Consider the following 72089-nt stretch of genomic DNA (forward strand, 5'->3'; position numbering starts at 1 on the left):
TAAATCACATAATGGCTAACACCTATACCGTAAACACATAATGGGCCAGCCTTGGTGCCTTAGACCCACGGGTATGGTGAGAAGACTCACCTTTGTCTGCTAAATACAAAAGCTGCTCTCTTAACAGTCTGAAACCTCCCGAGCTGAATAATAATAATAAGCAATGTTAGGACCTTAGATTAGACAAAGGAAAACCCAAACTCCAAACCCATCCATGAGGCCTAATTATCCTTCCCTTTCTATTGGGCCCAAAATTCGAGTCCATAATTACTAATGGCCTCTTGGCCCAATAAGGCCCAACTAATACATCCATGGCCCATAATAGATAAAGTAGCCCATAATTTGCAGAATACACTATGCCCAATAATCTAATGAGGCCCAAATAACTTGAAGGACCAAAAAAAATTCGGCCCATCTGCACTGCGTACGCTTGGCGTACCATCCTAGTACGCACAACGTACTGAGACTTGGGACTATGCGTGGCATACATTGGGTTACGCCCAATGTACAACCAATTTGAGCACTTTCTCCATTAAGTGCTTAATAATCATTTCCTTTACGTCCAAAAGGAAGATCTAAGTCTATAAAGATGTCTTAAGGCATAAAGTTGGCAACTTTATGCGTTTTCATGTCTCTTACCCAACCTCTCCATTAAGACCTTTCCAAGGTCTTTAACCCATGCATGAGGCCAAATATCCCATCAAGCCCCGATTTTTTTATGAAGCTAAAGGACCAAGGGACCTCAGATCTGTCTTTCCTATCTTCTGGAGTTTCTTACCTGACAATGGAGGTCCAAGATCAACCAAAAAGGTACAAGGTAGAAAACCCTAGCTAAATCTAGAGATTTAAGATGAAAGATCCAAGCTTTTTACCTCCAGAAGCTTTGCAAGATGACTATGATGTAGGATCTTGAAGCACCAAGTCGTTACAAGCTTTTATAAGCACCTCATCATCTTGGAATGAACACTAAAAGAGTCACAATGCACTTATCCAAGCTCAAAATGGTCTCACACAAGTTCTCTAGAGTGTAAGGGGGTTCTAAGGCAGTAGAGCCTCTCTAGGGCTAAGTCCAAGGGACTTAAGGTCGCTTAAATAGGTCTCATGTTCGAAAGTTAGGGTTTAAAACCCCTGGCACGTACGCTCGGCGTACGGCTTGGTACGCCTAGCGTACCTCTAGTGCCTCTACGACCAACCAAGTGTAGTACGCTAAGCGTACACTTAAGTACGCCCAACGTACTTAAGGGACCATTTATGCTAAAATTTAATTCTTGAGGGTTTCGAGACATACCATATTTAGGGTGTTACACTTAAATAAGATGCAAAACCCTGGAAATTAGGGTTTCTTCCTTCAGCTCCAACTCGTCGAGTCGTGTCCTTCGACTTGTGATCTTGAACGGGCCTATGAACCGGATCCCTAACTTGCCCCTCTTCCGAAACCTGATAATTCCTTTCTAGGGCGACACCTTCAGCAATACAAAATCCCCCACCTGAAACTCAAGATCCAAACGTCATCGATCAACATAACTTTTCTGACGGCTCTACGTGATTCACAACCTGTCACGCACCTGTTGAATCAATCCGATAGTCTTGAGCACCACCTCAGTGCTCCCCATGATCCAATTCCCAACCTCGTCCTAACATAATGGGGTCCTACACCTCCGACCATATAACATCTCGAATGGAGCTCGGTCATTCCTGACATGATAAGTGTTATTGTACGAAAACTCTGCCAGTGGGAGGTATGTGTCCAAACTCCCACCAACATCCAGCACGCATGCACGGATCATGTCTTTGAATGTATGGAACGTCGTTTCACTCTAACCGTCAGTCTGAGGGTGATATGCGGTACTGAAATGTAGCTGAGTGCCTAATTCCTCGTGGAACTTCTTCCAAAACCTGGAAATAAACCGGACATCCCTGTCGGAGACTACAAACACGGGCACCGCATGTCTAGCCACCACCTCACGAACATAAATATCTACAAACTTCACTGTGGATATACTCTTGGAGATCAGAATAAAGTGGGAACTATTTGTTAGTCTATCTACGATCACCCATATAGCGTCCACTCCCCTCTCCGTCCTAGGCAACTTTGTGATGATGTCCATGATAATTTCCCTCCACTTCCATATGGGGATGGGTAGTGGCTAAACCTTGCCATGAGGCCACTGATGCTCGGCCTTGACCTTCCTATAAGTCAAGCACCGCTCCACGAACTCGGCGATCTTTGACTTCATGCAGGGCCACCGATAACTCAGACTCAAGTCCCTATACATTTTCTTAGCTCCTGGGTGTGTAGAGAACTTGGAATTGTGTGCCTCCTCTAATAACCTCTATGTCACTACCCTTGCTACTGGTACCCATAGCCGACCGCGTCAAAAGGCTGCGGCTATCTTTAACAAACAAAGGATATTGTCCCCGAATTTTATCTATCTTCTAATTCTCCTTCTTTGCACCCTCGACTTGGGCCTCCCTGATCATACCCAAAAAAGGCGAAATCACAGTTGTCCTCATATAAATGTCCCTAATTGGGGACCCTGCCATCTTGTGGCTCAACGCATTGGCCACCACGTTGGCCTTCCCTGGCTGGTAAAGGATCTTGCAATCATAATCCTTCAGGACATCCATCCACCTCCTGTGTTGCATGTTGAGATTTTCTGATCCGTTAGACACTTCAGACTCTTGTGATCGGTATATATAGTGAACCGCGCACCATATAAGTAGTGTCTCCAAATCATGAGGGCAAACACCATTGCCCCCAATTCCAGGTCATGAGTGGGGTATTTTACTCATGAGGCTTCAACTGCATCAAGGCGTAAGCTATCACATGCCCCCTTTGCATCAGTACTGTGCCTAACCCTGATATTGACGCATCGTAGTACACCACCAAGTCATCAAACCCATCAGGTAGTACTAGAATCGGAGCCTCGCATAACCCCCGTCTCAGGGTCTCAAAAGCCATATGCTGATCCGTACCCCACCGAAAAGTCACATTTTTCTTGGTCAAGGAGTTCAATGACACGACAATCTTGGAGAAATCCTTGATAAATCTCCGATAGTAGCCCGCTAATCCCAAGAAGTTGTGAATCTCTGATGCATTCCTCATTACTTCCCACCGCATTACAGCCTCAACCTTGGATGGATCAACCGAAATACCCTCTTGATTGATGACATGCCCTAAAAATAGTACTTCCCGCAACTAGAAATCACACTTGGAGAACTTAGCATAAAATTTCTCCGCCCTCAGGGTCTCTAATACCTCCCTCAAATGTTGTTCGTGCTGCTCCCTGGTCTTATAGTAGACTAGGAATATCATCAATTAAAACAATCAACGACCGATCCAGCATCGGCCTACACACTGTATTCATGAGATCCATGAACGTTGCTAGGGCATTGGTGAGCCCGAACGACATCACCACAAACTCATATTGCCCATACGGAGTCCTGAAATCCATCTTCGGTATATCCTCATCCGAAATCCTCATCTGATGATACCCAAACCGAAGGTCAATCTTGGAGAACCAAGACGCACCCTGAGCTGATCAAACAAATCATCTATCCTCGGCAATGGATAATGGTTCTTCACTGTTAGCTTGTTCAACTCCCTATAATCGATGCACATTTTGTGTGATCCATCCTTCTTTTTCATGAAAAGAATTGGTGCACCCCATCGGGAACTACTTAGACGAATGAACCCCCGGTCCAGCAGCTCCTGAAGTTGTGCAGGTAACTCATGCATCTTCGGTGGTACCAAACGATATGGTGTCTTTTCTATCGGGGCAGAACCTGAAACTAGGTCAATACAAAACTCCACTTGACTCTCCAAAGGCACTCCTGGTAACTCTTCGGGGAACACATCCCGAAAATCCTGTACAAGCGGAATATTGCCCACTTCCATCACGGCCTCCATTCTCGTATCCAAAACATAAGCCAGAAATCCTGAGCAACCCTAGTGTAAAAACCTCCTTGCCCTTACAACTGAATAGAATGTTGGTCCCTCCGAGGCCCTCTCACCATGAATAACCAGCTCTCCCCCCACTTAGGGTTCAAACCCTGACCAACTGGCGCTCACAATCAATCATGGCCCCGTTGGCCCCCAACCAGTCCATTCCGACAATCACTTTTAGTCCTCACAACGGTATCGGAACTAGATTCACACGGAATCTCTCACCCAAAACATTCAGAACACAACCCTGATATACCCTCGTTGCACTAACGGTGCGGTCATCAGCAATCTCTACCTCGAGCGGGGAATCCAAGGTTCGTGGCGTGTCCCCAAACTTCTTGTTAAGCGCTAGAGACACAAATGACCGGGTAGCACACGAATCAAACAAGACATGAGCAGTCAGACCATTGACCAAAAAGGTCCCTATACAAATGTAATTACACATAAGTCATACAAAAAAATAAAAGTTGAGGATAGTAAACACATACCAGCCACAACGTCTGGCGCGGCCCGAGCCTCCAGAGTAGTCAGCTGAAACATGCGGCTCTTCATCGTTGGGGCTTCCGCCTTATAAGGGAGGCCATCATTTATCCTCATTGTGGCGGGCGCAGGTGCCGCCACTACTCCTCACCCTCCATGCGACCTAGGACAGTCGGCATTTTTATGACCAGTCTGGTTGTAATGGAAACATATCAGGCCCTTCTTGGGGCAATCCCTGCTCACGTGGCCCTGCTGATCACAAGAGTAACATCCTAATATCCTAGTTGTCCGACACACCCACTATGAAACCTTCCACACTTGGCATACTATCCCCAGCCTTGATGGCCCCTACCCGAAGAATCAAAGCTCTTAGCCTTCTTAACCTTACTCCCTGCTGCCTGCACCTGCTTAGTCTTTCGCTTCGTGCGGGTATCCAACTCTATCTCCTTCTCACAGGACTTCTCCACCATCTCATTCAGGGTCTTGCACCCCATAAATCTCACAAACCCCCAAATATCATCCCTCAACATGGAATGATACCGGGTCCACCTCATCTCCTCATCGGTAGCATACTACGGGATCAACAAAGCTCATTCCTGAAACTTGGTTGTGATCTCCACCACAGTTTCGGTGGTCTGCTGCAAGTCATGAAACTCCCTCACTATTTGTTACACCTCAATAGGTGGTGCAAGCTCCAAATCAAATCGCAGAATAAACTCGGCCCATGTAATCTCAGCCACTCTGGCTGGCCCCACCTGGCTAGTAACCTCACCCCACCAATCACAGGCCCTGTCTCTCAACATACATGAAGCAAACCCATCCTTTGCCGCCTTCGAGAAAGAACTCGTGCGCTGGGCATTCTCGATATCTGCTACCCAACGTCGACTAATAATTGGGTCATTGACCCCAAAGAACTCCGGTGCCCCACATGCCTTGAACTCCCGGAACGAGGGAGTTCGGGTCCCAACATGACCCGTTGCCAACTCAGCCGTGAAAGATATGAGTCTCTTCTCCATAATCTCCATAATGCCCTCCTTCACCATCCCAAAAATGACTGGGGTCGCATCAAGGATACCCCTAGAAACCTCAGCTTCAATGAGCTTGCGCAGCCTCTCATCGATGACATCAATAGTGTATCCTGATCCCGCCCTCGATCTAGACCTCGATCCTGACCCTCCTGCTCCAAAACTTGTCACCACCATGCTGGATTGAAATATCATAAATTATAATGATCAGGATTTCCATATAAGGGATCTTCCCACACCGTTCCTCCTTGAAGTCTTCAGATCTAACAGTGCTTTGGGTACAGGTCCTGTGCTTCCAATAGTACGGGCCCAATACTACCTTCGACACCTACCTGTATCTTTCCCCACTACTCTACCTGATAACTTCAATTTGCCCCACAACCAAACCATATCCCACAATTACCAAGTACATCAGCCTCAGGCTATCCTAAGATTCACTCTACTCTTATCAATCAAAGCAATCATGACAAGTTGCCCTTATGGATGTAAATTATACACAAAAAAGGGTCAAATAGGCTTTCGAAAAAGAGACTCTACCCTAGAATCACAACCAAACAAGGAACAGGAAATAAGGCCAAATCAATCATTCTAAGGCTATAAGCTCCTATCCGTGTAAAATTTTAAAAGCATACACATAGCAAGTTCCATATAATCAACAAGGCTTAAATATCAGTATAACATGGCTAACATATTGGGAAACTATTTACTTGGCTCGGCTAATCATGCGCGTTGCACTCTCATCTTTCACTTCCTTTTGAAAACCCTTTTAAGTTACTTTTGAAATTTTTTTATCATTTCCTTAGTTTGAGTACTGACACACCCGTGAGTGTGCCCGAATCCCTCAAACCAAAGCTCTGATACCAACTTGTAACGACCCAAATTTTTAATGAAATTTTTTACTTTTAATTAATAACACATAATTTCATAAACCATGAAATCCCAACATAATTGTTTTCAAAGCAACGATTCATTACAACTTATTCAAATTATCAGAGTGTCCCCAAACCCTAACAGTGAAAGAGAGAGATAGAGTATACGTCGTGCCATCACGCCTTGCCCTTGCCCTTGGGGTCAGATGTACCTAAAACAAATCAACAACATATAAGCAAAATGCTTAATGAGTTCCCCAGAGCATACCACACACCACACATACACATATCCTGTTAGCTAATTCAAGGTACGTATATATCATATAAGCCATTCATACATAAAACCTGTAATAGAGCAATGGGATACCCCACATGGTCTTTACCTTGGACTGCCATGGGCTACCCCACATGGTCTTACTTCCAATGCCATGGGCTAGCCCACACGGTCTTTATCTAGGACTGCCATGGGCTACCCTACATGGTTTTACATCGAATTCCATGGGCTATCCCACGTGGTCTTTCCTCAGAATGACGATGAGCTACCCCACATGGTCTTACATCCAATGCCACGGGCTCCCCCCAGGGGTTGGATAGGCGGCCGACACTGTCTTAGGGGGTGGCTATTAACCAACGTTGACCGGAGTTGACTTGTGTTGACTTAAGGGCATTAGTCAAATTAAGTCAGGAAGGTATTAAATAAAGATGTATTTATGCTATAGGAGGAAGCTAGGTTGGAGGATTGAGAGCGAGTGATTATCCGACATCTTCGAGGTGAGTCTTCTCACTATGCCTTACCCGATGGGGTGATTATATGTGATCGGAAGGTCTTATGTGTATGATGAAAATGTGATGTATGTTGTATATGTTATATGTTATGATATAAGTATGATGATATGGACCGTAAGGTCAACATAGTTATGGGATGGAAATCTCCTGAGACACCTGGATCGGAAGATCCCATAGAGCTATGGCCCGGAAAGGCGTATGTGTTGTACGTTGTATTTTGGGGAACTCACTAAGCATTATTGCTTACCGTTTGCGTGTTATGTGTTTCGGTGTACCATTTACACAGACCACAAGAGTTTGAAGTATTTGATGGATCAGCCCAACCTGAATATGCGGAAGAGGAGATGGCTGGATGTGGTGAAGGATTACGATTGTGAGATGCTGTACCACTCGGGCATGGTGAATGTGGTAGCCGATGCCCTAAGTCAGAGGGCAGAGAGTGTTTCGATACGAGGTATGTGTAAGAGAATAATCGTGATGACTCCGGTGTTAGATAGCATTCGTGTGGCCCAGGCAAAGGCTATGAGATCGGAGAACCGTAAGAAGGAGCAAGTGATTGGACATGTATCTGAGTTTGTGACTGATACCCGACGGCTTATAACTTTTCATGGTCGGACCTGGGTGTTGTTTATTGGTGGGGCACGCAGTGTTTTGATGGAGGAGGCGCATAGATCGAGATTCTCGATCCATCCCTGGGACACAAAAATTTATTTGGATCTTAAGAGAGACTATTGGTGGCCTTGTATGAAGAGAGATGTTGCATGGGTTGTAGAGAGGTGCTTGACCTGTCATCAGGTTAAGGCTGAGCACCAGCGTCCGCATGGCAAGTTGCAGCCAATTGAGGTTCCCTAGTGGAAGTGGGAATAGATTTCTATGGATTTCATCACCAAACTGCCAAGAACCCCAAGGGGTGTCGATGCAATTTGGGTGATTGTGGATCGATTGATGAAAATTTCTCACTTCCATGCTATCAATGAGAGTTCTTCCGCAGAGATGTTATCAGAAATAAATGTGAGGGAGGTGGTGTCTCGGTACTGGGACTGGAATTCACATTTGAACTCGTCTGAACTCGTCGAGTCATTTGGGATTTAGGGGACTGGAATTTACATCTGAACTTGTCTGAACTCATCAAGTCAGCGCTTGACTCGACGAGTTGGGTCAAAGGGGTGGCCATTGACCAACGTTGACCCGAGTTGACTTGTGTTGACTTAAGGGCATTAGTCAAGTTAAGTCAGGAAGGTATTAAATAAAGATGTATTTATGCTATAGGAGGAAGCTAGGTCAGAGGATTGAGCGCGAATGATTATCCGACATCTTCGAGGTGAGTCTTCTCACTATGCCTTACTCGATGGGGGTGATTATGTGTGACCGGAAGGTCTTATGTGTATGATGAAAATGTGATGTATGTTGTATATGTTATAGGTTATGATATTAGTATGATGATATGGACCAGAAGGTCGATAGAGTTATGGGATGGAAATCCCCTTAGACACCTGGATCGGAAGATCCCATAGAGTTATGGCCTGGAAAGGCGTATGTGTTGTACGTGGTATTTTGGGGAACTCACTAAGCATTATTGCTTACTGGTTGCATGTTATGTGTTTCAGGTACTAGTGATGATCGCGGGAAGGCACCGGCATGATCAATACACAGTTATGATGGAGAGGTTTTGAGATTCTAGGGATTTTTATTTGTACTTATTTTATGCAAAAACAAATGATGCACGTTTTTTAGAATTGCGATTGGGGTATTTTTATTAAATTAAAATGATTTTTTTTTTGAGATTTCACGGTGTTACATCCAAGATGGTCTCTATTTCCTTCTTTCTTTTTCAAAAGAAGAAAACACACACACACACACACACACTCAAACTTAGAAATGCTTCATAAGGTGGATTAGAGTTGCCAAAACATTTTAAGTGGATGGAGGCTGATGAACTGAGGGAAAATGAGGCTATAATACTAAACCCTAAAAAGTAGGATTTCCATGACTCAAACATACGCTCTGTGTATAGATGTACACCCAACGTACTAGGGTGCACCCTACTACACTCAGCATACACACATACGCATGGCGTACTCCCATAAAACCCAAATTACGAAAATGCCACTAGGGTCCTCATTGCACTCTTTCTATTAGTTAGGGTCCAAATTGCAATATAATTAAATTATAAGATCAAAATTAGAAGTACCTCATCATAGGGATGTTACAGTACATTTATTGAATGAAATAGATTTTTTTTGTTACATAGTGTAATTATGTTAGGATATGAGACATTAATTGTCATTTAATTTGAAAATTAGTAAATCTATAAAAATATATATATATATATATATATATATATATATATATATATATATATTAAAAAATATTTTTTTAAACATTTAATTATGACACGCAATGAGTGTCACAAATACACGTCATAAGTTTACGACACACAATTGCATATCCTCTTCCTTTATGATAAGGGCTTCCTTGATACACAATGAGTGTCATCTATGTCTGTCATAAATGCGCGTCGTAAGGTTACAACACATGAATGCATTTTGTATTCGTTTATGAAAGGGCCTACATCGACACATATTTGCCTGTCATCTGTGGCTTTTATGGCACACAATGCGTCTCATTAAAGGGTGGTTTTGTAGTAGTGTAAAAAGTCAATGAAATTACACTATTATTACCAATAATTATGGTAATTAATAATACTTATGGCTCCAATACTTACCTATATCCGACATCTTTAAAGGCAATTTTTATATATGATGCATCTCCTAGACTATTTATCTACAAATGAAAAACATTTTATTCTCAACTGATTTGGGCTTTATTGTAACATCCCAGAATTTCGAGGTATTTATTTTGGCTTATTTTTGGAAATTGTGAGTGGACTCGGCGAGTTGGAGCTCAAACTCGCCGAGTAGGATCGCGGTATTGGGCACGGGTTCGCGTCCGGACTCAGCGAGTCCAAGAGTGGACTCGGCGAGTCCACGCTGTGTGGTGAAACCCTAATTTCCGGGGTTTGAGACCTATTTAAAGGGCCTTATGGCCGTCATTTGTGCACACCCAACCCTTAGGGAGAAACCCTTGAGTGCTTGAATGTTTTGAGAAAGAAAGGAAGCATTTCTTGACCTTGTGTGTGTTATTTAGCAAAGACGGAGGAGGTTCTAGACAAGAGGAAACAAAGGAGGTTGCTATACTGTGGATTTGAAGCTTAGATCATCGATCTAGAGGTATGATTTCGACTCATCTTCTGTTTTGTGAAGTATAAAGGGATTTAGGGTTTCTTATGGTCATTATTGGGTTGATTTGTTGCCAAGTAGTTCCCTTCTTGTGTTGAGGCTCTGGATCTGGATCCATAGAGGTCCAGAGAGCCTCACTCATCAAGCTTTATGTATAGCAATGGAGTTTATGATCTTGAGTTGTAGTATTTGAGACAAAAGCATCATATATGGTCATATAGATATTGTATGTGCATCAAGATAGTGACTTTACGTGCTAAATAAGCTTGGAAGGACTGGATCTATGGGTTAATGGACTGGATCTGACCTTATGAGCAAGTTTGAGTCATTGCATGGCACAGACTCGCCGAGTCCGAAGAACAGACTTGGCGAGTAGTATGAATATTGCCACGACCACACAGCGAGTGGTCTTGCCGAGTTGGGGAGGGTTGACTCAGTGAGTCAGGGGGGAGTTAGAGTGGACAGGTGGACTGAATCAAGCTGGACTCGCCGAGTTGTTCTTGAGACTCGGCGAGTTGAGTCGTGGTGGCCCCACAACTCATGCCAGGTGGAACTCGTCGAGTTAGGAGAATACTCGACGTGTCAAGGGAGGATTGTAGGGAAATCAGTGTATACGCTCAGACTCGCCGAGTCGCTATAGTGCACTCGCCGAGTCCGGTCAAAGTTAACCGTTGACCGTTGACCAGTGTTGACCTAAGTTGACTTGTTAAAGAGTAGTCAACCTTAGTTGGGAAAGTGTTAATTAGAGATGTATTGTGATATAGGAGGACTATAGCTCGGGAGATCGAGCAATAGTGATTTCAGGATTTACGACTTACCGAGACACGCGAGGTGAGTCTTCTCACTATACTTTACCTTGAGTAGGTAACCAGAGTTATGTGATAGAGTATTTGTATGCTATGTATGTTATGTGTTGTACTGCATTATTTGTATGTGATTTATGCTGTGCATGTTTATAGAGTTAGAACCTGAGGGTTCACAGAGTTTGGGTGCACGGACCCACAAAGTTATAGCCTCGAGTGGCTAATATGTGTTATATGTGGTATTTTGGGGAACTCACTAAGCTTTGTGCTTACAGTGTTTGATGTTATTTGTTTCAGGTACTAGTGACGATCGCGGGAAGGCGCCGGCTTGATCAGTACACACGCAAGGGAGTTATGATTTTGAGATCTTGGGATTTTGTATTACTTGGATTGAATGATTAAATATGGTTGTTTTCTGAATATTAAATGAATTATGTTTTATAAAAATTTGAAAATTTTGTTTTGAAATTTATGGTGTTACAATTTGGTATCAGAGCCTTGGTTTGAGGGATTCGGGTACACCTTCGGGAGTATTTGAACTCAAACTAAGGATTTGGAAAATATTTTTAAAAGAGAACAAAACTTTTCTAAGAGTAAATGATTTTTTGAGAAATTCAAAGAAGAAACGTGTGTAGGATCAGTCAGCACCCGAACGGTGATTTCCCAAAATACCCTTATATTATATGTTTATGGAAATCGATATGATGTATTCTCTTGCTAGAGTAGGCTAGGTATTCTTATTAGGACTAGAGTGCCCTGATTTGTGATGCCTTAGCCTAGGGAGATGTGAGCTGCTATGAGATGCTTGAGAGCGAATAGGGAGCAGCGGGAAGCTTATAAGAGATCTGTTAAAGAGTGATAGAGTACTTGGAATTTGGGATCCGAAGAGGAGGACTTTGGGTCTGTACTGAGACGGTGTGGATAGTAGTATTGGGCCCGTACTACTGAAAGCACCGGGGCAGTGCACGGTCCAAGTAAGAATCTTCGGTATACCAAGGATCAAGGAAGGATGAGTTTTCGAGTGTGAGTATGCTCGAGCGGATTCTAATTTATCGTATGTTGTATTTCAAAGGTTGATCATGGTGAGGACACGTCATATGCCGGAGGGTGTCGAGGCTAGTGATGAGGAGATCCAACAGATCATTCATGAGGAGGTGGCTGTGGTCATCAGGGCAGAGATACCAGAGATGTTTGTGTCTATTAAGACTGCGCTGATTGAGACTTTTGACGAGCGTTATGCTGCTCTTTCTGAGGGTGTTGTTGCGGCGGCCACCGCAGTTGTTACTGCTGCTAGGTCGCAGGGTGGTGACGCGTTGTTGTTCCGGGAGTTCAGCAACACGAAACCACGGGAGTTTGATGGGACCCAGGACCCGGTGGCGGCTATGAGATGGATTTCTGACATAGAGGGGTGTTTCTTCACTTGCTCGTCTCCTGAGCATTTGAGAGTACGGTTTGCGCTGAACCAGCTTCGCTTAGGAGCGAAGGACTGGTGAAAGTTTGTCACAACACACTTTTCGCCTGCTGAGCTTGCGGCAGTGACCTGGGAAAGGTTCACTGCCATGTTCCGAGATGAGTACGTTCCTCAGGTGGAGAGGGAGCGTTTGGCCCAGGAGTTTCTGACCCTCAAGCAGGACACTGAGTCTGTTACGGTGATTACCAGGATATTTCACGAGAGGGTGATGTTCTACCCTGAGCATGTGTCCACTGAGCAGGCTCGTATGAGTCGGTATTTGAGTATCTTGAGACGAGACATTCGGGAGTTCGTGGCGAACTCCTCATACCGAACATTTGCTGAGCTTCAGGCAAATACCCGGAAGAGGGAGATCGAGCTGGAGACTCAGGCTAGGGAGGAGGCTGAGTCTCATGGGAGGGATCGGCGACCGGCACAATTCCAGCCGGCAGCCAAGCGGGCCAAGCCCGCTGATCCCAAATCAGGGAGCCAGAAGGGCCGCACTTGTGGAAAGTGCAGAAAGTGTCATGATGGAGTGTGTAGAGCGGGATCTTGCTACAAATGTGGCAAGGAGGGGCATATTGCTAAGGACTGCCCCAAGGGGTTTGCAGTATGTTTTCACTGCAACCAGACCGGACACTGGAAGGCGGAGTGTCCACAGTTGCGGGGATCAGCTCAGGGAGCACCTCAGGGATCTGCTCCTGCCGCCATCAGAGCTACCGGGAGTGGGCCAGTGAAGGCCGAGGCGCCGAGGGCACGTGGGAGAGCGTTTCAGTTGACCGCGGAGGAGGTCCGCACAAGGCCCGATGTTGTGGCTGGTATGTATTCTTTCGTGTATTTATTATAATGTTGAAATATTATGCTCATATTATGTTATGCGTAGGTAATTTTCTTGTGAATTCTCTACCTGCCTTGGTATTATTTGACTCGGGTGCGAGTCGGTCCTTCGTGTCTTTGGCTTTTAGTCAGCACATCAGTGTTAGTCGCGAGGCGCTGAGTAGGCCTCTGAGAGTTTCCATAGCTGATGAGAAGGAGATATATGCCACAGAGGTGATCTGTGGGTGCGTACTCGAGATTTTCAGTGTTGAGTTCCCGATTGATTTGGTTCCTATTGCCTTGGGGGATGTTTGCGTCATCGTGGGCATGGACTGGTTGAGCAAGTTCGGTGCGGTTATCGACTGCGAGCGGCAGCTAGTGACCATACGAGACCCTAGTGGGGGAGTTCTTACAGTGTACTGCGAGGGTACCCATTCTGGATCAGCATTTTGTTCGGCCGCTAGGGTGAGGCAGTGTCTACAGCAGGGCTGTAAGGGTTTTGTGGCGTACGAAATTAAGCTCCCTAATATTAAACGAAATAAACTATGGATCCCATTATAATTTAAGATATACCTTTAGATTCAATTGTTCATGTAGACGAGTCATGAATGGAGGCATGGATGGTAGGTTGAGGCCCTTTTACAATTATGTGTATATGGAATTGAATTACCATAACATCCCATCATTAACATTAAACGATTTAGACATAAAGGGAAGGTATAACTGATTATGACTAGTTTCAACATAACATTGACCATGATGTTAACCTAACAACTTCGCAACGTCCAAATCTTGGATTGTCTTGATGTTGCAATAACTTTTTCTATGTCCATCTGGGACAAAGGCCTAAACGCCTCCAAAAAATAAAAAGATTCATCTTTTTACATAAACCCATCATAATGAGAGAAAAAAGAAGAATTTAAAACCTTGAGGGTGATGATTATGTACTCACAGTGTAACATCCTGTTTCCCTTCATTTCTTATTTTAGGGTCACGTGTAGAAAGTAGATTGTTTAAAGTCTTTGGGCCTTAAGGAGGCAATGTTTAGACCTTTTGGAAGGAGGCAATGATGGTTATGAGATCTAAACCTTTGAATTGTGTTTTGGGCCGAAGGGTAGAATGGGAATAGTCATAGGATGGGTTCTTACATGAAATAAGGATATTTTTTGGAGACTTTTTTGTCCAAGATATTTAGATATTGTTATAGAGCTCCTCAATACCTTTCCATGGATATAAAGAACATCGAAAACGGAGTTGGAACGAAGAAGTTACGACCGTTTAAAGTTAGGATGATTTTTTGGCTAGTCGCGTACGTTGGGCGTACGGGGAGTACGATGGGTGTACTAGGGTATCCCTAGTATACTGGGCGTAAATTGAATATGTTGGGCATACACGATCAGTTCCTAAACATTATTTTCGTGGTTTGATCCCTATTTAAGCTCCTTAACTTCCCCAAACCCATTCCAATCTTAGCCTCGACCTCTACAACATCCTCCCTTGAAACCCTAACCATATTTTGAGTCTTGTGAAGAAAAAGAAGGTGTTTTTAAGTTCTTTGGAGTGTTCTTGGTGAACCTTGGAGAAGAAGGAACTCATGAAAGAAGCGATGGTTGCATTGGAGCTTGTACATCCAGACCTTGTTAACCTTGATCTTTCTCTTGGAGGTATAAAGTTTGAATTTTGATGATGAAATAGTTAGATCTAGCTAGTTTTGGGTGTTATGAGCTTTTGGTCACTTTAAGTTCGTAAATTTTATATCTTGAAAGTTTGTGACCTTGTTATGGATAAAGTTGGAAACTTTATCCATCTAAAAATCATATTGATTCAGATTTGAAGGTTAGAGACTTGGAGTTAATGGATTAAGTTGAAAAAGATTCAATTTTGATCCGTTTGAGACTTAAAGACTAGGTATTATTCGTTGGGACGTTTCTAATGGACAAAGTTGGAAGCTTTATCCACTATAGAGCTATTAGGAACCATAAAATATGATATTGGTCCTTCTATCCCTTCTATGCAAGATTTCTGATGTCTTAACGGATTAATAAGTTAGGGTTTTAGCTTTTGGACCTTACCTAGCCATGGAAAGTCATAAAGGTGGAAACTTGATGACTCAAGACAATGTTTTGAGGCTATATCTTAGTTTAGGTGAAAATTCCTTAACGAATTAAGTGCTTAATGAAGGATTGGGGTCTGGCTACGTATGGTGAGCGTACTCAACTCCCTTGGAGTTTGACGTTTGTTGACTTCCTTTGTCTGTTGTCTTCTTTACTAGGTTTGACATTGGGTGAAATTTGAGGATTTTGGGCCGTTGATTAAGATTTTATCCGGTTATGGTGTTAGTGGATTCATGGGAGCAAGCATTGCATAAGGCAGCATATCATAGTCTTTGAAGGTTCTTCGATTTAGGTGAGTTTCGCTTCACTGTACCCATGGGTCGAAGGCACCAATGTCGGCCAACTAGTTTTGGTTGTTTGTAACAGAAGAATGCCATTGGGATTGTATATAGTCATTTAGGATAGACTGATGACTCTTGATCTAGGATTTTTTACCTGTTCCTCATTTGGTTGTGGTTCTAGAGTAGGATTACCTGTCCGGGTGTCTATCTCACTTCTGAGTATATACGATTATGCATTCCTTAGATTATTGGTATTCGGTATGTTGCTATGTTGTAGTGACCTTTTAGATATGTATACAGGTAGTTGGTATGTTGCTATGTTGTAGTGACATGTTAGATTTGTATCATGGTAGTTGGTATTTTGCTATGTTGTAGTGATCTGTTAGATCTGTATCCTGATATTTAGGATGTTACTATGTGGTAGTGATCTGTAGATCTATATTTCTACATGTACTTGTTGGTAATCATCTAGTGGAGTGCCCTAAGGACTGTATGTAGTCATGTAGGATAGCCTGAGAACTCTTTATCTAGGCTTTCTTTTATGATCCTCGTTTGGTTGTGGTTCTTGAGTAGGATCATCTATTATGGTGGCTATCTCACCTATGGATGCTTATGGTTACGCATTCCATAGAGGTTAGCTGGTAGCGGGACTATATGTTGTGAGAGAACTAGTAGGAGGTACTGAGTTGTATGATTGCTGGTTTCCTATATTATGTGCCTACTTGATCATGATTGTTTATAGGTCGACATATGTGGTAGTGGGTTGAGGTGGTCCTGCTTTATTTTGTAGCCCATAATACCCGATGCGGGCCGGCTGTAAACCGAATGCATAGAGGCTTCGGAGGAGCGTTTGGGTTAAGGCGGTAGGCCAAAGAACCCTGGGTATTCCAGCCCAATGGCTGAGTGGACCAGATGCTTGCTTGTATGTTTATCGTATGTGGTATTTTTGGGCGAAACTCACTGATCATTGTGCTTATTCAGTTGTTTATTGTTTCAGGTATGATCGGTCGTAATAGGAAGGTGAAGGCGTGACTGTACACATTCATCAGCAACAATGAAGATTTCACGCTGTAATATTACTCTGATTTTCAATAAATGTATTTGCAACAAATGGTTTTCTTTAAAATGGATTAATGAATGGGAAGCTTTACTTAAATAAAATGAAAAATTTTTGTTGTGAAAATGGGACGTTACACATAGCAGATTGTCTCCTATTCTTTCTATCTTTCAAAAACTCCATGTTAGGAAAATATCGTGCTTGTTTACAGACCTGGAAGGTATCATAACTATTGAAACAACCACATAAACCAACTACATGATCAAAGTCAATATCTCATCCATTTTTCTCCCTTTAAAGTCACTTTCAAAATCTTTGCTGACTAACTCTTTCTAGGTTTTCCAATTTGAAAAGCCTTTGGAAGACATCAAACTATTACATCATCAAGATCTGTAGGCTGATTCGTTGCTTCATATACAATTAGTCGAGCATTCTATAAAACAAAAAATATATATGTATATCACGCTCCGTGAAAGTAAGATTTCACATGAAGTAAACAATTACTATAAGAATAATCATAATTTCTAGTGAACCCATCCCACAAGGTTGAGAACTATGTTTACATATTGGTTAAAATTTCATTGTCTGATAAACTAGGCTGAAAACAACTGAAAGTGATAGAAAATCATTTACCTTTTCCCCATAGTATTACATATTTTTTTTTCTCGTAAGTAACACGTCTTCAATGAAAAAGACATGATTTTTGTTTTCTACATGGAAAAAGCAACATAAATCACATAAATCATCTTTGTGTCTCCTCTGTTATCACATAACCCTAGTTAAGTTTCCATATCTTTACGTTTTCAATGGGAGAACAAGATGTTGGATAAGGTGTCTAAGTCCATAACTTATTTGGTATATATTTGACCCGACCCGGCATGGTCCATTTGGGTTGTATTTCATCCAAACTATTTATGGACAATTTTATTAGAGTTATACACATATTATTATTAATATAATATAGGTTATAATATATTAATATGAAGTCATGTTATTTAATTAGTCTTAGTCTTAAATTAATTATGAATTAACTTAGAGATTAAAAGGAAGACTAATTAGATTGTGGGCTATTGATTTTATATGGTGTGGGCTAACACCCATTTGTTAATGGGCTAGGCTTGTACTGAAGTCCATGGATGATCCATGGAGATTTTAACCCATGGATCCTTGGAAAAGGAAAGGTCATGGGTTATTAGGGTTTCACCCTAATCATGTACACTATATAAGCATGCTTATGTTGCATGAAATAGCCACTAGTGTGTGTGTTTGTGTGTGGCCGAAAATTATAGTGTGTATACACTCTCTCAAAGTTTTCCAAAAGTTTGTGGTGATTTGTGATTCCATTTGAGGAATTCACACTATTGGTGCTTGGCCCTCAAACTCCTTAAGAATCAAACTCATAAAAAAGGTATGTAATCTCTTCTAACTCTTTTATGTTTAAAAGTACCCCATGCCATGTTAGATAGGTTATGAACCTTGGAAAATGATTATTTTGCATGTATTTAGACAAACATAGATCCAAGGTTTATTAGGGTTGCATGCACACTTAGGAAGTGTTAGATTGCTCAAAACCCAACAGTGGTATCAGAGCCTAGGCTTGCTTGTTTGATACTTGATGCAAAATAGTGAGAAAAGTCAAAATTTTTGCTGTCTGCATGGTGGACTCGCCGAGTCCATGGGGGGACTCGCCGAGTCCAGGGCAAAATTCAACCTACTCGCCGAGTAGGTTCGTGCACTCGGCGAGTAGAAGGTTCAGAATGCAGATTTTCGACTTTTGCTGCTGGAAATGGACTACAAACTTTACCCCAAACTGTTTTGATGTTTTAAAACTTATTTTAGTTAGTGTAATTGTTGTTCTAATCCATTTACAATAGCATATATCAAAATTTCATGCTTTGTATGTGTTCATATAATTTTTGAAACTTTGATAATCATGTTCATGTTCTTATGAATTTAGAAGATGATAGGAATTATTTGCTGAATTGTTTAGGATTAATTCTTGATCATTTATGTGTTTTAATGGAGTCCATAATTTGTCCTCAAGTTATGGATATCCAAAGGTCACATTTCTTTAACACACATTAAAAAACATAAGTTACATAAAATGAAGAGTCTTCATTTTATGAACCTTTAATTCATAAGTTATGAAATGAAAAGTTTTGAAGAGTTACAAACATGTCCACAAGTTTTGGAATTTGGAAAAGTTTCACACACTTTAATAAACTTTAATTCCAACACTTAGAATTTTAAAAGTTAAAATTCAACACTTATACTATTTACAACATTAATGGTTAATTATATATATATATATATATATATATATATATATATATATATATATATATATATATATGTATAAGAACAAGTCGTTTTACCGTTAGTAGGCCTCATTCACGAAGCTAGTCTATAAGGTGGGTATAAGGTTGTTGCCTATAAAATGACGACTTAATGGGTGTATACTCTCACCCACCGCTTGCTTGACTGGTGGAGGGTCGTTAGCCGAACGGGTAAGATAAAGACTTATAAATTCTCATTAAGTATGATGAATATTATAAAGTAACAAAATCTTTTATTTTAATTCCCAATCTTAGTTACTTTAGGAAAAATGTGAACATGGTGCTAATCTATGGAATTCACACGTTGTACGTTACCAAGTCGTTGGTGGAGCGTGTGTGGTTAACCGGCACACTAACTTGGACTAGTAAGGATCACGAAAGGTGACTTAATGTTTGTCATAGATCAATGGAGCATGTGTGGGTAATCGGCACATTGATTAGGTGATAATATTAAGGGTACCAAGTGAATTAGCATGGTTATTCACACCTTGTTTTGTGATCCTCGGCATCCCAGTCACAAAACTTAAAGGGCACAATCGAGATTGAAACATGTCATTGAAAAGTTCAATGAATCTCAAAAGAATCTAGGAATTTCAAATCCAATTAAAACCTAATAATCATTTCGTTTTCGTGGTGGAAATTGGTGAATCGTCATTCACCTACCTTTCAAATATATTATTACTTAGATTACGGCATCCCTCTTCTAAGTATAATATATTATGATTGGATCCTAGCCTTAATATTACATTTGGGTGTCTTATTAAGGACTCTATATATCTAATCTACACTTACTTTCTTCTTTCAGATGTCTTCCAACACTAATGCTTCGGGCTCTAACCCAACTGGTTCTTTCTCTCTCATGAATCTTTGTGGGAGAGTCATGTTTGATGGTTCCAACTTCATGGACTGGATAAGGAACATCAGGATGGTAACTCATTATGAGGACAAGGAATGTGTCCTCGATAAGGAGTTAAAGGAGCTTGATGAGTGTACTGCTACTCCTGAGGAGATTGTTGAATTCAGGACACATGAGAGAGATGCTACTAAGGTGGCATGCATCATGATGGCCACGATGACAGCCGAGCTCCAAAAGTCCTATGAGGACTTCTACCCTTTTGAGATGCACCAAGACCTGATGGAAAGGTACCATCAGAGTGCTCATCAAGAGCGGTATGAAATAATCTCCTCCATAACAACAACCCGCATGAAGGACGGTGAATCCGTCACGACCCACATGCAAAAGATGCAAAGGTATGTGCACTGTTTGCTGAAGCTGAATGTAAACTTCCCTGAGGAGTTGGCAATTGACATCATTTTGCATTCCTTACCTTCTTGTTATGACCATTTTCGTATGACATATCATATGAACAAGGAGGAAGTTACCCTTAGCAAACTTCAAGGACTCTTGAAAACCGCTGAAACCGGTCTTAAAGGCAAGTCAGTTGTTACCTCTACTACTCCTACTCCAATATCTACCCCTGTTTTGGCTATCGGGCAAGGCAAAGGGAAAAAGAGGAAGCACCCTTCGAAGGGTACCAAGGGAAACTCTCTTGAAGGCTCCTCATCAAGGACCAAGAGCGGTTCTGCCACTCCTTTTGCCATTCCCAAGGATGTTGATTGCTACTATTGCCAGGACAAGGGGCACTGGAAGCGAAACTACTCTAAATACTTGCAGGATCTGAAGGATGGGAAAGTGAAACCCACCCATGCAGGTATTTACACAATATTTTCTAATAACTCACCATATTCTAACTCTTGGGTGCTTGATACAGGATGTGGTATTCACATATGTTCTGATTTGCAGGGCCTAAGAAGAAGTGAGGATGTGGAGCAAGGGAAGATAAACTTGATCATGGGGAATAGGAAGGCTTCACCTGTTTCCAAGATTGGAGTTTATACTTTGTTGCTGAATAATGGGTTAAAATTAGATTTGAATAAATGTGTATACTCGTCTGAAATGGCGAGGAATATTATTTCCTTTCATGCTTTGTACAAACAAGGTTTTACCTTTTCGTTTGATAATGAATGTGGTGGTATTAATGCTTTCTTTAAAAATGTGTTTTATTTTAAAGCATTACCTTGTGATGGTGTGTATGAAACTGTGTCGATTGTAGTAGACTTAGGAAATAATGTGTTGTATATTGATTCTTCTACTAGCCTAGATAAAGCATCATTGTGGCATTGTCGTCTTGGACATGTAAACAAGAAACGCATAGGACAACTTCAAAAGAGTGGAGTCTTGGAATCATTCAACCTTAAATCGGATGATAGTTGTGAATCTTGTCTACTTGGAAAGATGACAAAATCACCCTTCACTAGAACTTGTGAAAGGGGTGAGGGTTTGTTGGACCTAATACATACTGATGTATGTGGACCATTCAAAACCACCACAAGGGATGCTAATCGGTATTATGTGACTTTTATTGATGATTTTAGTAGATATGGATATGTCAACTTAATCAAACATAAGTCAGAAACCTTTGAAAGGTTTAAGGAATTCAAACAGGAAGTAGAAAATCAATTGGGCAGGAACATTAAGATGCTTTGATCCGATCGAGGTGGTGAGTATCTTAGTACCGAGTTCCTTGACTATCTTAAGTAGTGTGGGATTGTCTCACAATTGACTCCTCCCAGGACACCACAGCTAAATGGTGTAGCTAAGAGGCGTAATTGAACCTTGTTAGACATGGTTCACTCCATGATGAGTCGAGTTTCACTACCAATCTCTTTTTTGGGGGTATGCCTTAGAGACTGCCGCCCATATCCTCAATCTAGTCCCTACAAAGAAGGTTACCAAAACACCTCATGAGATGTGGACTGGGAAGGTTCCCAATTTGGACCACATCAAAATTTGGGGTTGCAAAGCTTTCTTGAGGCGTGAAACTCATGTTAAGCTTGAACCCCGAAGCGAAAGGTGTATTTTTATCGGCTACCCACAGAAATCCTTCAGTTACCTCTTCTATAGACCCAGTGAGAATGCCGTCTTTGTAGCAAGAAGAGGGGTCTTTCGTGAGAGATAATTTATAAGCCAAGGAGACAGTGGGAGGCAAATTGATCTTGAAGAAATTCAAGAATCAATTGGTGAAGGAACCTCAGACACTAGCAATCAACCTGAGGAGGAAACTTCGGTTGAGCCAGCTGACGAGTCTGTACCTCCGAGGCGTTCCACATGGGTTAAGAACACACCTGCGTTTTATTATGGTTTTCATATTACTACGGAAGGTGATACATTTATCAGTGATAGTACACTGGTAAATTTGGATGAACCTAGCAGTGTTAAGGAAGCCATGGCAGGCCCGGAGTCTGCTAAATGGAAGGAGGCTATGGACAGCGAGATACAGTCCATGTATGACAATCAAGTTTGGAACTTGGTTGACAATGTACCAGGCCGTAAAACAGTCGGGTGCAAATGGATCTTCAAGAAGAAGACCGACATGGAAGGAAAAGTGCATACTTATAAGGCTCGACTGGTTGCGAATGGTTTTACTCAGACTCAGGGTATTGATTATGATGAAACCTTCTCGTCGGTAGCAAAGATTAAGTCTATTAGGGCTATGCTAGCCATTGCTGCATTTCATGATTATGAAATATGGCAAATGGATGTCAAAACTGCTTTTCTTAATGGAAAATTGGCTGAGGATGTGTACATGAATCAGCCAGAGGGTTTTGTCAGTGCAGAGTACCGTAATAGAGTATGCAAGCTTGAGAAATCCATTTATGGATTGAAACTAGCATCTCGTAGCTGGAATCTTTGTTTCGATGTGAAGGTCAAAGAGTTTGGCTTCTCGAGAAGTGAAGATGAGTCTTGCGTGTATGTTAGAGCTAGTGGGAGTATAGTTAGCTTCTTGGTATTGTATGTGGATGACAAAGTACTTATAGGAAATGACATCCCAACATTGCAGGAGGTTATGTCCTGGGTTGGGAAGTGCTTTGCTATGAAGGACCTAGGGGAAGCTGCCTATATCCTAGGGATAAGGATATTAAGAGAAAGGAGTAAAAGACTAATTGGACTTAGTCAAAGTACCTACTTGGATAAGGTGTTGAAAAGGTTCAACGTGCAGAATTCCAAGAAAGGAGATTTACCGATCCAAAGCAACACCAAGCTGAGTAAGACTCAGAGTCCGAGTACAGAGGCAAAGATAGCTGAGATGAGCCAATTACTGTATGCTTCCGCTGTTGGCTCGATCATGTATGCTATGACTTGTACCCGCCCTGATGTGGCCTTTGCTTTGAGCATGGTCAGCAGGTATCAGGGGAACCCTGGTAAAGCTCATTGGACTGCTGTAAAAAACATTCTCAAGTACCTGCGGAGGACTAAGGATTGGATCCTTACTCTTGGTGGGAGTGATGACTTGAGAGTATTAGGGTATAGTGATGCTAGTTTTCAGACTGATAGGGATAACTTTCGCTCTCAGTCAGGCTGGGTCTTTACCTTAAATGGAGGGGCAATCTCTTGGAAGAGTTCCAAGCAGGAGACGGTGGCTGATTCGACTTGTGAATCAGAGTATATAGAAGCAAGTGAAGCGGCGAAGGAGGCGATATGGCTGAAGAACTTCATCAGAGACCTTAGAGTTGTGCCAGCTATTAAGGAGCCTATGGAAATTTTCTGTGACAACAATAGTGCGGTTTCTTTAGCTAAAGAATCGAGAGATCATGGGAGATCTGGACACATTGACAGAAAATATCACTTCATAAGACACAAGATAGAAGAAGGACTCCTCGTGGCAAAGAGGATATCGTCAGATGAGAACCCTGCGGATCCCCTTACAAAGGGACTGACGAGGGCTAAGCATTTTCAGTATGCGAGGCACATCGGGCTGAGGGACGATATTAGTTTTACAGATTAGATAGATTCTCTGAAACTTGTAAAATGTAATCGACATTTGATGATGAATAAAATTGTGATTTATTTATGAGTAAGGAGTCGCTATCATTGTCAATTATTTACAATTGTTTCAGCATTGCATGTTTTGACTTCCAAAATAATTAATTTATTCAAACCTCCACAATCGGTCATACGTCAGAAGTAGGTATGAATCAAGATTGTCATGAATTGGGTTTGTAGATGGCTAAAGGTTTTTAGACATGGCAATGGTTGCTACAATGTTCAAGAGTACTCATAAGTTATGAGTATTGGAATAAACCCACGCTCACTTGTATCACTTCATGGAATTTATCTCGAGTGATCGTGAGACAGTAATATCATATAAGTCTTCAAACCTAGAGATATGAGTTGTTACCTATGAGTTGGTTGTGCATTGATTGCACGTAAACGCATAAGTAACTTGATGTTATAAAACGTGCCTTTGTGTACAATTCAACAAGTAGTAGAATAAGTATATGAGTCGAAGTTTATCTGTTCCTTCTAGAAATAGAAGCGACATCTGCGCCCCTCGATGATTTTGTGTTGACCCATGTACCGGGCCTGGTCAGAACTAAATTTATGTGTTCAGTTGAGTTCTTTGTCAAACAAATCGGAAATCGAGAAACAACTGCCAGATAATAAGCAAGACATAGTTCCATGTGTTTGTCCGGCTGATATCATGAGAACAGAGGATTGTATGATCACTTATCTTAAAATGGCGCTTCATAGTTCAACAGAGTTTTCGAGAGCTACGATTGCTGGTTGGTTCCTGAAGTAATAGGCAAATATAGTTATTAGACTTATCCAAGTGGGAGTCTGTTGGATAAGGTGTCTAAGTCCATAACTTATTTGGTATATACTTGACCCGACCCGGCATGGTCCATTTGGGTTGCATTTCATCCAAACTATTTATGGATAATTTTATGAGAGTTGTACACATATTATTATTAATATATTATAAGTTATAATATATTAATATGAAGTCATGTTATTTAATTAGTCTTAGTCTTAAATTAATTATGAATTAACTTAGAGATTAAAAGGAAGACTAATTAGATTGTGGGCTATTGATTTTATATGGTGTGGGCTAACACCCATTTGTTAATGGGCTAGGCTTGTATGGAAGTCCATGGATGATCCATGGAGCTTTTAACCCATGGATCCTTGGAAAAGGAAAGGTCATGGGTTATTAGGGTTTCAGCCTAATCATGTACACTATATAAGCATGCTTATGTTGCATGAAATAGCCACTAGTGTGTGTGTTTGTGTGTGGCTGAAAATTGTAGTGTGTATACACTTTCTCAAAGTTTTCCAAGAGTTTGTGGTGATTTGTGATTCCATTTGAGGCATTCACACTATTGGTGCTTGGCCCTCAAACTCCTTAAGAATCAAACTCATCAAAATGGTATGTAATCTCTTCTAACTCTTTTATGTTTAAAAGTACCCCATGCCATGTTAGATAGGTTATGAACCTTGGAAAATTATTATTTTGCATGTATTTAGACAAACATAGATCCAAGGTTTATTAGGGTTGCATGCACACTTAGGAAGTGTACCCAACATAAGACTCATGATCATGTCTCACTAAAGATGTGTATGCTATATTCAGTAACCCTGTTGAAGAATTCTCCCTCTTAGAGGCTTCCAACTCCATTGAGTTTCAATACAATAGATTTGGATGGTTTAGTAGATTTTTGCATTCATGAATTTGTTATTTTCTGAAAAAGAAGCACATGTTATTATGGAATTTGAAGGATATTAAGAATTTAAATGGAAAACCAAATCTTACAAAAGTTCGTGCTAACTCAGATAGGGGTGGGAAGCAGTTTGCTTATACAACCAATGTGAATTCCATGAATCCTAGCTTAATAATCCTCCACAACTGCTGAAATGAAATTACGTTCTGGTCACCGGAATATAATTATTGGTGAACTTTATGTCAAGGCTTTGGTGCCTCAAGCAACAGTGGTGTGTACTCATGTGTTAAAGAACTTGAAAAATCCCTAAATGGGATGAACGATTTATAATTTTGTTAGCCCATGCCCTTGGCCACATGGAGTTTCAAGCAAAAGAAGATATTGTGTTTGATGCTGATGTGTTGGGGAGTGTTAAGATTCCAGTGGAGAAGATCGTCATCGGAAAGACTATTTATGGTTGGTTCGTGATGGAGAATTCAAGTAAGAAGAATTCAGAACAAGGCAACAATGGATTTGGGGAGCGAGTTTCTAATTTTTGAGGATTTAGGTTTCCCGCTGGTTATTAAAGAGGAAGACGAGCATTACTAAAAACTTATTAAACGATGGCCAATTGTAAGACACAGAAAAGTACATGTCGTAAATTCTTCAAATTTTATAAGGCATGCCTTTTTTATGACACCTACTGTTACGTGACATAAAGCTTGTGTCTGTCATTAAAGGACATGTCATTATTCGCATGTCATTAAATGCCTTTTTTCTAGTCGTGACAATAACAAAATGTAAGACCTAAAAAATCAACAGGTTGCACAATCGATAACAAAAGCACAATATGCAAAACTTTTAGAACTGAATACAACATGGTCAGTACGTATGCAATGTCGATCCGCCCCTGGCCGGCACAACACCTTAAACACCTCTACTTTCCGCATCTAATATATTGTTTCTGACATAATTTAAGGTTCTTATTTCAGCAAAAGTCATATATTTTAAATCCATTTACTTGTATGTTTGAGCGTGTTGTGAATTAAACGTATATATTCATTCCGTTATTAAATTAAAAACGTTTCACGAAACAGGAGAAAAAAACGTGGTTATCCAAAGCTACAACCGTAGTAGAAGATCCAAATGGTGGAGAGTGCGTCGGACCCATACAAATAGAGAAACCATTTACTAAATAATTACACATACCGTAGTGGAAGATCCAAATTAATGGTGGAGATCATATATATTAAAAAGACGAATAGATAAATGCCACATGGTGGCTCAAATCCTATACTAATATCCTCTTTTTTTAATTAAAATAAACAAATTGCGACCCTACTCTAATCACCTCTCTATATATATCTAAGCGTCGGTCTTTCATTGAATTCTCATCTAAACAAACATTGATTATTATTCACAAACAACTTAACATGTCAAGACTGTCTACTGAGCTCTTTGAGTATGAAATGAAGCATTTTATTTCAAGAAAACTTCTACTTGACACTTATTCATACCAACTACCAGCGGCTGATGTGACAGCTCCATCATCGTCAAGCCCACATACAGAACATAGCAACTTTGATGCGAATGTGGTGATGGTGCTGTCGGTGCTGATATGCGCTCTGATTTGCTCACTAGCGTTGAACTCCATCATCAGGTGTGTATTAAGATGCACGGGATTATCTAATTCAGAAAGTAGCGGTAGCCAGGAAACAACTTTAGTTAAAGCCAACACTGGAATCAAGAAAAAAGCATTAAAGACTTTCCCAACAGTCAGCTATTGGGAAGGACTGAAGCTACCAGGATTGGACAAGGAATGTGTGATATGCTTGGGTGATTTTTCAACAGGAGAGCTAGTAAAAATCCTGCCCAAGTGCAACCATGGATTTCATGTGCGTTGCATCGATAAATGGCTGAGTTCACATTCATCTTGTCCAACTTGCAGGAACTCCTTACTTGAAACATGTCAAAAGTTTGTCACAGGTGGGAAATGTAGCAGCAGTATGTCTCCACAACTGCAAGAGCAAGGTCCAAGAAATACAACTATTTTAACCATATTGCCTCTGTCGCATGAAGCTCTTGTACGAAATTATGAGACGTGACTAGCTAGTTCTATCACAAAATGAACAAATCAAATGTAATTACTGTAATACTCATACGTAGATAGGTAGGAATTTTCCATTGAGTAATTTAAATTATTATTGACACCGAAAGTTCTTTCCCTACAATAAGTTACATGCTTTGCAATTGTATTACAAGTCTTTTTTTCTAAAGTATATATCATCAAATTAAATTCGTTAAAACTTTACTGTAATGTATATTCTTTTAATTCTACTTATAAGTTTGTTAATACTTGTATATAAATAAAAGGGTACTTTTAATAAATAATATAATCTGAGTATTGTAATTCACTCTATTTAGAGGTGCACAAACCGGAGTGTTTTTTGTAAGACCAAAAAAAAAAAAAAAAAAAAAAAAAACCCCTAACCGTTGCTTCATATTTCAAGTTGTCATATAACCGGTTAGGATTTAACCCAATCGCCGGGTAAGAATCACTTACCAGAATAACTCGGAACAAAATTTTTGCCCGGTTTTCAGCTATTCGCAAAAAGCCGGATTTTCTTTCGGAAAAAGAAAAAATGGTTTTCCGGGTCAAACCATATCAACTTGACTTTATTATGTAAAAGAGATTTTTTAATATGTGGCGAAAGACACATATAAAAAGTATTAATTATAAAAAATATTATTATAATTAAATTCAAACTACATTTATTATGGAGATTATTAATACATTTCAAATTTAATTATGATAATATTCATAATAATTAATATATCTTACATTTAATTATGATAATATTTGTCATTAATTAATGTTTTTTATATAAGCACATATTAAAAAATCCCTATATAAAAAGGTCATATGACTGTTAATGTAGCCGCTCAGAGTGCCAAAATCACCATTTTGCCCCTCTAAAGTTAGCATAAATAGGTATTGGTTCAATTGGTTACAATATAATGGAAACAATAGTTAGCTTTTATATTTGTGTATAGTAAACACAGGTAAGGATGTTTATCTTGATTTAAAAGAAAGTTAACTAATTTGTAACGATCCGTCTCTGGTATGTTGTTTCCATGTTATTTATTTTGAAGTTTTCAAGAGGACTCGGCGAGTCTATAGCCCGACTCGTCGAGTAGAGACGGGGATTTCGAGCACGTGTAAGTCGGCGACTCGACGAGTCCATATTCGGGACTTGGCGAGTCCGTCTGCCAGGAGGAAACCCTAAATCCCCGGGTTTGCTCACTATTTAAGCAATGTTTTGTGCCCCCAACTCGCCTCCTTCACCCTCAGAGAGCTTGTGAGAAACCCTAAACCATTCCTTGTATGATTAAAGTGTTTCTGTGTGAATGTTTGAAGGATTGAAGAAGAAGAAGAAGAAGAAGAAGAAGAAGAAATGATCAAAAAGAGGAAGCGTAGAGCAAAGATTCAAGGCCAAAGTCAGAGTTCATAGAGGTATATCTCGGAATTATGTTGTTTTGTGCTTAAACCTCCATTTAAACACCTCTAAGGCTAGTTTAATGTATTTTCCAAGCTTTTTAGTTGTATGGATGCCTTGTTGGATCGAGATATCCCTAGATCTGTTCATTTAGGAGCTTTAGAGCCCTAATCTATTTCCTTTTTCAAGCTACCTTGCACGAGAACCCTAGATCTAGCCTTTATTATGCCTTTTGAGCCTTTTAATCTTCATGGATGCTTATGGACACGTAAAGATAGAATCTTTACGTGTTAATCGAGTATAAGAAGCCCAAATCTACAAGTTATATGTGTTGGATTCAAGCAGAATCGAGTTTTTAGTAACTGCATGCATACGACTTGGCGAGTCGTTCTTCGGACTCGGCGAGTCGAGTCGCGAGTCCCCGATTCTTCCCCTTTTGAGTGATTCCGAGTGGGGACCAGTGAGTAGTAGAATAGACTCAGTGAGCCGGAGGTCAGACTTAGTAATGGAGGGACTCGACAAGTTATTCATACAACTCGGCGAGTCGAAGGCAATCTTCATAGATTCAAGAACAACTCGTCGAGTTGTTCATACAACTCGGCGAGTCGGATGCAGATAGTCTGAGTTTTAGAATCGAAATGGAACTCGTCGAGTTGATGCCATACTCGACGAGTAGCAGCGAACAGGGTTGAGAAGTGAGAGTGGGGACTCAGCGAGTTGGCGGCCCAACTCGGCGAGTCAGGTCAACTGCAAGTTGACTTTGACCGGGAGAGTTGAATTTATCCAGGGGTAAAAGAGACATTTTACCCCAATGCAGTTATTAGTATTTAACTAAGTATGTTTGTGGAATTGTAGCCGGGGAGATACCGGAGCAGCACCAGACAGCTTCCAGAGCCATACACTCAGCAGCTAGTTCACGAGGTGAGTTTCCTTCCAGTAGGAACGGGTCTAAGGCCACAATGCCGGCCCGTTTAGCTAGCAGTAGTTTCCGGACCTCAGTCCGATGCAGTAGTTAGTATGTTTGACGCCTTCATGGCTCAGACAGGTTTGCGTGCTATGTGTTGTTGTGTTAGTTGATATGTTTATGCTATGCTATGTTCAGTAGTTCTGGACTTCTGTCCGATGCAGTCAGTTTCGGACTTCGGTCCAATGCAGTTAGTTTCGGATTTCGGTCCGATGTAGGAGGCAAAGCCTCAGTAGTTCCAGACTTCGGTCTGATGCAGAGCGCAAGGCCCTGGTTAGTTCCGGACTTCGGTCCGATGCAGTTTTCGGAATTCGATCCGATGCAGTGGGCAAGGCCCAGTAGTTGTTTTATGTTTGTTTGGTATGTGGTAATTTGTGGGAGCTCATTAAGCTTCGTGCTTACAATTTCAGTTTTGGTTTCAGGTACTTCCGCAAGCAAAGGGAAGAGCTTGGGTTGATGGCATCGCATACACCACAACTTCAGTTTTTGTCCTGGGAGATTGTTTTGATACTTAGTTTGATTTGATACAATTGTATCCAACATTTTATTATGGTTTGAGATATTTGACTTATGGATTTATGATATGATATGACGTTCAGCATATGATTTTATTATATAAAAAAATTGAGTTGTATTTTGGGATGTTTCAAGTTGGTATCAGAGCCTTGGTTTGAGGGATCCGGATACACTTCCGGGTGTATCTGAACTCAAACTAAGGGAAAGATAAAAAGATTTTAAAACTAAAAATATATATTCTTAAAAGAGATTTTGAAAAGCATTTAGAAAGAAAATAATTTTTAAACGAGATAAGGGTGTGGTGCATGCGATCAGCCGAGCTCAAGTAAGTGCTCCCAAATTACCAATACAAGTTATGTTATGATTATCAGTTTTAGTTTCAGTAGACAGCATGCTAGAATAGGACTAAGGATCTAGGAGGATGCCTTATGTGCCTACTATATGTGTTTCAGCTTTACAAGATTTGCATGCTAGTATTGAGTAGACAATAGTAGGATAGCATGTTTAGGTTATGCCTGATAGTATGAGCTTAGCATTGTATGCTAGTACAGTTTCTCGCTATGAGAATAGATTTGCTTGAGTAGTTTCCTGTGTCCGAATGCTGCTTGCTTTGTGCTTTGTAGAACTCTTGGTGATGGGAGTTAGCCGTTAGGTGAATACGTCACGTCACATGTGATCAGGGTTGAATAATCTCAGAGTGTTGGATTTGGCCCTATTGCGCAGCTCTTGTTTGAGTCTAACCGTTGTAGGGACAAGTCTTTTACTCGAAGGATTATCTGAGCCTCATCACATGTGATGGTATTCAGGTGACGGCTAATTAGCATTACAAGGAGGCCTTCAGCAGCTGAGGACTGGTTTTGAGTGGAGTCAAAGATTTCCCTAGGGCAAGCCTAGGATGAGAGTAGCAGAGATCAGTAGTAGTAGAAGTGACTTGGTGGAGTCAAGGCAGTTGTTGAGGAAAGTACGGATAGATGTGGAAGGTAGTATGGGCCCGTACTACTGAAAGCAGAGGATCCGTACTCGAATCAAGGAAGGCTGAGACAAGACTAGGAAGCTAGTATTGGTATCAATGATCCCTCGAGATATATCAGTGTTCCTGACATTTATTAGGATTGTGTTTCAGAATGGTGGAATTACACCCTAGAGCAGCAGTCGACAGTTCAGGTGCCGTAGGGGATCAGGATCAGGCCCGGAGGCTGGGCGTTTGGATGAGCAGACCAGGGAGTTTCTCTCTTCAGAGATTACTCGCACCATAATTGAGCAGACTCCTGTGATCTTCGGTTCGATCAAGGAGGGTATCTTAGAGATGATGGACGAGAGGCTGAGTACTTTCCGTGCTGAGGTAGCGGCCATGATGGGGTCGCGTACGCTTACGTTCAGGGAGTTCAGGGCATGTGTAGCTCCAGATTACCATGGGGCGTGGGATCCCAGAGCTAGTACTAGATGGTTGGAGGATGTGGCCAATGCCTTCCGCACGAGCAGGTTTCCCGAGGGGGACAAGGTTAGATTGGCATCCTGTCTTCTGAAGGACAGGGCACAGGATTGGTGGGAAGAGGTTGGTCATACCATTGGAGATGATGCAGCGCTAGATGCCCTCTACCAGGTTTAGGGCGGAGTTCGCACCGGTTATTGAGGTGCAGCAGTTAGCCAGAGAGTTTCAGGACCTCACCCAGACTACAGAGACCGTGGCGGAGATCACCGCCAAATTCAGGGAGAGGGCTCTTCTCGTTCCTCAGTATGCAGCCGATGAGGAAATGAAGAAGGCCCGTTATCTTGAGATGTTGCGGAGCGATATCCGCCAGTTTGTGAGCCGGTCAAGCTGTAAAACGCTGGATGACATGATTGCTAGGGCTCGAGAGAGGGAGATTGACCTTGAGATGGAGAAGAAGAGGAAACTGGAGGCGGTTTCGGGTATAGGTAGTTCGGGCAAAAAGCCCAAGGTTTCAGATCACAGATCCAGGAGTCAGCAGAGCCACGGTCGATATGGGAAGTGTGGGAGATTGCACGATGGGGTGTGCAAGGCAGGGAGTTCTGGCTGCTACAAGTGCGGTTGGACTGGGCATTTGAGCAGGGATTGTACGACCCCTACTACCCCCATTGCAGCATCAGATCTGATTTGCTTTCAGTGCAATCAGAGGGGACATAAAAAGTCCCAGTATCCGAGTTTAGTTGTAGCAGGGAAGGTGGTTGCACCTGCTCCTGCTACTGCGGGGGAATAAGGTTATAGTGGGCATGGATTGGTTGCGTCCCAACGGGGCGGTGATTGATTCCGAGCTGCAGCTAGTGAGGGTTCGTACTCCCAGTGGGGGAGAGTTGGTGATTCAGGGCGAGAGGCCACATTGCGGACCAGTTCTTTGTTCAGCCGTGAGAGCGGGGCGCTATTTTCAGCAGGGTTGTGCCGGTTATGTAGCTTATGTCTTGGATGCCCGAGAGAAGGGCAAGACGACAGTTGACGATGTTGCGGTGGTGCGAGACTTCCCGGATGTATTTCCATAGGATTTACCGGGAATACCTCCGGAGAGGCAGGTCGAGTTTTTGGATCGACCTAATTCCTGGTGCGGCTCCGATAGCTAAGGCACCGTACCGGCTAGCTCCCCCTGAGATGCAGGAGTGTCTACACAGCTGTAGGAGCTACTAGACAAGGGTTTTATTCGGCCGAGTAGTTCACCTTGAGGAGCGCCGATCTTGTTTGTGAAGAAGAAGGATGGGTCGCACCGTATGTGTATAGACTACCGGGAGTTGAATAAGGTAACGGTGAAGAACTATTACCCCCTCCCGAGGATATACGATTTGTTTGATCAGCTTCAGGGGGCATCTTGGTTCTCCAAGATTAATTTACGCTCCGGATATCACCAGATGCGGGTTAGAGGCGAAGATGTGCAGAAGACTGCTTTCAGGACCTGCTATGGTCATTTCGAGTTCGCAGTGATGCCTTTTGGGCTCACTAATGCTCCAGCCGCGTTCATGGATCTCATGAATCGCGTATGCAGAAATGCTAGATCAGTCTGTGATAGTATTCATAGATGATATCTTGGTATATTCCAAGACTCAGGAGCAGCATGAGGAGCACCTGAGGGAGGTGCTAGAAGTTTTGAGGAGGGAGAGACTTTTCGCAAAGTTCTCCAAGTGCGAGTTCTGGTTGCGTGAGGTGCAGTTCCTTGGTCACCTCGTCAACCAGAAGGGTATTTTGGTAGATTCGGCCAAGATAGAGTTCATGATGTAGTGGGAAGTCCCGAAGTCTCCATCCAAGATTCGGAGCTTCCTAGGTTTGGCAGGGTATTACAGAAGATTCATTCAGGATTTCTCCAAGATAGCAGTACCACTCACCCGACTGACCAAGAAGTTGGTGGTGTTTCGTTGGGGGCCTGAGCAGCAGGCGGCGTTTGAGACCCTCAGGCAGAGATTGTACGAGGCTCCAATCCTTACCCTGCCAGAGGGAATAGAGGATTTTGTAGTCTACTGTGATGCCTCAATCACAGGTATGGGAGCAGTATTGATGCAACGGGGGCATGTGATAGATTACACCTCGAGACAGTTAAAGCCTCACGAGGCTAACTATCCTACCCACGATTTAGAGTTGAGGGCGGTGGTGTTTGCCCTCAAGATTTGGAGACATTACCTTTATGGGGACCGTTGTACCATCTACACGGATCACAAGAGTTTGAGGTACCTTATGGATCAGCCGAGTCTAAACATGAGACAGAGGAGGTGGTTGGATGTGCTGAAGGATTATGATTGTGAAATCCTTTACCATCCAGGGAAGGCCAACGTAGTGGCCGACGCCCTAAGCCGCAAGGTGACAACAACCCCTATCAGAGACTTATGTATGAGGATGATAGTGATTACTCCATTTTTGGAACGGATCAGGGAGGCTCAGGTTGAGGGCCTCAAGGAGGAGAGGCAGAAGTGTGAGAGGATAGTGGGCCGACTAGCTTCGTTTGATTATGATAGTCGGGGGTTGTTGACCCTTCATGGGAGAGTGTGGGTACCGTACGGGGGCGGAGTACGGCAGGTGTTGATGGACGAGGCTCATAAGTCTCGATTTTCTATCCACCTAGGGGCGACGGAGATGTATAGAGATCTTCAACCCGATTACTGGTGGCCCTGCATGAAGCGGGATGTCGCCTGGTATGTAGAGAGGTGCCTGACCTGCAGGAAGGTCAAGGCAGAACACCAGAGGCCTCACGGCAAGTTGCAGCCGTTAGACATTCCCGTGTGGAAATGGGAGGACATCACCATGGATTTTATAACCAAGCTTACCAGGACCGCACGTGGGGTAGATTCGATTTGGGTAGTAGTGGATCGGTTGACGAAGAGTGCTCATTTCATACCGATCCAGGAGTGCATATCGGCGGAAAAGTTAGCCGATATCTATGTGCGGGAGGTAGTGGCACATCATGGAGTGCCGATATCGATGGTGTCAGACCGAGACGTCCGTTTTAAATCCAGATTCTGGAAGCGGTTTCACGATGAGATGGGTACTCGTCTCCATTTCAGCACCGCTTTCCACCCTCAGATAGACAGGCAGAGCGAAAGGACGATTCAAACTCTCGAGGACATGCTCCGGGCATGTGTCCTAGACTTCGGTGGTAGTTGGGATACGTATCTTCCGTTAGCGGAATTTTCGTATAACAACAGTTATCATGCGAGCATTGATCGACCTCCCTTTAACATGCTTTATGGGTGGAAGTGAAGGACCCCGATTTGTTGGGTCGAGGTCGGTTAACGAGTCATTGGGAGCACAGAGGTGGTGCTCAAGACGACCAGGTTGATTCAGCAGGTTCATAGTAGACTGCAGACTGTGCAGAGTCGGCAAAAGAGCTACACCGACAGGAGGTGTTCAGACTTCGAGTTTCGGGTAGGCGATATGGTCCTTCTTAAGGTATCACCTTGGAAGGGTGTCATCAGGTTTCGGAAGAGGGGAAAGCTGGGCCCCAAGTTCATTGGTCCTTTCAGGGTTATGGCCCAAGTGGGTCGGGTTGCTTATCGGTTGGATCTTCCGGCAGAGCTTAGCCAGATCCACAACACTTTCCATGTGTCTCAGTTGAGGAAGTGTCTGGTGGATGAGTGAGCAGCTGTTCCCTTAGAAGATATTCAGGTTGATAGCAGCCTCAATTATATTGAGAAGCCGGTCACGATTCTGGACCGGAAGACAAATACCTTGAGGAACAAGGTAATTCAGCTAGTGAAGGTGCAGTGGCAACACCGGAAGGGGTCTAAGTGGACGTGGGAGGCTGAGGATGAGATGAGAGAGCACTACCTGGAGTTATTTGCATATTTAGCCATAGCAGACTTCGAGGACGAAGTCTGAGTCAAGTGGGGGAGAATTGTAACGACCCGTCTCTGGTATGTTGTTTCCATGTTATTTATTTTGAAGTTTTCAAGCGGGACTCGGCGAGTCTATAGCCCAACTCGTCGAGTAGAGATGGGGATTTCGAGCACGTGTAAGTCGGCGACTCGACGAGTCCATATCCGGGACTCGGCGAGTCCGTCTGCCAGGAAGAAACCCTAAATCCCCGGGTTTGCTCACTATTTAAGTAATGTTTTGTGCTCCCAACTCACCTCCTTCACCCTCAGAAAGCTTGTGAGAAACCCTAAACCATTCCTTGTATGATTAAAGTGTTTTTGTGTGAATTTTTGAAGGATTGAAGAAGAAGAAGAAGAAGAAAGGATAAAAAAGAGGAAGTGTAGAGCAAAGATTCAAGGCCAAAGTCAGAGTTCATAGAGGTATATCTCGGAATTATGCTGTTTTGTGCTTAAACCTCCATTAGAACACCTCTAAGACTAGTTTAATGTATTTTCCAAGCTTTTTAGTTGTATGGATGCCTTGTTGGACCGAGATATCCCTAGATCTGTTCATTTAGGAGCTTTAGAGCCCTGATCTATTTCCTTTTTCGACCTAGATGTAGCCTTTATTATGCCTTTTGAGCCTTTTAATCTTCATGGATGCTTATGGACACGTAAAGATAGAATCTTTATGTGTTAATCGAGTATAAGAAGCCCAGATCTCCAAGTTATATGCGTTGGAGTCAAGCAAAATCGAGTTTTTAGTAACTGCATGCATGCGACTCGACGAGTCGTTCTTCGAACTCGGCGAGTCGAGCCGCGAGTCCCCGATTCTTTGCGTTTTGAGTGATTCAGATGGGGACCAGTGAGTAGTAGAATGGACTCAGTGAGCCGGAGGTCAAACTCGGTAATGGAGGGACTCGACGAGTTGTTCATACAACTCGGCGAGTCTAAGGCAATCTTCATAGATTCAAGAACAACTCGTTGAGTTGTTCATAAAACTCGGCGAGTCGGATGTAGATAGTCTGAGTTTTAGAATCGAAATGGAACTCGTAGAGTTGATGCCATACTCGATGAGTAGCAGCGAACAGGGTTGAGAAGTGAAAGTAAGGACTCAGCGAGTTGGCGGCCCAACTTGGCGAGTCAGGTCAACTGCAAGTTGACTTTGACCGGGAGAGTTAACTTTAGCCAGGGGTAAAAGAGTCATTTTACCCCAATGCAGTTATTAGTATTTGACTGAGTATGTTTGTGGAATTGTAGCCGGGGAGATACCGGAGCAGCACCAGACAGCTTCCAGAGCCATACACTCAGCAGCCAGTTCACGAGGTGAGTTTCCTTCCAGTAGGAACGGGTCTAAGACCACAATGCCGACCCGTTTAGCTAGCAGTAGTTTCCGGACCTCAGTCCGATGCAGTAGTTAGTATGTTTGACGCCTTCGTGGCTCAGACAGGTTTGTGTGCTATGTGTTGTTGTGTTAGTTGATATGTTTATGCTATGCTATGTTCAGTAGTTCCGGACTTCTGTCCGATGCAGTCAGTTCTGAACTTCGGTCTGATGCAGTCAGTTCCGGACTTCGGTCCGATGCAGTTAGTTCCGGATTTCAGTCCGATGCAGGAGGCAAGGCCTCAGTAGTTCCGGACTTCGGTCCGATGCAGAGGGCAAGGCCCTAGTTAGTTCTGGACTTCGGTCCGATGTAGTGGGCAAGGCCCAGTAGTTGTTTTATGTTTGTTTGGTATGTGGTAATTTGGGGGAGCTCACTAAGCTTCGTGCTTACAGTTTCAGTTTTGGTTTCAGGTACTTCCGCAAGCAAAGGGAAGAGCTCGGGTTGATGGCATCGCACACACCACAACTTCAATTTTTGTCCTGTGAGATTGTTTTGATACTTAGTTTGATTTGATACTATTGTATCACATCATTTTATTATGGTTTGAGATATTTGACTTATGGATTTATGATATGATATGATGTTCAGCATATGATTTTATTATAAAAAAATTAAAAAAAAAAATAAAAAAATTTTGAGTTGTATTTTGGGATGTTTCATAATTCTTGTAATATTCTATAGATTCTCAACACTTTGGTTCAATTAGGTGTTAAGAACACACTTAATTCAGTTCTTCTATACTAAAGAGCTTCTAGAAGGTGTTATTAAGAAGCTAGGAACTGGCATACCACCTTTATACATACTATTGGGAGTTCGACCCCAAAACATAGCCGGTGTTTTGGTCAAAATTACACAAAATAGTAACCTACTTCATTAAAAGTCATTTCACATGCGATTTTGTATAAAATTTGTATTATAAGTGAACCGAGTTTATATGATATTTTAAGGTTTCTTTTTGTAAATATACCTTTCGTAAATGAATAAACCCAAAAACTTAAAAAATAAAGAGGACACCATAATATACATTATGTACGTTGTTATAGGAATGACATGTGACTTTTACATTTTTTTTTAATTTCTTAAAAAGATATAGCGACTCAACTATGACGACAACATATTCTTTCTAAGAACGAACCCATGGCGACGACAAAAGGTGTCTATAAAGACGAGGTTGTGGCGGTAAAGTTTATGCGACAACATTTCGTCGTAGACACCTATATAGACTTACACCTATAGCAACAAAAGTTGTAGTCACCACATATCCTTTTTCGTGAAGTTTTACGAGTATGATGTATAAGCGATTCAACCCGGGGAGACAATGGTGCTCCAATGGGTATTGTAGATCGTCTAGTGGCTTTTACATAGTAGTCCACTAAAGATTTTTAATATGAAAAAAAAATATTGCCCTTAATTAAGTTGAAGGATGATGTGGGAGTCAAGGATAGAAGCAAAATGAAATGGATTGAAGTCATTTTATAGTTTACGAGATAGAATATTTCTCGAAGAATGGATCAATCATGAGATGCAAAACGTTAGAAGAGATTAATTCAAATTCAATAGAGATGAAATTGGAACAAATTGACCTTTTATTTATTTTCATTCATTGAATGATACACAAGCATACAATATCCAAGGATATTGATCATAAAGGTAATTCTAAACTGTATACAAATATCGAAACTATATACCAAAAATTTCCAATGTTAATAATAAAATCATTAGGGACATGTTAATGTTCACAAACCCGTCGACATCCATCATGTAAAGCAAACTAAACAGGGAGCGAAGTTTTGTTACTTGATTTATTATATTTCTTTACAAGTATAACAAAAATTATAAATAAATAAATAAAACGATATAATCTCATGATGTAATGAGACAGTTGAAACCTGTCTTTTTTGAGTAGCTCTAAAAGTTATTTTCCATTTCACACATTTGTCATGTACAATGAATACACACTATACAATGAAGACGTTTATTCCATTTTAATGTCGCAATGCATGAAAGTTCGAAGTCGCACATATTTGATTTTTTGAATGACAATTTATTCTACTCCGGAACTACTTATTAATTCCATATGTATGCACCAAACCTTCAACCTTAACTCCTTAAGCAAGAAGCCATTTGATACATATAAAAATTGTCAAATGTCTAACCATTGCATTTTGCAAAGTAAAGATTGACTTCTTTATTTTGGGTCAAAATTTAAATTTCTTAGTCTTTTTCTTTTAGCAATTAAATATCTTCCTGTTTATTCTTCTTATCCATGTTTAATTATTTAATTTGGTTATCCATAAAATATAAATCAAATCAAGGAATAATCTATAATCACAAAGCCACTATTTTAATTGAATAATGAATACAAGTTGCATTAATTTTAGTAAAGATTTGATTTTAGTGATATACAATAATCATAAAAATCAGATACTCCGTACATAAAAATAGTTGTGTCATGTTAATCTCATACTTTTAGTTGAGCTTTTAAACAAAAGTTGTCAAGATTTCAAATATTTATATAAGAAAGGTTTTGATAAGCGAAATAAATGCAACCATTATCTATCATTAATATAAAGATATAAAGATGTGGCTGTGGATCACCCTTCTTTCTAGAAATTGACGTTTATGTAGCATACTGAAAACGTACATATAGTCAGGTTTACTTGTTGTGGGTGGGATAATATTGATGAAAATACTACAATAATACAGAGAATTGGTTAAACGTTTAGGTGTGTCTTTGATATAATTTTGTTAAAAGTAAAAGTGTTTTATTATACGATATTTGTTTCCCAATATAACACACTCATCAACTGTTCTTCGATAGCGACTGACTCAACAAGACCCTGAAAATTATATTGGTGAACGTTTCAAAACTTGTAGTGTAGTAGTAGTAGTATGAAAGAAGAAAATATGAAGTCACAACTTTTTTTCCACGCGTCAAAATATCATTGAAAATAATGTGGCGTGAGTTATGATTAAAGTAACCTTAAGGGGAATAAATGGAGTACACGCCAGTCTTAAGGGATTGTGATTAACTATTACTTGATCAAATTTTTTCAAAAAGAAAACGCATTTCTAAAATATCTATTTTCATCGTCGTATTCTAACATTATTATTGTACACATGATACATATTTTCATGTTATACGATAGGCTTGTGATCTCACAATTGGACACTGACATCCTTAGCCATTTTGTATCGATCGGGTAAAACGTTAAGGGAAAAATGCTTTTCATGACAATTCCCACTATAGAAAATTTAAAACGATAAATTGGATTATCGAATCAATTGGATCTTATATTTTGTTTATTCATAAAGTATTTATGTTGAGACAGTGGTACATAGAAGAGGGGAAAATACAAAACGAGATAAAATAACTGCTAAACAATGCCAACCCAATAAAGTGGGATAACAATTTCCATAAGAAACTATAAAAGTATCTATAATATAATAATAGAGATTGAGATAAAGATTAAAAGAGTGAAGTGTCTTGATGTGTAAATCACCTTCCCACTTGCAAAAGCGTAACCACATATTTGTAATATTTAATTAGTGTTAAAGATAGAAACAATAAACCATATTGGGGTTATTATGGATTTTCACTAAAACTTCTTTTTATAGATAATAATATGTCTAATTTGATACTTAAACAATCAACGTATATTGAAACAAATGCCATATTTCCTTCAAGATGAAGAGTGTACGGAATTAAAGTTATTCCTTCAAAGACTTCGTAAACACTCCTGTGCTTTACTTTAATTTTTCTATCTAACTTGGTACTATTATTTGTGCACCATTTTATTTATCGCACACTTTTATTTGACAAAATTTGAAAACCAAAGAGTGTATAATAAATAATTACAAGATGTGTGTTTCGTAAAGTTAATATTAAAAAAATAAAAATAAAAATGTATATTTTGTAAGGTGGTATATAAATAAAATCACCCATGCCAATAACATATATTATAACACTAGTTCTTGTAATTTGTCGATCCTTCCTTGGCGATATATGATATTTCAAAAATCAACCTGAAGTTAAAATTAAAATTATCATTTATTTTTAAGCAATTAAAATCATATGATATAAACGCTTTTACAACAACAACAAAAAAAAAAAAAAAAAAAAAAAAAAAAAAAAAAAAAAAAAAAAAGAAACTATAGTGGCCATCATAACTATCAAAATTAATTACTATATGGTTTTCTCCTTCAATTGGCATCATAAAAAGCCTCTTTAGTGCTTAAAATTGCCCACTAAGTGATATAGAGGAACTCCATAAACAAAAATTCCATGTCACTTTTACATATAGGATTTTTCCTGGCTCCTTCACCACATGTATGTATCGTAGTGGCAAAATCTTGAAAAAAAAGGTCAAAGGAAGATAAGGCACTTTTTTATATGATTGTTCTTTACAAGAGTCCATGTTGAAATATTAAATTATTATATTCAGTTTTAATGTGTATTCTTTATTCGTTATCTCTAAAGCAATTTTTTCGATAGAATGCTATTTTTCTCAAATAAAGACAATTTTGTGTTTAAATTATTTACTAAAATAATATTATCAGTTATATACTTATTAGGGAACAACAATATTTTCAATATATTTTTCCAAATAAAATCAAAACCATGGTTGTCAATATTAGAATCCTAGATAGAATTGTTTTTTAGTTTGCAAGATTGGGAACCGAATTTTAAGATCTCACAAAATAAAACATAATCTTAAAACATGAAAAATATTTGAAACATTCAATTTTTAGTTATAAAATTATTAAAACTTCAAAATATTAGTTATAAATCACAACCGAAAATGTTAAACGGTAAATTGGTAAAATATAAAAGACAAAAAGGTATAATAATAATAATAATAATAATAATAATAATAATAATAAGAAGAAGAAGAAGAAGAAGAAGAAGTTAGGTATCGGATTGGATCCCGATCCTACATGTGATCGTACTCCAAATACGATCCGACTCGTTTTCACACCTAAAATCGCAGGATTGTACGATCATATGATCAGGATTGCGATTTTGACAACCATGATCAAAATTACTAAAATAAATGGGGATCACTACAACAAATTGAGGTAAATACGTTTCAAGGGACACAATACATTTATACAAAGTACATGCCACCTCAGCTGATCATTTATATAAATAATTAAGAATACTCGGAGAAAATAAGAATTTTTGTGATTACAATAATAAAGGTCAATTTCTAGTCTTTATGATAGCCAAGTTAATCCAATTATATTTTGTGTCACGAGAATAGAGGGGAATTAGGTATCTCGTTGTTAAGCAATTAAATGGTTTTTAAACCCATACCCATTGCCGACTTGTGCATTATGTCCCGAGCCAAACCTTTTGTCAAATGGTCTGTCGAATTTTGTTGCGACCTTACAAACTCCACCTAAATTATACCAGTAGTGATTAAATCTACAATGATGTTATATATAACATCAAAATGTTTAGACTCTCCATTATACATTTGACTATACCCTTTAGCGAAAGTGGCAACGGTTTCATAATGAATAGATATAGGTGCAATTGGTATTGACAAAAATGAAATCTCATAAAACAAATTCCTTATCGATTATTGTTGGGTTATAAAAGTGTTGTGTCAAAATGTATTGTAATAGAATAGTCTTATTTTAACGGGTTGGGTCTGTCCATCCGTGTTTGTGTTGCTAGGGTTAGACTAATTAATGTGCATGCATGTAACATTAGGGTTAATCGATTGTATTGCCTTACGTAGCTCTGACAGAGAAGTTCAAGTTGAACTCTTCTAGAACTTTGTTAATGTAAACATTTGGCATTACTTTGATCTTCATTCTTGTCTTTTATTTCTCATTATTGTTTATAGAATCAAACGATTTTGTTTATTGTTTCTATCATTATGACTCTTTACCCGTCGAGCTTAAAGGAACAAATTCAGATTCCACTATTATGTTTGTTATGAAAATTTGCTTTTTATATGTTCATGAAACAATGCTCCCACAAGTAAAATACCAAACCACTTGTAGAAGAATGATTTTCAATATTAGATATCCAACTTGCATATGAATACCCTTCTAACACGGAAGGATGTCCAAGATAAAATAAACTATAATCCATGGTTCACTTTAAACTTGAACTCAATGAATAGCTTGCCAATGTTGAGTACTTGGATTACTAGTATACCGACACAACCACCCAACCACCCAACCACATAAACAATATCTGGTCGAATGCTTGTCATGACATTACCAAGCAACTTATAGCTTAAGAGTATTCCAACTGTGAAATTGACTTTCCTTTATTTGGTATTAGCTTGATGCCAAGATCCATGGAACTACTTGTAAGAGAACAATCATTATAATTGAAATTTATATGAATTTTCTCAACATAATCACATTGTGTTATTACAATACTCTTGTTAATCTATTTAATCCTATTACAAGGAGTACATCAGCTTCTCCCATATCTTTCATGTACTACCCACATGATAACAATTTCTCAGTTTCATCTACTTGATTATGTTCCCAAAAATCAACATGTCATATACATACAACAAATGATTAATTTTGCACCGACAACATAATTATATCTACTATAAACACATTTGTCACATTAGTTTAAATTAAACTTGTGATGTCATTATTTTGGTGCCAGTTCTAACACATGTAAACATTTGACAAGTTTAAACACCTTATGCTCATTACCAGGCATAAGAAAACCTTTAGATTTTTATGTGCCATCATTTCATCTTTGTAGTCCCACATTAGTGTGTTGGTTAACCACACATACTCCACTAACGACTTGCAAAGAAACGATGTGCGTTTTCATGGATTAGCATCCAGTTTCACATTTTTCCTAAAGTAACTAGAGTGGGATTTATTGAATGTTTTAGTACTTCATACACTATACTGTTAATGTAATTAGTGTTCTATCAAACCTATTCGGGTAATGACCATCCACCACACAAAAAAGTGGTAGGTGAAAAGGACACCTATTCAATGGTCATTTTATAGACCATTTCCTTATACATCTCCTGTAGTGATACATATAGTATTAGACTCTTATACATATGTATATGTTGTATTTTAAAACTTTTTAAAAAACACGATGTTTAAGTTTAATTATCTAAATTAATAATTAATTGATTACTCTTCTAAACAAATAATGGATTTGATATTTATCTTTTAGTTAACAAATCTTTTATCTCTCTCTTACAATCAATCCAATCCATTTCTTGATTATGAGGGCAACCCAAAAAGGACTTTACTTTTATTCTTCAACATTATATTAATTTATTTAGGACCTTAGACACCTTAATCCAACACGTTATACATATGAAAGTATGATGGTATTACTATAATAAACACTACTCGAAAAACAACCCTTTAATGACATGCGAACAATGACACACGCTGATTTACAGTACACATTTTTTGTGTGTCCTAAAAATGAAGTGAACTTTCCAAAATTTGAAGGAGAGAGGGCACTTAGCTTAAATGTGTTTCATGTAAAGGTGTCATTTTATAATTTTTTCCATAAATGCACATAATGTTTTTTAATAGCCAGGGGGGGGGGGAATGAAATCCAAAAAAATTAAAAACTCCGCCTTGTTGTATCTCACTTTTTCCCCATGGAAGCAACCTCTCTACCTTTTACTGATGGAAGCAACCCCTCTACCCTCCACTTTCTTCACAAAATGGACAAGTCCTTTAGTCTTCCCCCATATCTAACCCTCACAAACCGTGGAAAAACTTCATTAGATGTTTTACAAATAATCCCACACGAGCTCCACACAAAAGCTTTGAGATGTTGGTCACCTCAAGACCTCACAAAATCTCCCGCTTCAAATGAATCCTCCCAAATTTTAGGGATTTTTTTAGGACCTCACAAAAGCAAACCAAACAAGAGCATGGGCAGGAGATTCACACAATCAACTCTTAACTCTCCCTTCTTTTCTAGGGTTTTGAGAAAACATTTTTCTACAATTGGAGTTAAGGTGTAAGCCATAGGGCTATACATAAACCATAAAACCATGGATAAATTAGAAATCCGGAAATGATGAATAACATCTCAGATCCAAGACGGTTCTTCTGTATTCGACTTAATCTGTCAAGGTAAATCTCAAGTTTCTTATGTAAACTTTTGTGAAAATCTCTGTAGATCATTCTATTTAGAGACGTCGACAAAAAGCCTTCTAGGACGCCTTGAACGATGCGATTTCGCCCGAAATCAAATCAGTAAACGCCATCGATGAAACCTCTCTCTCCGATTTCCATGGTATCTTTAAAGAATGACCATTGAAGAAAGAAACCTTCATCTTCTTAACCTAGCTCGATTCCTCCAAAATTCTGGTGTGTTTCTACTTTTATTTGAAGGAAATTCACTAACATGGATTTACTTGATTACTTCTCCAATTCAAAGAAACCAATAATCTTCTTCTGATTTTTTATTTTAGTCTATTTAAACTATTCAGTGTTTTTTGGTTTTTCTATTCATTCTGCATCCTGATTGAGTAAAGTCGCTTGAATGTGGAAGCTTTTCTGATTCTTTCTTTCATTCATGAACTGGGGTTTGAGGTTGCTACATATTTTTCTTTTTTATTGTGTTATCTAACCAAGGAACAAATGTTTTGGTGCTGGTTGAGCTGACTCCTTTTTATCAAAGTGGCAGGAAGAGGCATAGGGTTCAATCATTACGGGAAAGCATTAGAGAATGATATATATATATATATATATATATATATATATATATATATATATATATATATATATATATATACTAGAAAAGTCTAAGGCCCGTGCTAAGCACGACCCATGGAGGATAATTTGGGTATTTCTTTTAGCGTTATCTAAAATATATTGTGCTGATAACTAAAAAAGTGAAAGTATAATGCTATAAATGAGTATATTTTCAATGTATAATGCATGAGCTTTAGTAACTCCGTCTGCAACAAAAATATACAACATAGCGATAATCACAAACACCCTCAATTATCATGAAGTCTGAAGTTAAAGGGTATGTAGTCGATTTTAAATACAACTTACAATAAAGTCTTAAATAACAGACACAAAGAATAAGCCCAAACATGTTGACTACAACAAAACTATCCGTACGTACAACTAATAGAAAAAAAAATCAAACCAGAAAACATACATTTTCCACAGTTGCTTGCAAGTGTTGGAGTTCACCATCCTAGGATAACATAAAATTATTATTCATTCTGATAGTTCATGTGAATAATTTCTTTAGCTGTCATTTAATAAAAAAGAAATACATCAACTACCGGAGACAATCTTAATAAATATTGAATAACAAGAATGTAATTGTACCGACTCAAGTGTTAAAAACATTATAACATAGGGTATTATTGTAATTTAACTTTTTTTTTGTCACCATATGAATTTTTGGTATGAAATATGCATATGTTGTTCCTGTATGTCCCTTTAAAAAACAAACAAAAGAATATCAAACATTAGGTCTAAACTACACCTAGATTACAAAATAAATTACATAAAAAAAGTTACTGGGGCAATAGTAAAGGTATTTTAACCCTAACAATGAAAAAAACTCATCTTGACACCTTAATACATGATAAAGAGAAAGGTCGAAATTATCAGTAACCCATTGCTATATATATCACATTTGGGCTTGTTGGTTGACATTACTTGCAAAGCAAGTTCAAGGTCTGGTTTAATAAAAAGAGTTGATCATGATAAATTAACAAAAAAATATGATTAAAAAAATGAACTTTATTATACTTTTATGCAAGTATAAACTACTTATTTGCTTGTTCACTCTTGTAGTGTTTTACATGGTACTAAATTCAAGTTCACTGTTGTTTTGAAAATTCTTGATTTTTTGCCACTAACACGTACAGTCCAATGTTTAATAGGTTGAGTTTACGGATGATTTGTTCGGGGTGCTTGTTGGGGAAGAATCCAAATGTTCGGTTGGAGGAGATGGATAATTGGTTTTCGAAGTGCAAATGTGAAGCATTAAAGGAGAAAGGGAGGATGGGAATAGACCTGGCAATGGGGCGGGTTTGGAGCGAATCGACCTTGATCCAAACCCTTATAACAAATTTCAAAATCCGATCCAAACCCGCTCGTAACCCGCAGGGTTTTGAATAATAAAACCCATACCCTTATCCACCGAATCAGCAGATATCCAAACCCGTCCTGTAATTCGTAGGTTTTTTGAATAATCAAACACATTTTACTTAAATCATAAAATCACATTTATTAAATAAAAATAACTTTTGATTTATAAAACACATTATGTACTTGTGGGCTTTCTATTGGAATTAAAATCATTATTTTAGTTAGTTCCGATTGGTTTTTGACCGTCGATTGCATTGATAGAAAATAACAATTACAAACTTTCTTCGGTTGTTAAATGACCTTATTGATTTATAAATGAAATTGGTGATTACATGATGAAATATAAATGAAATGAAATCATGACTCTTGGGAGAAGATCGGAAGTCTAGAATGTGAGTCATCAGAGTCCTATGTAAAAACAATTTAGTCTTTGGTCTTTTCTCTTTAGACTTCTAATTGGAATTTAATGTAAACTTTAGGCAATATAAAATATAAATTTATATTTCTAAAATTTATACGAGGCGGGTTATAAACGGAGCGGATCGGTGATGATCCATACCCGACTCTTTTAATAAAAGGGTTAGCGGGTACGGGTCGTTAACGGGTAAACAAATCAAAAACTATGCTCCAAACCAATATAATTGTTAAGGGTTTGGATCGGATCAGGGTTAAAACCCGCTCCATTGTCAGGCCTAGATGGGAAGGATTGAATCGGCCTTATGGTAATTGTGTCCATCGGAGTAGGCTTCTACTTCGAGAGGATACGTAGTTGGTATTTTTGTTTCCGTTTGAATGGATACGATGATCAGGAAGGATTGAATCAACATTTGGGCAAAAAGCATCGTTCATTAATGGGTTACATGGAAGGATTAGAATCCTACGAATTTGTTACCAGAATAAAAAGAACGGCCAGTGAAGGGTAATTGGATGGATTTTAAAATTGCAATGTTTTGATTAATATGGAAAATATAAGTACACTGTCATTATATGTAAAAAAATGCAAAATTTGAAAACTATCTATGTTTAATAGAACTTCCCCGAAAAAAGTGGTTGTTTGGTAGGATCTGAATTTTTAAGAGGTTTGAATTTCTAAAAGGGTATGAATTTTTATCATGCTGTTTGGTTGCAACATCTGAATTGCTATGCTAAATTATAAAAATGACCATTTTACCATTTTATATTATTTTTGCTCAATTTAAAGTTTATGTGTATAAAATAAACGAATCAACTTCTTAAGCAACTATAAAACAAATATATAAACACCATAAAAAATCTAAATTAAACATAGATTAAAATTATAACACAACTTCAAATCAAAAATGAATCTTTTACCTTTGTAAACAATTTCCTTTAAGAACATGAAATAACAAAGCAAAACTTGTCATATTTACAGCAAAATAATACATATAATATAAACGAATCACAAGCAAAAACAAAAATTCCACCACCAGATCCCTCAAACTAATCTAGATATCAACAATAAATATTTTGTTTATTTTTCTTGGTATTAGATTGAACAAACCATCTCTATTTCCATTTGTTTTCTCAAAAAAGAGGTCCAACTGTTGTCTTGGCTGGAATTCATGCTCATATCTACAGAAATTTGGTTCCATTGGGCAACCATCTTCATATACCTCCAGATACTTGCAGCACCAAAACGGTTGAACAATCCTCTAGAACCTTGAACGACTTAATTGTGTACATAAACACAACTCTACTTCTTGTAAACTCAAACACCCATTTGTATAGACTGGCAGTGTGCATCATCAGAAATAAACAAATATCATCAGCAACACTAATAATTGAATGCAGGGTAAATAAGAAGAAAAAATTGAAATATTCGCTAAGAATTGTTTTTCATTGAAAAAAAATGCAAATGTATGTGGTAACCGTATTTAGAGCAAAAAAGAAAGAAGAAAAAATCGATGTATGTGGTGAGATTTCATTTTGAGGGACAAAATAAAAGAAAACCTTACCTGGAAAAATTGGAGTCGATGGCGGTGGTCGAAGACAACGGAGTCATTGAAGCCGGCAACGGCTTCGTCAATTGTGGAAGAGAGAACACAAGACGAGTTTTGAAGATCATAATCTTTTGTTGCAGATCGAGAGGTAGGAGAAAAGGGGGGGGGGGGGTGAGGGTCGATGGAGTAGAAAGGAAAAAAGAAACGGATGAAAAATTATTAGGGAAAAGGCAAGGGCAAGGCCCCTTTTTTTTTAATTCAAATGTAATATTATATTTGAAACTTTAAGAGGATTTTTGAAAATTAAGATGCTTTTTTTCATACACAAACAAACACTCTAAATCTTAATAGTTCAGACATTGCCTCTTAATTTTTCAATTAAGAGGCTAACAAACAGCCCCAAAGTCTACAACAAAACAATTTTCTATGTATCATTTTTTATCTAGAAAATTTTACTAAGAATTCTTAATTAATACCCTTCCCTCCAATTCAAAATACCCCTGCAAGAGCATGGTAGCTGCCATAAATATCACCATAGATTGTTACCTGACTTTTAAGCTGAAGGAAATTGCAGAAAGTTTATAAATTTATTATGTAATTACAAAAAGATGAATTAAAACGTAGTTTTATTCCAAGTTTAGTTGCATATAAAACCATAAAAAAGCATACCCGTACATTGCTTTTCACCATCAAAGTCTCCGTGGCATTTTCACATAACAACCTAACATGCATGTCATTAAAACATAACATTATAAACTTTCTCCTACAATGGCAAAAGTCACAAAAAAAAAAAAAAACAAAAAAAAAAAAAAAACAAAACAAAACAAAAAAAAAAGAACAAAAAAAAAAAAAAAAATCTAGAAATCATTATAGTCGAAACTCATATAATGTATGAAAGAAATAACAATAAATTGTAGGACCTTTGCATTAGTCAAGAATTACCATTTATAAAATGAAGTGGAAATTTTTTCAAGAAACATTTGCAACAAATAATAATATGCTCACGAGGCATTTACATTTGAAGTTTCAAACAAAGATATGAAATTCCATCATGATAAACAAATCCTTACATATAAAATCGATCCAATCGAAACACCAAAATAAAGTAAAACATGTGGAACCCATCTCCAATTCTTCATTCACATGCCTCAAATTTAACAAAAATGGTGAGTTCTTCCATGGCACCCGTTTACCAAAATTAGAACACAATTAGAGGGAGAAATTACACCGATACCTTATTTTTATTCAAAACAGATAAAACCAAGAATGATGAGATTATAATCTATATTGAAACAACGAAGAAAGCCCTAGTTTTTTGTTACCTTCTTTGAGATGAAAACAAAGAGGATGATGGAGGGCGGTAGCAATAGGAGTTACCCATTTCTTTCGATTCCTGTGAAGATTTATGGATCGGATAACAGAACGCGTTACATACTGGAAATGGTTGTGGGGTTTAACTTGCTTCATGACTTTCACATTAGGGTTTGTAGGGGGAGATTGGATGCAGGCTTCATAAGAGGGAAAGAGAATTCAAAGAAACAAAACCTAATCAGATAGCAAACAGAAACCAAAAGTACAAAGAAACGTACAAACAAAAAAATGACATAATCGAACCAACCTTTATACGAATGGACTCTGTAAATTGTTGATGAATTAAGATTAGGTTTCCGACTTCGAATTGTTAATGCAGGAGGAGGGAGATGAATGAATTACCAACAGATAAAAATATGGATGAAGTATTATGGTTAATACAGAACCAGTAGATGAATGTAGAGGGTAAATGTTTCGTGGCGGATACAGGTGAGTCCAAAATGAAGCGGTGTGATCCGCTTGGAAGGAACTGGCTTTACGAAGACGACGATACCCATGGATCCACCTCAACGGGTTCCACATCAAACCCGTCCAAATATTATACTTGGAGACACTTTCACGCGCTGTACGCGCCTTTGGAAAAAAGGCTTTTTTATATAATAATGATATATATATATATATATATATATATATATATATATATATATATATATATATATATATATATATATATATATATATATAGGTTCAGATTCATTTGATACCATTCTAATTTTATGAGACCGTGAGACCAAATCTAAAAATAATTTTAAAATGCAAAATAAATAGAAAAATCCTAAAATTCTTTTTTTAAATATTATTTTCGAAACTTGAATTAACTAAAAAAATAAAAAAAATAAAAAAAATAAAAAAAAATCCTTTTTTTTTTTTTTGAATAATACGTGAAATACTCTAATAGAATATTACACTGACATATTCTAAAAAATAATTTTAAAATGCAAAATAAATGAAAAAATCTAAAAATTCTTTTTTTAAAATATTATTTTCGGAACTTGAATTAACTAAATGTAACAGCCCGGAATTTTCAGGTATTTATTTTGGACTTATTTATGGAAATTGTGAGTGGACTCGGCGAGTTGGAGCCCAGACTCGCTGAGTAGGATCGCGGATTTGGGCACGGGTTCGCGTCCGGACTCGACGAGTCCAAGAGTGGACTCGGCGAGTCCACACTGTGTGGTGAAACCCTAATTTCTGGGGTTTACGGCCTATTTAAAGGGCCTTATGGCCGTCATTTGTGCTCACCCAACCCTTAGAGAGAAACCCTTGTGTGCTTGAACGTTTTGAGAGAGAAAGGAAGCATTCTTGACCCTTGTGTGTGTCATTTATCAAAGAAGGAGAAGATTCTAAGCAAGAGGAAGCAAAGGAGGTTGCTATTCTGTGGAGTTGAAGCTTAGATCATCAATCTAGAGGTATCATTTCGGATTACTTTCTGTTTTGTGATGAATAATGGGATCTAGGGTTTCTTGTGGACATTTATGGGATGATTTGATGCCAAATAGTTCCCTTCTTGTGTTGAGGCTCTGGATCTGGATCCATAGAGGTCCAGAGAGCCTCATTCTTCAAGCTTTATGTATAGCAATGGAGTTTATGACCTTGGGTTGTAGTATTTGAGACAAAAACATCATTTATGGTCATATAGAGATTGTATGTGCATCAAGGTGGTGACTTTACGTGCTAAATATGCTTGGAAGGACTGGATCTATGGGTTAATGGACTGGATTTGACCTTATGAGCAAGTTTGAGTCATTGCATGGCACGGACTCGCCGAGTCCGAAGAACAGACTCGACGAGTAGTATGAATGTTGCCCGACCACACAGCGAGTGGTCTTGCCGAGTTGGGGAGGGTTGACTTAGTGAGTCGGGGGGAAGTCTGAGTGGACAGGTGGACTGAGTCAAGCTGGACTCGCCGAGTTGTTCTTGAGACTCGGCGAGTTGAGTCGTGGTGGCCCCACAACTCATGCCAGGTGGAATTTTTCGAGTTAGGAGGATACTCGACGTGTCAAGGGAGGATTTCAGGGAAATCAGTGTATACGCTTAGACTTGCCGAGTTGCTATTGTGCACTCGTCGAGTCCGGTCGAAGTTGACCGTTGACCGTTGACCGTTGACCTAAGTTGACTTGTTAAAGAGTAGTCAACCTTAGTTGGGAAAGTGTTAATTAGAGATGTATTGTGATATAGGAGGACTTTAGCTCGGGGGATCGAGCACTAATGATTTCAGGATTCACAACTTACCGAGACGCAAGGTGAGTCTTCTCACTATACTTTACCTTGAGTAGGTAACTAGAGTTATGTGATAAAGTGTTTGTATGCTATGTATGTTATGTGTCGTACTGCATTATTTCTATGTGATTTATGCTGTGCATGTTTACAGAGTTAGAACCTGAGGGTTCACAGAGTTTGGGTGCACGGACCCACAGAGTTATAGCCTCGAGTGGCTAATATGTGTTATATCTGGTATTTTGGGGAACTCACTAAGCTTTGTGCTTACAGTGTTTGATGTTATTGTTTCAGGTACTAGTGACGACCGCGGGAAGGCACCGGCTTGATCCGTACACACACACGCAGTTTATACATTTGTGATCTTGGGATTTTGTATTTACTTGAATTGGATAATTAATATGGTTGTTTTATGAATATTAAATGAATTATGTTTTACGAAAATTTGAAAAAATTTGTTTTGAAATTTACGGTGTTACAATTTGGTATCAGAGCCTTGGTTTGAGGGATTCGGGTACACCTTCAGGAGTATTTGAACTCAAACTGAGGATTTGGAAAAATCTTTTCAAAAGAAAATTTAACTTTTCTAAGAGTAAAAGATTTTTAGAGAAATTCAAGGAAGAAACGTATGTACGATCAGTCAGCGCCCGAACGGTGATTTCCCAAAATACCCTTATATTATATGTTTATGGTGTATTCTCTTATTAGGACTAGAGTGCCCTGATTTGTGATGCCTTAGCCTAGGGAGATGTGAGCTGCTATGAGATTCTTGAGAGCGAATAGGTAGCAGCGAGGAGCTTATGAGAGATCTGTTAGAGAGTGATAGAGTACTTGGAATTTGGGATCCGGAGAGGAAGATTTGGGGTGTGTACTGAGACGGTGTGGACAATAGTATTGGGCCCGTACTACTGAAAGCACCGGGGCGGTGCACGGTCCAAATAAGAATCTTTGGAATAACAAGAATCAAGGAGGGATGGGTTGTCGAGTGTGAGTATGCTCGAGGGGATTCTAATTTATCGTATCTTGTATTTCAGAGGTTGATCATGGTGAGGACACGTCATATGCCGGAGGGTGTCGGGGCTAGTGATGAGGAGATCCGGCAGATCATTCATGAGGAGGTGGCTGCGGTCATCAGTGTAGAGATACCAGAGATGTTCTGGTCTATTAAGACCGCGCTGATCGAGACTTTCGACGAGCGTTATGCCGCTCTTTCTGAGGCTGCGGTTGCAGCGGCCACTGCAGCTGTTGCTGCTACTAGGCCGCAGGGTGGTGACGCGTTGCTGTTCCGGGAGTTCAGCAACACGAAACCACCGGAGTTTGATGGGACCCAGGACCCGGTGGCGGCCATGAGATGGATTTCTGACATAGAGGGGTGTTTCTTCACTTGCTCATATCCTGAGCATCTGAGAGTACGGTTCGCGCTGAACCGGCTTCGCTTGGGAGCGAAGGACTGGTGGAAGTTTGTCACAGCACATTTTTCGCCTGCTGAGCTTGTGGCAGTGACCTGGGAGAGGTTCACTGCCATGTTTCGAGATGAGTATGTTCCCCAGGTGGAGCGGGAGCGGTTGGCCCAGGAGTTTCTGACCCTCAAGCAGGGTATTGAGTCTGTTATAGTGATCACGAGGATGTTTCACGAGAGGGCGATGTTCTGCCCTGAGTACGTGTCCACTGAGCAGGCACGTATGAGTCGATATTTGAGTATTTTGAGACGGGACATTCGGGAGTTCGTGGCGAACTCCTCATACCGGACATTTGTCGAGTTTCAGGCAAACGCCCGGTAAAGGGAGATTGAGCTGGAGACCCAGGCTAGGGAGGAGGCTGAGTCTCAGGGGAGGGATCAGCGACCCGGTACAATTCCAGCCGGCAGCCAAGCGGGCCAAGCCCGCTGATCCCAAATCAGGGAGCCAGAAGGGCCGCACTTGTGGAAAGTGCGAAAAGGGTCATGATGGAGTGTGTAGAGCGGGATCTTGCTATAAATGTGGCAAGGAGGGGCATATGGCCAAGGACTGCCCCAAGGGGTTTGCAGTATGTTTTCACTGCAACCAGACCGGACACCGGAAGGTGGAGTGTCCACAGTTGCGGGGATCAGCTCAGGGAGCACCTCAGGGGTCTGCCCCTGCTGCCATCAGAGCTACCGGGAGTGGGCCAGTGAATGCCGAGGTGCCGAGGGCACGTGGGAGAGCATTTCAGTTGACCGCGGAGGAGGTCTGCGCAGCGCCCGATGTTGTGGCTGGTATGTATTCTTTCATGTATTTATTATAATGTTGAAATATTATGCTTATATTATGTTATGCGTAGGTACTTTTCTTGTGAATTCTGTACCTGCCTTGGTATTATTTGACTCGGGTGCGAGTCGGTCCTTTGTATCTTTGGCTTTTAGTCAGCACATCAGTATTAGTCGCGAGGCACTGAGTCGGACTCTAAGAGTTTCCATAGCTAACGAGAAGGCGATATATGCCACACAGGTGATCCGTGGGTGCGTACTCGAGATTTTCGGTGTTGAGTTGCCGATTGATTTGGTTCCTATTGCCATGGGGGATGTTTGTGTCATCGTGGGCATGGACTGGTTGAGCAAGTTCGGTGCGGTTATCGACTGCGAGCGACAGCTAGTGACCATACGAGACCCTAGTGGGGGAGTTCTTACAGTGTACGGCGAGGGTACCCGTTCTGGATCAGCATTTTGTTTGGCCGCTAGGGTGAGACAGTGTTTACAGCAGGGCTGTAAGGGTTTTGTGGCGTACGTGTCAGATACGCGGGTTGATTCCGGGAGGCCGAGGTCGGTGGAGGAGGTTCCTATTGTGCGCGAGTTTCCAGATGTTTTTCCGGAGGAGTTGCCGGGGGTGCCTCCCGTGAGGCAAGTAGAGTTCGGTATTGATTTGGTCCCGGGGGCCGCGCCTATTGCTAAGGTACCTTATCGTCTTGCACCTCCAGAGATGCAAGAGCTATCCTTGCAGCTTCAGGAGCTGATGGGGAAAGGGTTTATTTGGCCGAGTAGCTCGCCGTGGGGAGCGCCCATTCTGTTTGCAAAGAAGAAGGATGGTTCACATTGGATGTGTATTGATTACCGAGAATTGAACAAGCTGACGGTCAAGCACCGTTACCCGTTGCCGAGGATCGACGATTTGTTCGACCAGTTGCAGGGAGCATCTTGGTCCTCCAAGATCGATTTGAGGTCTGGATACCATCAGGTGAGGGTACGAGATGAGGACGTCCAGAAGACAGCGTTTAGGACGCGTTATGGGCATTATGAGTTTGTGGTGATGCCTTTTGGGCTCACCAATGCTCCGGCAGTGTTTATGGATCTGATGAACCGGGTATGCAGGCCGATGTTGGATCGGTCGGTGATTGTATTTATTTATGACATTTTGGTGTATTTGAGATCTACAGAGCAGTATGAGGAGCATTTGAGGGAGATCCTTGGAGTTCTGAGATCAGAGAGGCTTTATGCAAAATTCTCCAAGTGTGACTTCTAGTTGCGAGAGGTCCAGTTCCTTGGACATCTTGTTAACCAGGATGGAATATTGGTCGATCCGGCCAAAGTGGAGTCAGTTGTGAGTTGGGAAGTGCCAAGGTCACCCTCCGAGATCAGGAGTTTTCTAGGGTTGGTCGGTTATTATCGGAGATTTATCAGGGATTTCTCCAAGATCACAGTACCACTCACTAAGTTGACCCGGAAGGGTGTTGCTTTTTCACGGGGTCCCGAGCAGCAGGCTTCCTTTGAGACGCTTCGCCAAAGGTTATGCGAGGCCCCAGTGTTAGCCCTCCCGGAGGGAATGGAGGATTTTGTTGTATACTGTGATGCATCGATTTTGGGATTGGGAGCGGTACTGATGCAGAGAGGGCATGTGATAGCGTATGCCTCGAGGCAGTTGAAGCCTCACGAGTCGAGGTATCCCACTCATGACCTAGAGTTGGGGGCAGTGGTGTTCGCCCTCAAGATATGGCGCCATTATTTGTATGGGGTTCGGTGTACGATATACACGGACCATAAGAGTCTGAAGTATTTGATGGATCATCCCAACCTAAATATGCAGCAGAGGAGGTAGTTGGATGTGGTTAAGGATTATGATTGTGAAATCCTGTACCATCCGGGCAAGGCTAATGTGGTAGCCGACGCCCTAAGTCGTCGGACGAAGAATGCCCCGTTGCTAGGTGTGTGTTTGCGTTTGACCGTGATGACTCCAGTGTTCGACACCATTCGAGGAGCACAGGCTAAGGCAGTAAGGTCAGAAAACCAGAAGAGAGAGTGAGTTGTTCGATTGGTATCGAAGTTCATTACTGATGGTTGGGGGCTTATGACTTTTCAGGGGCGTATTTGGGTACCGTTCGTGGGAGGTACGCGTACCATTTTGATGGAAGAGGCTCATCGGTCGAAATTCTCAATCCATCCCAGGGCCACTAAGATGTATTTGGATTTGAGGAAGGAGTATTGGTGGCCCTGTATGAAGAGAGACGTTGCGTGGTTCGTCGAGAGGTGCTTACCCTGCCGTAAGGTTAAGGCCGAGCATCAGAGGCCGCATGGTAAGTTGCAGCCATTGGAGGTTCCCGGATGTAAGTGGGAACAGATCACCATAGATTTTATCACTAAATTGCCAAGGACTGCTCGGGGAGTTGATGCAATTTGGGTGATTGTGGATAAGTTGACGAAGAGCGCTCACTTCCTTGCCATCAGTGAGAGTTTTTCTGCAGAGAAGTTAGCAGAGATATATGTGAGGGAAGTGGTTTCTCGGCATGGGGTGCCAATCTCGATTGTCTCCGACCGGGACGTGCGTTTCACTTCCAGGTTCTGGAAGAAGTTCCACGACGAGTTGGGCACTATGCTGCATTTTAGTACCGCATATCACCCCCAGACAGACGGACAGAGTGAGCGGACGATTCAGACCCTCGAGGACATGCTCCGAGCATGTGTATTGGATTTTGGGGGAAGTTGGGATATGTATTTGCCGTTGGCCGAGTTTTCTTACAACAACAGCCATCATTCGAGCATCGGTATGCCACCCTTTGAGCTATTGTGCAGGAGGAAGTGTCGAACCCCCATTTGTTGGGAAGAAGTTGGGCAGTGTGTTATGGGTAATACGGAGATAGTGCTTCAGACGACAGAGCAAATCCAGCAGGTCAGACAGAGGTTACTGACTGCTCAGAGTCGACAGAAGAGTTATGCAGATAGACGCCGGTCCGAACTTGAGTTCCAGGTCAGTGATTTTGTGCTCCTGAAGGTCTCTCCTTGGAAGGGAGTGATCCGATTCAGGAAGAGGGGCAAGTTGGGGCCCCGATATATCGGACCATTTCGGGTAATCGCGAGGGTAGGCAGGGTAGCCTATCGCTTGGATTTGCCGGCAGAATTGGGGCAGATTCACGACACTTTCCATGTGTCGCAATTGCGGAAGTGTATAGCCGATGAGTCGGCAGTGGTTCCATTAGACGATATTCAGGTGGATGCGAGCCTAAATTATGATGAGAGACCAGTGGCCATCAGAGATCGGAAAATCAAGGTTCTGAGGAACAAGGAGGTACCTTTGGTCTTGGTTCAGTGACAGCATCGGAAGGGGTCCGAGATGACGTGGGAACCGGAGTGTGAGATGCGAGAGCAGCATCCAGAGTTATTTGTAGAGAGAGACTTCGAGGGCGAAGTCTAGTTCTAGTGGGGGAGAATTGTAACAGCCCGGAATTTTCAGGTATTTATTTTGGACTTATTTATGGAAATTGTGAGTGGACTTGGCGAGTTGGAGCCCAGACTCGCTGAGTAGGATCGCGGATTTGGGCACGGGTTCGCGTCCGGACTCGACGAGTCCAAGAGTGGACTCGGCGAGTCCACACTGTGTGGTGAAACCCTAATTTCTGGGGTTTACGGCCTATTTAAAGGGCCTTATGGCCGTCATTTGTGCTCACCCAACCCTTAGAGAGAAACCCTTGTGTGCTTGAACGTTTTGAGAGAGAAAGGAAGCATTCTTGACCCTTGTGTGTGTCATTTATCAAAGAAGGAGAAGATTCTAAGCAAGAGGAAGCAAAGGAGGTTGCTATTCTGTGGAATTGAAGCTTAGATCATCAATCTAGAGGTATCATTTCGGATTACTTTCTGTTTTGTGATGAATAATGGGATCTAGGGTTTCTTGTGGACATTTATGGGATGATTTGATGCCAAATAGTTCCCTTCTTGTGTTGAGGCTTTGGATCTGGATCCATAGAGGTCCAGAGAGCCTCATTCTTCAAGCTTTATGTATAGCAATGGAGTTTATGACCTTGGGTTGTAGTATTTGAGACAAAAACATCATTTATGGTCATATAGAGATTGTATGTGCATCAAGGTGGTGACTTTACGTGCTAAATATGCTTGGAAGGACTGGATCTATGGGTTAATGGACTGGATTTGACCATATGAGGAATTTGAGTCATTGCATGGCACGGACTCGCCGAGTCCGAAGAACAGACTCGACGAGTAGTATGAATGTTGCCCGACCACACAGCGAGTGGTCTTGCCGAGTTGGGGAGGGTTGACTCAGTGAGTCGGGGGGAAGTCTGAGTGGACAGGTGGACTGAGTCAAGCTGGACTCGCCGAGTTGTTCTTGAGACTCGGCGAGTTGAGTCGTGGTGGCCCCACAACTCATGCCAGGTGGAATTTGTCGAGTTAGGAGGATACTCGACGTGTCAAGGGAGGATTTCAGGGAAATCAGTGTATACGCTCAGACTCGCCGAGTCGCTATTGTGCACTCGTCGAGTCCGGTCGAAGTTGACCGTTGACCATTGACCTAAGTTGACTTGTTAAAGAGTAGTCAACCTTAGTTGGGAAAGTGTTAATTAGAGATGTATTGTGATATAGGAGGACTTTAGCTCGGGGGATCGAGCACTAATGATTTCAGGATTCACAACTTACCGAGACGCGAGGTGAGTCTTCTCACTATACTTTACCTTGAGTAGGTAACTAGAGTTATGTGATAAAGTGTTTGTATGCTATGTATGTTATGTGTTGTACTGCATTATTTCTATGTGATTTATGCTGTGCATGTTTACAGAGTTAGAACCTGAGGGTTCACAGAGTTTGGGTGCACGGACCCACAGAGTTATAGCCTCGAGTGGCTAATATGTGTTATATATGGTATTTTGGGGAACTCACTAAGCTTTGTGCTTACAGTGTTTGATGTTATTGTTTCAGCTACTAGTGACGACCGCGGGAAGGCGCCGACTTGATCCGTACACACACACAGAGTTTATACATTTGTGATCTTGGGATTTTGTATTACTTGAATTGGATAATTAATATGGTTGTTTTATGAATATTAAATGAATTATGTTTTACGAAAATTTGAAAAAATTTGTTTTGAAATTTACGGTGTTACACTAAAAATATAAAAAATAAAAAAAAAATAAAAAAAAAAAAATTCCATTTTTTTTTAAAAAATACATGAAATATTCTAATAGAATATTACACTGTACATATTCTAAAAAATAATTTTAAAATGCAAAATAAATGGAAAAATCGAAATTTTTTTTTTTAAATATTATTTTCGAAACTTGAATTAACTAAAAAAAATAAAAAATAATAAAAAATAAAATAAAAAAATAAAAAATTGCGTCTCACGGTATTACAAAATATAAGTGGTCTCAAATGAATATATATATATATATATATATATATATATATATATATATATATATATATATATATATATATATATATATATATATATATATATATATATATATATATATATATATATCGTTAAACTCAGGGATAGCATTTGGTTAGCTAAACTCTATTTTTGCTAATTGCGTTTGCCCTTTCTTCCTAAGTGAAAAATGACTAAAGAAGTAATTCGATTTTAGGAAATGTTGATTTGTGTTTCTAGGTTGGTTGTCACAAAACAAAAAGAATTGGAATAAGATAACTAGATGATTAAAATTAGCATAGTTTAGTAATTTCACATTTGTCTCACTATTAGTTGTCCCGCATGATGCTGAAGATTTGGGGGCTAGTCAATTTACAGATAATAAGCGTCAAAAGATGATTTTTTGATAGAAAATTATTTAGAAAAAAACAATATTAACTAAGTTATATTATATGTCACAAAAGTTTCGTACATAAAAAAACGTTGAAATCTTAGTTGTAACGAAGAAATTATGACTTGTCGAAGTTTTACGGTAAAACCGACACGACATACAGAATTGTAAAAAGTAAGTTTGCGATAAAATACTTTTTAACCTTAACGATCTAAAATAAAGTCGTAGTATACGTTAAAGCGAGAGCATGCATAAAATGAACATCAAAATTTGACTTCATATGATGAAAATATGATTTTTCTAATATTTAGAATAGCAATATGTAGCCCGGAAATCGATTTCAAATAGCCGACACAAGCTAAATGAGAATTAAATATCTCATTAATAGGAGCTCAACGATATAAAGATAGTAAAAAACGGATGTCGTATGAAAAAGTTATGAATTTTTAACGAATTTTAACTTTTCTAATTCTGTTAAATCATAATTTTAAAAATAAATCAAAATTAGCCGACGAAGTCTAAACAAAAGGTGTAGATCCCATCGATACCTACACGTGGAGATAATGAACGTCAAAAACGGTTCTTGAATACTTTATTTACGAATTTTAGAAGATAATTAGTTTTTGGAGTAATCTGCGAGCGACATGTGGCGCGATCTCAAACAATGCTTCCTCTCAATGCCTTGCCACCAGATGGTGACACATGGCATGGGAACGCTCAACCTTCAGCAATGAAATGCCCTACGTTCGCACTCAACTCGGCCTATAAATAGAGGAGCAAATCACTTCATTTCTCACACCATTCTTACCACTTCTGTCCTAAACACTCCAAAACCCTTAAGGCTTTTCCCTAGCACTTTTCAAGTATTAGAGGCGAGTTCTGGATTGCCAGAAGGCTCCAAGAAGAAGAGCTTTATGCTCGGAAGTTCTACCCCCACAGAGCCTGGCTCCTAGCCAAACCTCTTAGTAAGTGAGTTATGCTTACCCTACTTTAAGTATAGCTTACGTTTAAGTTGAATATCGTTATTATGAACTTATAATATATATATATATATATATATATATATATATATATATATATATATATATATATATATATAATAAAATGTAATATACAAAGGATTATTATAATATCATTTAACTACTCGCGGTACAGGGAATCTGGTTTGAAGGGTCGCATATGGTTGTTGGAGTTTAGAAGTGCTATAATGCTAAAATGGTCCTGCCCTCCTGTGTTTCATGTATGGCCCCTGTTTGTACATAGTGACTGAAAAGTATTGTTTAACACTTATAAGACAATATCACTTATAAATAGTCGCTATAAATATTAGCCTAAAATCTAGCGGTAATGGAACTAGGTTTCACCAAAGGAAAATAGAACTGTTAGAAGCGAAGCGCTGCCCAAGTTTGGAATCATCACTTTATTAAGTGAGATCATAGTTACTTTCATCTTACACAAAGAAATGAAGTATTTAATATAAATTATGTGTTATGTGTGTGCATATTATTTGTGTTCTTGATATATATGTTGGATTAACAAAATATACATGTTTTATTATATTTAAACTGTATATGTATTTTATGCCTGTAAACTAATGGGTAATTATGGGTAGATGAATGATGAGACATGAAAGATGATATTGTCACACCCCCAAACCGTCAGAAATAACAGCGGAAATGTCCGGGGGCGGGTGACATCAGGTGTAGTATCACAACAGTTGTATTATAGTAAGCATAGTAAACACAACCAAACGTTGAGTACATACATGAAAAAGGTTTTACATTGTCTTAGTACATAGTTTTATACATATCAAAGTAAATTGAAAAGACGATATTTTATCGCGCTGACTAATCCAAAATCCTGGAAGTACTTGTCTAAAAATCCCTAAGAATACAAGCAGTTTGAAAGAATATCAGCACAAAGCTGGTGAGTTCATAAGCCTTTAATTTTGTTGGAAAATGTTTCTTTGATCCCTTTGAAAAGTATTCCTTTAAGAAAATCCTATATTTTCTTATGAAAGGCTTTTGAATATCCATTAGTTATTTGTTAAACAATTCGTTTATGGAAGATTGAGTTATCCCGGGAAAATCCTATATTTTCCTTAAAGGTTGATGGTTGGTTATATGTTATAGTCTGAGGTGTCCAAGTATCTACCATACTTATATCGTTAGAGTAGTTTTCTTGTAAAATCCTGTTTGCTCCCTGTGAGGTGTATTAGCCTTATTACATAAATAAAACTAACAAATATGAGATCAACTAAATCCTAAGGGTATTATTAATACCTACTAGTAGTCAAATTGGTTATTACTTTGAGGTTAGTTCACTTGTTTCATTATTAAAAAAGTAAATTACTGTTATCTAGCTTGCGAGTTTCATAACCTTACTTACACTTGCTATGGCACGTAACGGGGCCAGTATCTTTTTATGACTTTGTCACCCCTGGATTTGTCGGTCCAACTGTAGCTAGCAGTAAGGTACGGGATAGTCGGTCCTGTATAGATCTATACACAACAGTCACCCTCTCCCTACAAGAGATTATGGTTACAAGTGCTAATCCTACACCCTGATTCTAAGAGGGTGTTACTAACGACGTGTCTCAAACTTTAGACTAACAAATTTACAAGTAAAAATTCTGAAAATCCTGTTTATGGTTTGCATAAATGCTTTATAAAATAACATATTTTACAATATGATTCATAAGTTCATTGCCTTAGTTTTGAAAACTGTTTCTACGTGTTGATTTCTTAATCGTTTGGTAAATCTGTTTTCGATGTTAAAAGCATGCTGAACATATAATTATATTAAACAAATAATATATTTTGAGCACAAGTTTCCTTGTACTTTTTCTTGTATTCCCCCCTGAAAACATGAAAAACTCGGAAAAAAGCGTAGGGGTATGAACTCACTGATTGACGTAGGATTCGAATGTACTTTCGGTGTGGATGCTGAGTGTCAACCGATGGTTCGTATGCAAGTGGATCCTATCAACATATAATAACACATATGTGTATTATATTAGGGTGTTTCATGACTAAACATGATGGGAAACCACCCTAAGGACCTGTAAATGCTTGAACTAACTATCGAAACCATAAATGATCGAACGAGGGAGGTGTATGTCCACAAAATCAAGGGTTTTGTGTGTGTGCGGCCAGAGTGTGTGTAACATCCCAGAATCGCAAGAGTAGAGTTGGAGGGTTAAAAGTGTAAGTTTTGGAGGGCGACTCGGCGAGTCACATGGATGGACTCGGCGAGTCAGGTCGCGACTTTGGTTGCGTGTCAAATGGCCTACTCGGCGAGTCCAAAGATGGACTCGGCGAGTAGGTGCTGGGCGAAGAAAAACCCTAAATCCGGGGAATGAGCCCTATATAAAGATCATTATGTTCCTCCACAGCCTCCTTGATCCCCCCTTGAGTCCCAGAAACCCTAATTACGTGGAGGAACCCCATTGTTGAGCAAATTGGAGCTTGGAGAGGTATGGGTTGAAGAAATCTTGAAGGAGAAGAGGCTTGGATCAATGGGCTTTGCTTGGATTCGAGTTTCATTGCTGTTGAGGCATTCTTTGGAGATAATACTTTCGTTCTTGGGCTGTGTTTTCCTAGATTCTCATTTTGGGGTTGTGTGGGAAGCTTAGTTGTGTGACATCTTGAGTTTGAAGGATGGATCTGAGGTTGCTACCTCAGATCTGGAGTGGAGAAGATCTTAAGAGCATTAAAGCCCCTGTTCTTGTGTTGTTAATGGAGCTATGATGTCCCAAACCTTAGTTCTAAGGTGAATAAGGCCTAGATCTCTTTAGATTCACGTAAAGTTTGCCACTTTACATGATGGATGGATTGTAGGAGTTTGGATCTATGTTTTGGATCAATTGCATGGCCTGGAGTGCTTCTGAATTGATTCAGGTCGGGTTGACTCGGCGAGTCACATGGGTGGATTCGACGAGTTGCTTGAAGATGGCCTGCAACTCGGCGAGTAGGTTGAAGATAGCCTTAGACTCGACGAGTCTGTTCTTGGACTCGGCGAGTCTTGTCGAAGAGTCCCAATATTTCCTAGTTGAGTCGAGAATCGGTGAGTCAAGGGATGACTCGGTGAGTTGGGTGTGAGTGGACTCAGAGTTGTTGGACTCGACGAGTCTTAGGGTGACTCGGCGAGTTGGGTCGCTGATTGAGGGAAGTTCTGAGCATAGGGACTCGGTGAGTCATCGGGTTGAATCGGCGAGTAGGGTCAGTCAGGGGTTGACTTTGACTTGTCCAAGGTTGACCAGTTGTCTTCCAGGGGTATTTTGGTAATTAAGGGTATTTATTGAATTGAATGTTTTGGTGTTTAGTGGAGGAGTTCGTGCCAGGGTTGGAGCAGCGGGATCTTATCCTTTCAGCCGGCAGTTTCGAGGTGAGTTATCCTCACTATATCAACAGGGTCTAAGGCACCAAGGCCGACCCTTATCGGATTGAGATCCGGGTAGTTGTTATTATTTTGTTATTGTGATATGCTTGCATCCTGAGAGTTAGGACGGTAGATGTTAGAGACCTGATCGAGATCGGTATCCTGAAAGATAGGGAGATGCTATGCTAATGACCTGTTAGTTCGGTATCCCGCTTAGAGTATGTTATGCTATGTGATCTGCTAGATCGGCTTGTTTAAATGTGAATTGTTATATGATTATATGTTTATCTGTACATGGTTGTTTGGACTGGAGATGGGTTGAGGCGGTCCTGCTTTGTGCTGTAGGCCAAGATACTCAGGGCGGACCGGTTGTTCCGAGGGCCCAGCGAGCGGTCCGGATATGCTGTAGGCCCCACGCGGGCGGACCAGACGTGCCGAGGCTCGGAGAGTGGACTAGGCCAATTGAAGGTCCGATGCAGGCGGACCAGTCATACTGTAGACTCTGAGAGTGGACCTGGTGAGTTGAAGGCCCAGTGCGGGCGGACCAACCACACTGTAGACTCAAAGGACATGACTACACTCGAAGGATGAATCCGGTGGACTAAAGGCCCGATACGGCGGACCAGTCACACAGTAGACCCGATATGCATGGTTGTTCTATGTTCTGTTATGTTATGTATGTTTTATATGTTATGGGCCGGAAGGCAATATGTTTTGGACCGGAAGGTCGTAGCCTGGAAAGGCGTATATGTGGTTGGTGTTTTGGGGGTATCTCACTAAGCTTTCGGGCTTACAGTTGTGGTTTAATGTTTTTCAGGTTCTTCAGGAGACTGTGGCAAGGCGAAGGCGTGATCGTACCGCTCCTCATGATTTTGTAGCAATGTGATTATGGGAATACTCTAAATGATTTGTATTGAAAACCTTTTGTAAACAATTTAATGAAATCGGTTTGTTTTTGAAAAATTTAATTTGGTTGTATTTTTCGGTCGTTACAAGTTGGTATCAGAGGAGGAACACTTGTGTGACTCCAGTCTCAAATCGAGGAGGGTTTTCAAAAGAGAATTTAAAATGGTTTTCAAAATAAGTAAAGGAGGACGCGGAGGTACGATCAGCCGGAGCCAGTAAGTAACCCCAAAATACCACACATGATACTTGTTTTATTGAGCTTTGATAGAACAACATGCTAGAGTTAGGCTAGCGATCTTCAGGATTTCTCGATGTGTTGCCTGATTTATGATGCCTGCTAGCCTAGGATTTTCTTGTGAGAGATTTCTAGTGTTCCTCTAGTTGTGAGGATAGAGCGTTGTTATGTATGTCGCTAGGGTGTTGTGGAAGTACTTCATACAAATATGGGTAGGTGTGGAAGGTAGTATGGGCCCGTACTACTGAAAGCACGGATCCATACGCGTATCTGGGAAACCATGACCTCTAGGGTGGGGATGAGAGCTGGTTACCGGGATAGTGGGAAATGTCTGAGATTTTGGTGTTTTATGTTCAGTATGGAGATTTCAGGGCATGCTGGGAGTGGATCCGGGTCAGGATCAGGAGCTGGAGAGGGAGTTCTGGGTGGGTCTGTACAGCCCGAGGTTGTCAGTCAGATGAGTACGCATGAGTTGGATGCGAGGATTCGTGAGATCCTGCATGATGAGGTTGCTGCATTGTTTCGGGCTGAGCTGCCGGAGTTGTTTCGGTCGATCAAGACCGCCATGGTGGAGTATTTTGATGAGCGCTATGCGGCTCTCACGGAGACGGCTGCCGCGGCGGCTACAACAGCTGTAGCAGCGGCAGGGGGAGGAGCTAGTAGAGGTTTTCAGTATCGGGACTTCGATAATACGAAGCCTCCCACTTTTGATGGAGTTCAGGATCCGATCGTTGCTATGAGATGGTTATCAGATGTGGAGGGATGTTTCTTCACATGTTCATGCCCTGCTGATCAGAGGGTGAGGTGCGCTCTGAACCTGTTAAGGCTCGGGGCAAAGGATTGGTGGAGATTGACCACGGGGTCGTACTCGGATGCGCAGAGGGCTGCGATTTCATGGGATCAGTTCAGAGAGATGTTCAGCACTCGTTATGTTCTGCAGGTCGAGAGGGAGAGGTTGGCTCAGGAGTTCTTGGAAATGAAACAGGATTCGGAGTCGGTGACGGAAATCACCAGGGTGTTTACTGAGAGGGCGATGTTTTGCCCTGAGTTCGCTTCGGAGCAGGCTCAGATGTCCCGATATCTGAGTATGCTAAAAAGAGACATCAGGAAGTTTGTGTCTGCGCAGAGGTGCGAGACCTTGCTGGAGTTGCAGGAGGCCGCCAGGCGGCGTGAGTTAGAGATTGAGTTGCAGATGCGTGAGCTGAGGCAAGCTCCGATTCAGTCGCAGCCGGCAACGAAACGGTCTGAGACCATTGATTCCAGGATGGGAGATCAGGGTAGCCACGTCTGTGGAAAGTGTGGAAGGGGTCATGCCGGAGTTTGTCAGTCCGGTGGAGCATGCCGCAAGTGCGGAAAGGAGGGACACTATGCGAGGGATTGTCGGCAGTCAGTGCCGGTTCGGGATTTGAGGATATGCTATCATTGTCATTAGGTTGGACATTTGAGGGTCAACTGTCCACGGCTTGCTGCAGGACCGGTGCAGGCTCCAGCACCGGCTACGTTGAGGATCACAGGAGGAGGTCAGGGTGGAGCGGAGCCCCAAGGGCTTAGGGTCGTGCTTTTCAACTTGCTGCTGCGGGTATGTTTCTTTCTGTTGTTTTGATTATTTATGATTATTGTGGAGTAGCGTTATCTGCTAGTCTCGTGGATGGTTATGGAATTGCATTTGTTTTCGTATGGTATCCGTTGTTCCTTGAGGGTTTGACGAGTTGTGTTCGAGATTTCGTTTTGGTATCCTTTGTTCCCTGAAGGATCGATATGGTTATGGATTAGTACTTTGAGCTATTGTGGATTATCTCTGTGAGGATTAGTGGCGGATGCGGCGTTGGTTTGAATGTCAGGTAGCCTCTGCAGTCTGAGGGGTGGATATTTGAAGATTGGGTTCCTTTCGAGCGGGTTGCTCAGTGTGGAAACATGATTTTTATGGAAGTTGTTAGCACCGGGGAGGAACATTTTGCGTGTAAGTGTTGGTCTTCTGCAAGGTTGCTTTGGGAGATCGGTGATGGCGATTGGTGATTAATTACCAGTGTCTTATGGGGGGAGAATTGGAAATTCTCTGGAAGGTCGTTAGGCTTGAGAGGTTGTTTAGCTGCTTTGGGAATTCAGCGGTATTTCTTTCAGCCAAGAGTAGGCTCGTATGAGTGAGTAACAGGCATGCGGGGCGGAATACAAACCTAGGGCATTTGATTGTGGAAGGCCTGGGAGCAGGCCGGGATCGAGCATGTAAGATGGAGATAGAGTTCGGAACCCCTAGAGGGCTAGAACGATATGCATGGGAAGATTTCCCCGAAAAGATAGCTCGGAATGATGAATGCTTGTTGAGAGGTCCGGATAGACTGAAGGCCGGTAGGTGTACCAGTCAGGCCGAAGGCTTGGAGGACGGTCCAGTCAGATTGGCTGAAGGTTCTGAGAGTGGTCCAGATTGGCTGAAGGCCTGGGGAGGCGGTCCAGTCATGCTGAAGACTCTGCGAGTATTGTTGGATCGGTTTGAGGACATGTATTGCGTATGTTGCAGTGTGATTACATTGGGAGGTCTGGCCCCGGGTAGCGATCTTGAGTAATGAAGGTAGTGCATGGGCTTGAGAGTCCCTGCGATGAGAGTCAGAGTAGTGGTGATGCATGGATGTCGGGTACGCTTTAAAGAGGTAGTGTAGCGTGGGGTGAGCACCATAGTACCTATCATGGTGACAGGGCGGACGAGTGGTTTCCTTGGTAAGGAAAGAGGGAGGAATGAAATTCCGAAAGGGAGTGCGAATTCACGGAAGTGAAAGTGGCAGTGTAGAGTTATGATTGGAGTGGTCCGTCGATGGTTTTTGAGTAGCATGTTTGCGGCGGTAGAATAAAAGCTCATTCGACTTGAGACGTATGCTCAGGGCGCGGAGGGAATTCCGCAAGCGTAGAGCCAGGGAGAGGGGTTCGGAAGGGATGCAGGGAGAGAGTCTTGGACTCTCAGTGAGATTCTAATCAGGGTTTTGGGTATGTATTAGCGGTTCATCCTGAAAGGCTGTTTGAGGATATCATCAGTGTATCGGGTTTTTCAAACCTGAGGGTGCTAGAGCTAGATCAGCATGTGTGTGTGATTGCGAGAGGAGAACTCGGGGGAGTTGCTCCGGAATTGAAGAATGGGTCTTTCTGTCGTCATGGAATGGATAGAGTGGGATTCGGAACGGGGATCCGATGGTTCATGGTTTTCTAGCCATATGAGTCAAGTGAAAGATGAGAATTTGAGCAGTAAGGTATCATGGGTAATTCTCGGTTGTTGAGTGCGGCTATCGGAGGGTACAACTGGTGCCCAGGTTGAGTAGGTGGTTGGGACACCGTATGAAAGGAGAAAGTGAGCTTCCGGTTTCTATGGTTGTGCCTTGAGGGACTTGGTCCGGTCAAGGTCAGGTGGCGCGTCGTGGGAAGTATTTTGAAGTTGAGATGTCGTAGGCTTCGAGGACGAAGCCTAATTTAAGTGGGGGAAAATTGTAACATCCCGGAAACGCAAGAGTAGAGTTGGAGGGTTAAAAGTGTAAGTTTTGGAGGGCGACTCAGCGAGTCACATGGATGGACTCGACGAGTCAGGTCGCGACTTTGGTCGCATGTCAAATGGCCTATTCGGCGAGTCCAAAGATGGACTCGGCGAGTAGGTGTTGGGCGAAGAAAAACCCTAAATCCGGGGAATAAGCCCTATATAAAGATCATTATGTTCCTCCACAGCCTCCTTGATCCCCCCTTGAGTCCCAAAAACCCTAATTCCGTGGAGGAACGCCATTGTTGAGCAAATTGGATCTTGGAGAGGTGTGGGTTGAAGAAATCTTGAAGGAGAAGAGGCTTGGATCAAAGGGCTTTGCTTGGATTCGAGTTTCATTGCTGTTGAGGCATTCTTTGGAGGTAATACTTTCGTTCTTGGGCTGTGTTTTCCTAGATTCTCATTTTGGGGTTATGTGGGAAGCTTAGTTGTGTGACATCTTGAGTTTGAAGGATGGATTTGAGGTTGCTACCTCAGATCTGGAGTGGAGAAGATCTTAAGAGCATTAAAGCCCCTGTTCTTGTGTTGTTAATGGAGCTATGATGTCCCAAACCATAGTTCTAAGGTGAATAAGGCCTAGATCTCTTTAGATTCACGTAAAGTTTGCCACTTTACGTGATGGATGGATTGTAGGAGGTTGGATCTATGTTTTGGATCAATTGCATGGCCTTGAGTCCTTCTAAATTGATTCAGATCGGGTTGACTCGGTGAGTCACATGGGTGGACTCGATGAGTTGCTTGAAGATGGCCTGCAACTCGGCGAGTTGGAAGAACAACTCGGCGAGTAGGTTGAAAATAGCCTTAGACTCGGCGAGTCTGTTCTTGGACTCGGCGAGTCTTGTCGAAGAGTCCCAATATTTCCTGGTTGAGTCGAGAATCGGTGAGTCAAGGGATGACTTGGTGAGTTGGGTGTGAGTGGACTCAGAGTTGTTGGACTCAACGAGTCTTGGGGTGACTCGGCGAGTTGGGTCACTGATTGAGGGAAGTTCTGAGCATAGGGACTCGGCGAGTCATCAGGTTGACTCGGCGAGTAGGGTCAGTCAGGGGTTGACTTTGACTTGTCCAAGGTTGACCAGTTGTCTTCCAGGGGTATTTTGGTAATTAAGGGTATTTATTGAATTGAATGTTTCGGTGTTCAGTGGAGGAGTTCGTGCTAGGGTTGGAGCAGCGGGATCTTATCCTTTCAGCCGACAGTTTCGAGGTGAGTTATCCTCACTATATCAACAGGGTCTAAGGCACCAAGGCCGGCCCTTATCGGATTGAGATCCGGGTAGTTGTTATTATTTTTTTTATTGTGATATGTTTGCATCCTGAGAGTTAGGACAGTAGATGTTAGAGACCTGATCGAGATCGGTATCCTGAAAGATAGGGAGATGCTATGCTAATGACCTGTTAGGTCGGTATCCTGCTTAGAGTATGTTATGCTATGTGATCTGCTAGATCGGCTTGTTTAAATGTGAATTGTTATATGATTATATGTTTGTGTGTACATGGTTGTTTGGACTGGAGATGGGTTGAGGCAGTCCTGCTTTGTGCTGTAGGCCAAGATACTCAGGGCGGACCGGTTGTTCCGAAGGCCTAGCGAGCGGTCCGGATATGCTGTAGGCCCCACGCGGGCGGACCAGACGTGCAGAGGCTCGGAGAGTGGACCAGGCCGACTGAAGGCCCGATGCAGGCGGACCAGTCATACTGCAGACTTAGAGAATGGACCTGGTGAGTTGAAGGCCCAGTGCGGGCGGACCAACCACACTGTAGACTCGAAGGACATGACTAGACTAGGAGGATGAATCCGGTGGACTGAAGGCCCGATACGGCGGACCAATCACACAGTAGACCCGATATGCATGGCTGTTCTATGTTCTGTTATGTTATGTATGTTTTATATGTTATGGGCCGGAAGGCAATATGTTTTGGACCGGAAGGTCATAGCCTGGAAAGGCGTATATGTGGTTGGTGTTTTGGGGGTACCTCACTAAGCTTTCGGGCTTACAGTTGTGGTTTAATGTTTTTCAGGTTCTTCAGGAGACTGTGG

General features: G+C 40.9%; 1 pseudogene; it reads left to right on the top strand.

Annotated features, from left to right (window-relative positions):
* Positions 1-27141: 27141 nt before the first annotated feature.
* LOC145039101 (RING-H2 finger protein ATL78 pseudogene) lies at positions 27142-28048 on the top strand (annotated as a pseudogene).
* The last annotated feature ends 44041 nt before the right edge of the window (positions 28049-72089 follow it).

The sequence above is a fragment of the Lactuca saligna genome, chromosome 4, assembly GCF_052625555.1.
Source record: "Lactuca saligna cultivar CGN05327 chromosome 4, ASM5262555v1, whole genome shotgun sequence".
Taxonomy (NCBI): Eukaryota; Viridiplantae; Streptophyta; class Magnoliopsida; order Asterales; family Asteraceae; genus Lactuca; species Lactuca saligna.